We start from the raw sequence: 71457 nt of genomic DNA, 5'->3' as shown, positions 1-71457 counted from the left end.
TCTTTGTCCTAGTTAAGGATCTTCCTTATTCTTTACAACTGTTGCATAATATTTCATAGTATCATGGTTTAATCACTGATTATAGCGAAAATTGACCATCTGGAAGTATTTTGAGAGTGGACACCAAGTGGAGTGAGTGGTTCAGGGGATCCAAAGGATCTTACAACCTTACAAGTTATGTGTTTTTTTTTTTGCGGTACGCGGGCCTCTCACTGTTGTGGCCTCTCCCGTTGCAGAGCACAGGCTCCGGATGCACAGGCTCAGCGGCCGTGGCTCATGGGCCCAGCCGCTCCTCGGCATGTGAGATCTTCCCGGACCGGGACACGAACCCGTGTCCCCTACATCGGCAGGCAGACTCTCAACCACTGCGCCACCAGGGAAGCCCACAAGTTACGTTTATGCTTATGTTCTTGAAGTAGAACAACTTTTAGATTTGCTAATAGTAATCAAGTCTTGCACTCTATTTCAAGGTGGTTTTTTTTTTTAATACAGAAGATGGATGTTTAATTTAGTGTTGCTTAAAGTAACAGAATGATGAGTAACATGTTCATTTAACATTCACCATTGATATGATAGGGGAATAGCACCTTGGTACTCAGCTAATTTTACTGGGGGGAAATGAATTCTCCATATGATGGTATATTAAGGAATTGCAAGTTAATAAGACAGAGGTCCCTGCTTGAGCATGAGCTACAATGGTAGCTGGAATTTTGCCATGTCTAGTGGACCAGTGTGGGGATCCCGGCAGGAGTTTTATTTGCATGGCAGGACAAGGATTTTTCTTTTTTTCCCTTTCAATTCATTTAAGACCAAAGATTTTTCTGATGAGATACAGCACATCTTACAGATACTGAGAATGAGGTAGGCAAGTTTGCCTCGTAGTAAGCATGAGGCCTTGCAGTTAACAGTAGCAGAGGTAGCTTTAGTGATTGCAGTACCCAGGGACCAGAGAGAGGCAAGGGCAGGAATCTGCACTAGTGTGTTAGAACTGCTGAGATAGCCTCTTTGGTAGGGACACTAATGAACATGATTTTTCTGTAGGTTAGTAGCAGCAGCAGTGGAGTGGTGAGACTTGCATGTTTCTGCTCTGTGTCCTGTGTGCACAAGTATGAATTTCCACTGAAGGGAGCTGTTGTTGGGGAGGAAGGAAATGGCTGATTTCACGTAAGAGCGGGCTGGCCTTATTCACGACCCATGGGAGCCAACCCTGGGGACACCGGAAAAAATTGGGAAACATTTTGCACAGAACTGGAGATCCCACATTAGCATTTAGGAGTAGTCCTTTTCTAAGTACCAGGCACTGTTCTAAGCACATCCCATTAACTCTGAATCCTCTCAACATCCCTAAAAAGTGGGTTGTTATTCCCACTTTGCTTCCTACAGACAAGCCAATTGCCTGAAGTCACACAAGTAGGAAGTGGCAGGTCTTTGTTACACTGCTTTTCTGATTAAGTGAAGAATTTTATGTGGGGAAATAGGTGCTGTAATAAATGCAAGGAGCAATTAGGAGTGGTGGTGAAAAGGATTTCAGCCTGATCTGAATGTTCTCAATTTATGATAATGTATTAATTATATTAACATGATATAGAGGTCACTCTTTAAGCAGCCTTCTCTCTATCATAACATCTAACCAGTTTATATTTACTGATGATCATGAGAAGTTTACTGGCAGTAGTGAGATGAACTTCACCTTTTTGAGATGAAAGTGAAGTAGGGTAAGGCAGTTGTTCCCTGATTCTACTTATGCCTGGTTCTGAGATAGCATAAGCTGGCATTTTTAGATAAGCGACTATATTATGTGGGTAGTTATTTTTTAAAAAATAATTAGTATTTTTAAAATTTTTTATTGGAGTGTAGTTTTTTTTGTAAATTTCTTTTATTTCTCTTATATTTTGGTTAGGGCATTACATTATATTTTTAAAATTCGGTGTATGGGGACATTTTATTAAATATGAATCTCACTGAAGACAGTAAATGAGATGTTACAAGACATAGACTATGAAAAGGAGCCTTTGATTTCTGACAGTATTGAGAACGTGTCTGTCTTCTGCCTAACCTTTTAAGTTCGTTCTTTTTTTTTTCTTTATAACAAATTTAATCAATTATACATATACATATGTTCCCATATCCCCTCCCTTCTGCGTCTCCCTCCCACCCTCCATATCCCACCCTTCCAGGCGGTCACAAAGCACCGAGCTGATCTCCCTGTGCTATGGGGCTGCTTCCCACTAGCTATCTACCTTACGTTTGGTAGTGTATATATGTCCATGCCGCCCTTTCGCTTTGTCACAGCTTACCCTTCCCCCTCCCCATATCATCAAGTCCATTCTCTAGTAGGTCTGTGTCTTTATTCCTGTCTTACCCCTATGTTCTTCATGACATTTTTTTCTTAAGTTCCATATATATGTGTCAGCATACAGTATTTGTCTTTCTCTTTCTGACTTACTACACTCTGTATGACAGACTCTAGGTCCATCCACCTCACTACAAATAGATCAGTTTCATTTCTTTTTATGGCTGAGGAATATTCCATTGTATATATGTGCCACATCTTCTTTATCCATTCATCCGATGATGGACACTTAGGTTGTTTCCATCTCCGGGCTATTGTGAATAGAGCTGCTATGAACATTTTGGTACATGACTCTTTTTGAATTATGGTTTTCTCAGGGTATATGCCCAGTAGTGGGATTGCTGGGTCATATGGTAGTTCTATTTGTAGTTTTTTAAGGAACCTCCATACTGTTCTCCATAGTGGCTGTACCAATTCACATTCCCACCAGCAGTGCAAGAGTGTTCCCTTTTTTCCACACCCTCTCCAGCATTTATTGTTTCTAGATTTTTTGACGATGGCCATTCTGACTGGTATGAGATGATATCTCATTGTAGTTTTGATTTGCATTTCTCTAATGAGTAAAGATGTTGAGCATCCTTTCATGTGTTTGTTGGCAGTCTGTATATCTTCTGTGGAGAAATGTCTATTTAGGTCTTCTGCCCACTTTTGGATTGGGTTGTTTGTTTTTTTGTTATTGAGCTGCATGAGCTGCTTATAAATTTTGGAGATTAATCCTTTGTCTGTTGTTTCATTTGCAAATATTTTCCCCCATTCTGAGGGTTGTCTTTTGGTCTTGTTTATGGTTTCCTTTTTTTTTTTTTTTTTTTTTTCTTTTTGCGGTATGCGGGCCTCTCACTGTTGTGGCCTCTCCCGTTGTGGAGCACAGGCTCCGGATGCGCAGGCCCAGCGGCCATGGCTCACGGGCCCAGCCGCTCCGCGGCATATGGGATCCTCCCAGACCGGGGCACGAACCCGTATCCCCTGCATCGGCAGGCGGACTCTCAACCACTGCGCCACCAGGGAGGCCCTATGGTTTCCTTTGCTGTGCAAAAGCTTTGAAGTTTCATTAGGTCCCATGTGTTTATTTTTGTCTTTATTTCCATTTCTCTAGGAGGTGGGTCCAAAAGGATCTTGCTGTGATTTATGTCATAGAGTGTTCTGCCTATGTTTTCCTCTAAGAGTTTGATAGTGTCTGGCCTTACATTTAGGTCTTTAATCCATTTTGAGCTTATTTTTGTGTATGGTGTTAGGGAGTGATCTAATCTCATACTTTTACATGTCCCTGTCCAGTTTTCCCAGCACCACTTATTGAAGAGACTGTCTTTTCTCCACTGTATATTCTTGCCTCCTTTATCAAAGATAAGGTGACCATATGTGCGTGGGTTTATCTCTGGGCTTTCTATCCTGTTCCATTGATCTATCTTTCTGTTTTTGTGCCAGTACCATACTGTCTTGATTACTGTAGCTTTGTAGTATAGTCTGAAGTCAGGGAGCCTGATTCCTCCAGTTCCATTTTTCGTTCTCAAGATTGCTTTGGCTATTCGGGGTCTTTTGTGTTTCCATACAAATTGTGAAATTTGTTGTTCTAGTTCTGTGAAAAATGCCAGTGGTAGTTTGATAGGGATTGCATTGAATCTGTAGATTGCTTTGGGTAGTAGAGTCATTTTCACAATGTTGATTCTTCCAATCCAAGAACATGGTACATCTCTCCATCTATTTGTATCACCTTTAATTTCTTTCATCAGTGTCTTATAATTTTCTGCATACAGGTCTTTTGTCTCCTTAGGTAGGTTTATTCCTAGATACTTTATTCTTTTTGTTGCAGTGGTAAATGGGAGTGTTTCCTTGATTTCTCTCAGATTTTTCATCATTAGTATATAGGAATGCCAGAGATTTCTGTGCATTAATTTTGTATCCTGCTACTTTACCAAATTCATTGATTAGCTCTAGTAGTTTTCTGGTAGCATCTTTAGGATTCTCTATGTATAGTATCATGTCATCTGCAAACAGTGACAGCTTTACTTCTTCTTTTCCGATTTGGATTCCTTTTATTTCCTTTTCTTAGATTGCTGTGGCTAAAACTTCCAAAACTATGTTGAATAAGAGTAGTGAGAGTGGGCAGCCTTGTCTTGTTCCTGATCTTAGTGGAAATGCTTTCAGTTTTTCACCATTGAGGACGATGCTGGCTGTGGGTTTGTCATATATGGCCTTTATTATGTTGAGGAAAGTTCCCTCTATGCCTACTTTCTGCAGGGTTTTTATCATAAATCGGTGTTGAATTTTGTCGAAAGCTTTCTCTGCATCTATTGAGATTATCATATGGTTTTTCTCCTTCAATTTGTTAATATGGTGTATCACATTGATTGATTTGCGTATATTGAAGAATCCTTGCATTCCTGGAATAAACCCCACTTGATCATGGTGTATGATCCTTTTAATGTGCTGTTGGATTCTGTTTGCTAGTATTTTGTTGAGCATTTTTGCATCTATGTTCATCAGTGATATTGGCCTGTAGTTTTCTTTCTTTGTGACATCCTTGTCTGGTTTTGGTATCAAGGTGATGGTGGCCTCGTAGAATGAGTTTGGGAGTGTTCCTCCCTCTGCTGTATTTTGGAAGAGTTTGAGAAGGATAGGTGTTAGCTCTTCTCTAAATGCTTGCTAGAATTCGCCTGTGAAGCCATCTGGTCCTGGGCTTTTGTTTGTTGGAAGATTTTTTATCACAGTTTCAATTTCAGTGCTTGTGATTGGTCTGTTCATATTTTCTATTTCTTCCTGATTCAGTCTTGGCAGGTTGTGCATTTCTAAGAATTTGTCCATTTCTTCCAGGTTGTCCATTTTATCGGCATAGAGTTGCTTGTAGTAATCTCTCATGATCTTCTGTATTTCTGCAGTGTCAGTTGTTACTTCTCCTTTTTCATTTCTAATTCTATTGATTTGAGTCTTCTCCCTTTTTTTCTTGATGAGTCTGGCTAATGGTTTATCAATTTTGTTTATCTTCTCAAAGAACCAGCTTTTAGTTTTATTGATCTTTGCTATCGTTTCCTTCATTTCTTTTTCATTTATTTCTGATCTGATTTTTATGATTTCTTTCCTTCTGCTAACTTTGGGATGTTTTTGTTCTTCTTTCTCTAATTGCTTTAGGTGCAAGGTTAGGTTGTTTATTCGAGATGTTTCCTGTTTCTTAAGGTAGGATTGTATTGCTATAAACTTCCCTCTTAGAACTGCTTTTGCTGCATCCCATAGGTTTTGAGTCGTCTTCTCTCCATTGTCATTTGTTTCTAGGTATTTTTTTATTTCCTTTTGATTTCTTCAGTGATCACTTCATTATTAAGTAGTGTATTGTTTAGCCTCCATGTGTTTGTATTTTTTACAGCTCTTTTCCTATAATTGATCTCTAATCTCATAGCATTGTGGTCAGAAAAGATACTTGATACAATTTCAATTTTCTTAAATTTACCAAGGCTTGATTTGTGACCCAAGATATGATCTATCCTGGAGAATGTTCCATGAGCACTTGAGAAAAATGTGTATTCTGTTGTTTTTGGATGGAATGTCCTATAAATATCAATTAAGTCCATCTTGTTTAATGTATCATTTAAAGCTTGTGTTTCCTTATTTATTTTCATTTTGAATGATCTGTCCATTGGTGAAAGTGGGGTGTTAAAGTCCCCTACTATGATTGTGTTACTGTCGATTTCTCCTTTTATGGCCGTTAGTATTTGCCTTATGTATTGAGGTGCTCCTATGTTGGGTGCATAAATATTTACAATTGTTAAATCTTCTTCTTGGTTCGATCCCTTGATCATTAGGTAGTGTCCTTCTTTGTCTCTTCTAGTAGTCTTTATTTTAAAGTCTATTTTGTCTGATATGAGAATTGCTACTCCAGCTTTCTTTTGGTTTCCATTTGCATGGAATATCTTTTTCCATCCCCTTACTTTCAGTCTGTATGTGTCTCTAGGTCTGAAGTGGGTCTCTTGTTGACAGCATATAGATGGGTCTTGTTTTTGTATCCATTCAGCCACTCTGTGTCTTTTGGTGGGAGCATTTAGTCCATTTACATTTAAGGTAATTATTGATATGTATGTTCCTATTCCCATTTTCTTAATTGTTTTGGGTTCGTTATTGTAGGTCTTTTCTTTCTGCTGTGTTTCTTGCCTAGAGAAGTTCCTTTAGCATTTGTTGTAAAGCTGGTTTGGTGGTGCTGAACTCTCTCAGCTTTTGCTTGTCTGTAAACGTTTTAATTTCTCCATCAAATCTGAATGAGATCCTTGCTGGGTAGAGTAATCTTGGTTGCAGGTTTTTCTCCTTCATCACTTTAATTATGTCCTGCCACTCCCTTCTGGCTTGTAGAGTTTCTGCTGAGAGATCAGCTGTTATCCTGATGGGGATTCCCTTGTGTGTTATTTGTTGTTTTTGCCTTGCTGCTTTTAATATGATTTCTTTGTGTTTAACTTTTGACAGTTTGATTAATATGTGTCTTGGCGTATTTCTCCTTGGATTTATTCTGTATGGGACTCTCTGTGCCTCCTGGACTTGATTAACTATTTCCTTTCCCATATTAGGGAAGTTTTCAACTATAATCTCTTCAAATATTTTCTCAGTCCCTTTCTTTTTCTCTTCTTCTTCTGGAACCCCTATAATTCGAATGTTGGTGCGTTTAATGTTGTCCCAGAGGTCTCTGAGACTGTCCTCTGTTCTTTTCATTCTTTTTTCTTTATTTTGCTCTGCATCAGTTATTTCCATTATTTTATCTTCCACCTCACTTATCCGTTCTTCTGCCTCAGTTATTCTGCTATTGATCCCATCTAGAGTATTTTTCATTACATTTATTGTGTTTTTAATCGATGCTTGATTCATCTTTAGTTCTTCTAGGTCCTTGTTAACTGTTTCTTGCATGTTGTCTATTCTATTTCCAAGATTTTGGATCTTGGAAATAGAATCTTGGATCATCTTTACCATCATTATTCTGAATTCTTTTCAGGTATACTGCCTATTACCTCTTCATTTGTTAGGTCTGGTGGGTTTTTATCTTGCTCCTTCTCCTGCTGTGTGTTGTTCTGTCTTCTCATTTTGCTTATGTTACTGTGTTTGGGGTCTCCTTTTTGCAGGCTGCAGGTTCGTAGTTCCCGTTTTTTTTAGTGTCTGTCCCCAGTGGCTAAGGTTGGTTTAGTGGGTTGTGTAGGCTTCCTGGTGGAGGGGACTAGTGCCTGTGTTCTGGTGGATGAGGCTGGATCTTGTCTTTCTGGTGGGCAGGTCCACGTCTGGTGGTGTGTTTTGGGGTGTCTGTGGACTTTTTATGATTTTAGGCAGCCTCTCTTGCAAGTTGTTTGGCATAGGGTGTCCAGCACTGTAGCTTGCTGGTCGTTGAGTGAAGCTGGGTGCTGCTGTTGAGATGGAGATCTCTGGAAGATTTTCGCCGTTTGATATTATGTGGAGCTGGGAGGTCTCTTGTGGACCAGTGTCCTGAAGTTGGCTCTCCCACCTCAGAGGCACAGCACTGACTCCTGGCTCCTCAATTTGGGATGATTTGTTGTCTATTCATGTATTCCACAGATGCAGGGTACATCAAGTTGATTGTGGAGCTTTAATCCGCTGCTTCTGAGGCTGCTGGGAGAGATTTCCCTTTCTCTTCTTTGTTCTCACAGCTCCCGGGTCTCAGCTTTGGATTTGGCCCCGCCTCTGCGTGTAGGTCGCTGGAGGGCGTCTGTTCTTCGCTCAGACAGGACAGGGTTAAAGGAGCAGGCGCTTCGGGGACTCTGGCTCACTCAGGCCAGGCAGGAGGGAGGGGCACGGAGTGCGGGGCGAGCCTGCAGCGGCAGAGGCCGGCGTGACGTTGCACCAGCCTGAGGCGCGCTGTGCGTTCTCGCAGGGAAGCCGTCCCTGGATCCCGGGACCCTGGCAGTGACGGGCTGCACAGGGTCTCCGGAAAGGGGGCGTGGACAGTGACCTGCGCTCGCACACAGGCCTCTTGGCGGCGGCAGCAGCAGCCCCAGCGTCCCACGCCCGTCTCTGGGCTCCGCGCTTTCAGCCGCGGCTCGCACCCGTCTCTGGAGCTCCTTTAAGCAACGCTCTTAACCCCCTCTCCTCGCACACCAGGAAACAAAGAGGGAAGAAAAAGTCTCTTGCCTCTTTGGCAGTTCCAGAGTTTTCCCGGACTCCCTCCCGGCTAACTGTGGCGCATTAGCCCCCTTCAGGCTGAGTTCTCGCCGCCAGCCCCAGCCCTCTCCCTGCGCTCTGACTGAAGTCCGAGCCTCAGCTTCCAGCGCCGCCCGCCCTGGCAGGCGAGCAGACAAGCCTCTCGGGCTGGTGAGTGCCGGTCGGCACCAATCCTCTGTGCGGGAATCTCTCCGCTTTGCCCTACCCAGGTACGTGGGGGAGTTTCTTGCCTTTTGGGAGGTCTGAGGTCTTCTGCCAGCGTTCAGTAGGTGTTCTGTAGGAGTTGTTCCACGTGTAGTTGTATTTCTGGTGTATCTGTGGGGAGGAAGGTGATCTCCGCGTCTTACTCTTCTGCCATCTTCCCCGGAAGTCTGGTCAACTGGTATCCTGGAGTATAGTTGATTTACAATGTTGTGCTAGTTTCTGCTGTAGAGCAAAGTGAATCAATTATACATATTTCCACTCTTTTAGATTCTTTTCTCATATATGTCATTACAGGGTATTGAGTAGTATTCCCTGTGCTATACAGTAGGTCCTTATTAGTTACCTATTTTATATAGTGTGTATATGTCAATCCCAATCTCACAATTTATCCCTTCCCCTCTTCCTCCCCTTTCCCCTTGGTAACCATAAGTTTTTCTACTGTGTGACTCTATTTCTGTTTTGTAAATAAGTTCATTTGTATCATTTTTCAAGATTCCACATATAAGCAATATCATATGATATTTATCTTTCTCTGTCTGACTTACTTTACTTAGTATGATAACCTCTAGGTCCATCCTTGTTGCTGCCAGTGGCATTGTTTCATTTTTTTTATGGCTGAGTAATAATTCCATTGTATATATATGTACCACATCTTCTTTATCCATTCCTCTGTCGATGGACATTTAGGTTGCTTCCATGTCTTGGCTATTGTAAATAGTGCTGCTGTGAACATAGGGGTGCATGTACCTTTTTGAATTAGAGTTTTCTCTGGGTATATGCCCAGCAGTGGTATTGCTGGATCATACGGTAGTTCTATATTTAGTTTTTTTTTTTTTAAAGGAACCTCCATACTGTCCTCCATAGTGGCTGTACCAATTTACATTCCCAGCAACAGTGTAGGAGGGTTCCCTCTTCTCCACACCCTCTCCAGCATTTAATGTTTGTAGTTTAAAAAAAATTAATTATTAATTAATTATTTTTGGCTGTGTTGGGTCTTTGTTGCTGCCTGTGGGTTTTTCTCTAGTTGCGGTGAGTGGGCGCTACTTTTTGTGGTGCACGGGCTTCTCATTGCGGTGGCTTCTCTTGTTGCGGAGCATGGGCTCTAGGCGTGCGGGTGCTTCAGTAATTGTGGCTCGCAGGCTCTAGAACGCAGGCTCCTGTAGTTGTGGTGCACGGGCTTAGTTGCTCCATGGCATGTGGGATCTTCCTGGACCAGGGCTTAAACCCATGTGCCCTGCATTGGCAGGCGGATTGTTAACTAGTGCGCCACCAGGGAAGTCCCATTTGTGGAGTTTTCAATGATGGCCATTCTGACCAGTGTGAGGTCATACTTCATTGTAGTTTTGATTTGTGGGTAGCTATTTGAAAACAGAAGAACATATAATTTAAAGAGAAGACGGCATTTATTTTGAAACGTCCTTGGTTCTTGGGCCCTGTGAGCCTGCTGTATTGTAGGCCCAAATATTTGTCCCATTTGATCCATTTATTAGAATATCACTTGAGTTGCAGGCACTTGGCATCAGGTGCCTGTCTCCTGGTCTCTCAGAATCCATAGAGAGTGGTGGAGACATACAGCAACAGGCTCTCCACGCTAGACAGTAGGAAGTGCTGAGAGCAACAAATGTCTCCACGTGGGTTTCTGTCTCCTTGTTTGGCGTCAGAGATGGAGAAATGCTGGTAGGTGGCCAATGCTAAGAGAAGGATTCTGAAATCACTTTCAACCCCATGTCACTCTACTCCTCCCCCTGGTTGTAGAGCCAGGGAAAGAAAGGAAGAGTCTCTAGGGCCTCAGGATCCTAAGCTTGGATTCTGCCTAAAGCCTCCTTTCTCCTTCTTGGAGAGTAATAGGGTACTGCTTTGAGATACTAAGTTCCTTCATTTCTGTGTCCTCATTACCTCCCCTAACAGAGACTGTGCAGATAGCTGACTTCCTGATTTAGATTTCTGATAGTGTAAGTGCTCCACGAGGGTGGGTCAGGATGGGAGTAGAGATTGCCTAGGTTTGCACCTGAACGGATTTGTTTTTTCACTTTAAATTTACGAAAGTAATACATGCACACTTAAAACACTATTCCTAAAAGATTCATGATGAAATCAAAATCCCACAGCCTTGTGTTCCTTCCTTTCCTCAGTCACGAGCTGTTCTATGTATCTGACTCCTGAGGTAAATTTAAGTCAGCATCACATTTCTTATTTGATACATTTACAGTGGATTCTCTTCACATAGGTCAGAATATATAGCATGTTATACTGCATTTTCCTCAAGGGGATGAACATGCTGAAACCTTGTAATGGATGAAAGTGGCTACAGATTCTTTGCAGCCCTTCCAATCAGCTTGAGTCTGTACTGTCACTGCAACTTGCTTTGACCAGTAGAATGCAGCAGAGTGACATTGCGTGATCTCTGAGATTCAGAGGCCTTGCAGCTTCTACTCTCATGCTTTTTCTGAACACGATGACCTTGTGAACAAGCCTGAACTGGCCTACTTTAGGACGATATTCTAGGTAGACAGAGGGACCCATGGAAGAAGGCCCAGGTTTCCAAGTTATTACAGCCATCCCAGCTGAAGCTCCTGACATGGAGTGAGATCTGCAAATGCATATCCCCACAGAGTGGGAGAACCATTGAGCTGAGCCCAGATTAAACTGCCAAACTAAAGAGCAAATAGAAGCTTGTTTTAAGTCACTAAGTTTTGGGGTGGTTAGTTATTCAGCAACAGATGTGGATAGAAACCTAATATGCCTTCAGTCTAGTTAAAAAAGAAGCATTTCCAATTGACAAATGAGCAACTGTACCTAGAACTGATTGAAGCCAGGCTGAATGGGGGAGTTAGTGGGTAAGTGGGACTGTTAAGCATTGTTTTCTCTCATTGAATAGTCTCATCCAAGTTCCCATGCTGTAAATATTCAGTACATTTCTTGGAATTAACTTTACATAATAGCTTTTTCATCCAGTGAAAAAGACATTTTCCTTAGCAAGTGTTTCAGTAAAATATATCTTCTATCTAGTATTTAAGGGAAAGAGGTCACCATTTCTCTAATTTTTCTTCCAGTTGAATATTTAACCATAAAGTTTAAAGTGAACAGTGGAAAATGAGAAATCTCTTTAGGCTAGATGTTAAATGTTGAGAAAACTGGAGATAATAGAAAGCTTTTAGTTGGGCAACTAAGATCCCCTTTTAGTGAAAATCAGTTAAGATGTGAAAAGGAACAGGAAACAGGATGAATGCTCAAGCAGAAAGGCAAGGCCATTTAAACAAGTTCAGAACCCAATTAATTTGGTTTTTGAAGCTATTTGATTTGCGAATAAATAGGGACTACTATATCTATGTCACTAATAGGATCAGGACTTTATTTATTTATATATATTTTTTAACATTACATTAGTTTACTTAAAATACAACTACAGAAAAATTTAAAATCATCTCCGTTTCTTTGATAAGAAACTTAATGAACTTCCTTTTTTCTCCTTTACCATCAATGGTTTTTTTTGGGGGGGCAGGTTCTTATTAGTCATCAATTTTATACACATCAGTGTATACATGTCAATCCCAATCGCCCAATTCAGCACACCACCATCCCCCCCCCCCCACGGCTTTCCCCCTTTGGTGTCTATACATTTGTTCTCTACATCTGGGTCTCAACTTCTGCCCTGCAAACCGGTTCATCTGTACCATTCTTCTAGGTTCCACATACATGCGTTAATATACGATATTTGTTTTTCTCTTTCTGACTTTCTTCACTCTGTATGACAGTCTCTAGATCCATCCACATCTCAACAAATGACTCAATTTCATTCCTTTTTATGGCTGAGTAATATTCCATTGTATATATGTACCATATCTTCTTTATCCATTCATCTGTTGATGGGCATTTAGGTTACTTCCATGTCCTGGCTATTGTAAATAGTGCTACAATGAACATTGGGGTGCATGTGTCTTTTTGAATTATGGTTTTCTCTGGGTATATGCCCAGTAGTGGGATTGCTGGGTCATATGGTAATTCTATTTTTAGTTTTTTAAGGAACCTCCATATTGTTCTCCATAGTGGCTGTATAAATTTACATACCCACCAACAGTGCAAGAGGGTTCCCTTTTCTCCACACCCTCTCCAGGATTTGTTGTTTGTAGATTTTCTGATGATGCCGATTCTAACTGATGTGAGGTGATACCTCATTGTAGTTTTGATTTGCATTTCTCTAATAATTAGTGATGTTGAGCAGCTTTTCATGTGCTTTGTGGCCATCTGTATGTCTTCTTTGGAGAAATGTCTATTTAGGTCTTCTGCCCATTTTTGGATTGGGTTGTTTGTTTCGTTAATATTGAGCTACCTGGGCTGTTTATATATTTTGGAGATTACTCCTTTGTCCGTTGATTCGTTTGCAAATATTTTCTCCCATTCTGAGGGTTGTCTTTTTGTCTTCTTTATGGTTTCCTTTGCTATGCAAAAGCTTTTAAGTTTCATTAGGTCCCATTTGTTTATTTTTGTTTTTATTTCCATTACTCCAGGAGGTGGATCAAAAAAAGATCCTTTTGTGATTTATGTCAAAGAGTGTTCTTCCTATGTTTTCCTCTAAGAGTTTTATAGTGTCTGGTCTTACATTTAGGTCTCAAATTGATTTTGAGTTTATTTTTGTGTATGGTGTTAACGAGGGTTCTAATTTCATTCTTTTACATGTTGCTGTCCAGTTTTCCCAGCACCACTTATTGAAGAGACTGTCTTTTCTCCATTGTATATCCTTGCCTCCTTTGTCATAGATTAGTTGACCATAGGTGCGTGGGTTTATCTCTGGGCTTTCTATCTTGTTCCATTGATGTATATTTCTGTTTTTGTTCCAGTACCATATTGTCTTGATTACTGTAGCTTTGTAGTATAGTCTCAAGACAGGGAGTCTGATTCCTCCAGCTCCATTTTTTTCCCTCAAGACTGCTTTGGCTATTTAGGGTCTTTTTTGTCTCCATACAAATTTTACAATTTTTTGTTCTCGTTCTGTAAACAATGCCATTGGTAATTTGATAGGGATTGCATTGAATCTGTAGATTGCTTTGCGTAGTATAGTCATTTTCACAATATTGATTCTTCCAAGCCAAGAACATGTTATATCTCTCCATCTGTTGGTATCATCTTTAATTTCTTTCATCAGCGTCTTATAGTTTTCTGCATACAGGTCTTTTGTCTCCCTAGGTAGGTTTATTCCTAGGTATTTTATTCTTTTTGTTGCAGTGGTAAATGGGAGCATTTCCTTAATTTCTCTTTCTGATCTTTCATTGTTATTGTTTAGTAATGCCAGAGATTTCTGTGCATTAATTTTATATCCTACAACTTTACCAAATTCATTGATTAGCTCTAGTAGTTTTCTGGTGGCATCTTTTTTTTTTATTTTTTTATTTTTTAGTTTCTGCTTTATAACAAAGTCAATCAATCACACATATACATCTGTTCCCACATCCCTTCCCTCTTGCGTCTCCCTCCCTCCCACCCTCCCTATCCCACCCCTCCAGGCGGTCACAAAGCACCGAGCTGATCTCCCTGTGCTATGCAGCTGCTTCCCACTATCTATCTACCTTACGTTTGGTACTGTATATATGTCCATGCCTCTCTCTCGCTTTGTCACAGCTTACCCTTCCCCCTCCCCATATCCTCAAATCCATTCTCAAGTAGGTCTGTGTCTTTATTCCTGTTTTACCCCTAGGTTCTTCATGACATTTTTTTTCTTAAATTCCATATATATGTGTTAGCATACGGTATTTGTATTTCGCTTTCTGACTTACTTCACTCTGTATGACAGACTCTAGGTCCATCCACCTCATTACAAATAGCTCAGTTTTGTTTCTTTTTATGGCTGAGGAATATTCCACTGTATATATGTGCCACATCGTCTTTATCCATTCATCCGATGATGGACACTTAGGTTGTTTCCATCTCCGGGCTATTGTGAATAGAGCTGCAATGAACATTTTGGTACATGTCTCTTTTTGAATTATGGTTTTCTCAGGGTATATGCCCAGTAGTGGGATTGCTGGGTCATATGGTAGTTCTATTTGTAGTTGTTTAAGGAACCTCCATACTGTTCTCCATAGTGGCTGTACCAATTCACATTCCCACCGGCAGTGCAAGAGTGTTCCCTTTTCTCCACACCCTCTCCAGCATTTATTGTTTCTAGATTTTTTGATGATGGCCATTCTGACTGGTGTGAGATGATATCTCATTGTAGTTTTGATTTGCATTTCTCTAATGATTAATGATGTTGAGCATTCTTTCATGTGTTTGTTGGCAGTCTGTATATCTTCTTTGGAGAAATGCCTATTTAAGTCTTCTGCCCATTTTTGGATTGGGTTGTTTGTTTTTTTGCTATTGAGCTGCATGAGCTGCTTATAAATTTTGGAGATTAATCCTTTGTCAGTTGCTTCATTTGCAAATATTTTCTCCCATTCTGAGGGTTGTCTTTTGGTCTTGTTTATGGTTTCCTTTGCTGTGCAAAAGCTTGGAAGTTTCATTAGGTCCCATTTGTTTATCTTTGCTTTTATTTCCATTTCTCTAGGAGGTGGGTCCAAAAGGATCTTGCTGTGATTTATGTCATAGAGTGTTCTGCCTATGTTTTCCTCTAAGAGTTTGATAGTTTCTGGCCTTACATTTAGGTCTTTAATCCATTTTGAGCTTATTTTTGTGTATGGTGTTTGGGAATGATCTAATCTCATACTTTTACATGTCCCTGTCCAGTTTTCCCAGCACCACTTATTGAAGAGGCTGTCCTTTCTCCACTGTACATTCCTGCCTCCTCTATCAAAGTTGACCATACGTGTGTGGGTTTAACTCTGGGCTTTCTATCCTGTTCCATTGATCTATCTTTCTGTTTTTGTGCCAGTACCACACTGTCTGGATTTCTGTAGCTTTGTAGTATAGTCTGAAGTCAGGGAGCCTAATTCCTCCAGTTCCATTTTTCGTTCTCAAGATTGCTTTGGCTATTCGGGGTCTTTTGTTTTTCCAAACAAATTTTGAAAAATTTTTTTCTAGTTCTGTGAAAACTGCCAGTGGTAGTTTGATAGGGATTGCATTGAATCTGTAGATTGCTTTGGGTAGTAGAGTCATTTTCACAATATTGATTCTTCCAATCCAGGAACATGGTATATATCTCCATCTATTTGTATCATCTTTAATTTCTTTCATTAGTGTCTTATAATTTTCTGCATACAGGTCTTTTGTCTCCTTAGGTAGGTTTATTCCTAGATATTTTATTCTTTTTGTTGCAATGGTAAATGGGAGTGTTTTCTTGATTTCACTTTCGGATTTTTCATCATTAGTGTACAGGAATGCCAGAGATTTCTGTGCATTAATTTTGTATCCTGCTACTTTACCAAATTCACTGATTAGCTCTAGTAGTTTTCTGGTAGCATCTTTAGGATTCTCTATGTATAGTATCATGTCATCTGCAAACAGTGACAGCTTTACTTCTTTTCCAATTTGGATTCCTTTTATTTCCTTTTCTTCTCTGATTGCTGTGGCTAAAACTTCCAAAAGTATGTTGAATAAGAGTGGTGAGAGTGGGCAGCCTTGCCTTGTTCCTGATCTTAGTGGAAATGCTTTCAGGTTTTCACCATTGAGGACGATGCTGGCTGTGGGTTTGTCATATATGGCCTTTATTATGTTGAGGAAAGTTCCCTCTATGCCTACTTCCTGCAGGGTTTTATCATAAATCGGTGTTGAATTTTGTCGAAAGCTTTCTCTGCATCTATTGAGATGATCATATGGTTTTTCTTCTTCAATTTGTTAATATGGTGTATCACATTGATTGATTTGCATATATTAAAGAATCCGTGCAACACTGGGATAAATCCCATTTGATCATGGTGTATGATCCTTTTAATGTGTTGTTGGATTCTGTTTGCTAGTATTTTGTTGAGGATTTTTGCATCTATATTCATCAGTCATATTGGTCTGTCATTTTCTTTTTTTGTTGTATCTTTGTCTGGTTTTGGTATCAGGGTGATGGTGGCCTCATAGAATGAGTTTGGGAGTGTTCCGTCCTCTGCAAGTTTTTGCAAGAGTTTGAGAAGGCTGGGTGTTAGCTCTTCTCTAAATGTTTGATAGAATTCATGTGTGAAGCCATCTGGTCCTGTACTTTTGTTTTTTGGAAGATTTTTTATCACAGTTTCAATTTCATTACTTGTGATTGGTCTGTTCATATTTTCTATTTCTTCCTGGTTCAGTCTTGGAAGGCTATACCTTTCTAAGAATTTGTCCATTTCTTCCAGTTTGTCCATTTTATTGGCATAGAGTTGCTTGTAGCAGTCTCTTAGGATGCTTTGTATTTCTGCAGTGTCTGTTGTAATTTCTCCTTTTTCATTTTAATTTTATTGATTTGAGTCCTCTCCCTATTTTTCTTGATGAGTCTGGCTAATGGTTTATCAATTTTGTTTATCTTCTCAAAGAACCAGCTTTTTAGTTGTATTGATCTTTGCTATTGTTTTCTTTGTTTCTATTTCATTTATTTCTGCTCTGATCTTTATGATTTCTTTCCTTCTGCTAACTTTGGGTTTTGTTTGTTCTTCTTTCCCTAGTTCCTGTAATTGTAAGTTTAGATTGTTTATTTGAGATTTTTCTTGTTTCTTGAGGTAGGCTTGTAGAGCTATAAACTTCCCTCTTAGAACTGCTTTTGCTGCATCCCGTAGTTTTGGATCATCGTGTTTTCATTGTCATTTGTGTCTAGGTATTTTTTGATTTCCTCTTTGATTTCTTCAGTGATCTCTTGGTTATTTAGTGCCATATTGTTTAGCCTCCATGTGTTTATGTTTTTAATGTTTTTTCCCTGTAATTGATTTCTAATCTCATAGCGTTGTTGTCAGAAAGGATGCTTGATATGATTTCAATTTTCTTAAATTTAGTGAGGCTTGATTTGTGACCCAAGATGTGATCTATCCTGGAGAATGTTCCATGTGCACTTGAGAAGACAGTGTAGTCTGCTGTTTTTGGATGGAATGTCCTATAAATATCAATTAAATCTATCTAGTCTATTGTGTCTATTTAAAGCTTGTGTTTCCATTTTAATTTTCTGTTTGAATGATCTGTCCATTGATGTAAGTGAGGTGTTAAAATTCCCCACTATTACTGTGTTAATGTCGATTTCCTCTTTTATAGCTGTTAGCAGTTGCCTTATGTATTGAGGTGCTCCTATGTTGGGTGCATATATATTTATATTTGTTATATCTTCTTCTTGGATTGATCCCTTGATCATTATGTAGTGTCCTTCCTTGTCTCTTGTAACATTCTTTATTTTAAAGTCGATTTTATCTGATATGAGTATTGCTACTCTAGCTTTCTTTTTTTTTAAATTTTTTTTCTTTATTTATTTATGGCTGCGTTGGCTCTTTGTTTCTGTGTGAGGGCTTTCTCTAGTTGCGTCAAGTGGGGACCACTCCTCATCGCGGTGCGTGGGCCTCTCACTATTGCGGCCTCTCTTGTTGCGGAGCACAGGCTCCAGACGCGCAGGCTCAGTAATTGTGGCTCACAGGACTAGTTGCTCTGCGGCATGTGGGCTCTTCCCAGACCAGGGCTCGAACCCGTGTCCCCTGCATTAGCAGGCAGATTCTCAACCACTGCGCCACCAGGGAAGCCCTCCAGCTTTCTTTTGATTTCCATTTGCATGGAATATCCTTTTCCATCTCCTCACTTTCAGTCTGTATGTGTCCCTAGGTCTGAAGTGGGTCTCTTGTAGACAGCATATAGATGGGTCTTGCTTTTGTATCCATTCAGCAAGCCTGTGTCTTTTGGTTGGAGCACTTAATCCATTCACTTTTAAGGTAATTATCGATATGTTTGTTCCTGTTATCATTTTCCTAATTGTTTTCGGTTTATTTTTGTAGGTCCTTTTCTTCTCTTGTGTTTCCCACTTAGAGAAGTTCCTTTAGCCTTTGTCATAGAGCTGGTTTGGTGGTGTTGAATTCTCTTAGCATTTGCTTTCTGTAAAGCTTTTGATTTCTCCATCGAATCTGAATGAGATCCTTGCCGGGTAGAGTAATCTTGGTTGTAGGTTCTTCCCTTTCATCATTTTAAGTATATCATGCCACTTCCTTCTGGCTTGTAGAGTTTCTGCTGAGAAATCAGCTGTTAACCTTATGGGAGTTCCCTTGTATGTTATTTGTTGTTTTTCCCTTGCTGCTTTCAGTAATTTTTCTTTGTCTTTAATTTTTGCCAATTTGAATACTGTGTGTCTCAGCATGTTTCTCCTTGGGTTTATCCTGTATGGGACTCACTGTGCTTCCTGGACTTGGGTGGTTATTTCCTTTCCCACGTTTGGGAAGTTTTTGGCTGTTATCTCTTCAAATATTTTCTCTGGTCCTTTCTCTCTCTCTTCTCCTTCTGGGACCCCTGTAATGCGAATGTTGTTGCGTTTAATGTTGTCCCAGCGGTCTCTTTGGCCGTCTTCATTTCTTTTCATTCTTTTTTCTTTATTCTGTTCTGCAGTAGTGAATTCCACCATTCTGTGTTCCAGGTCACTTATCTGTTCTTCTGCCTCAGTTATTCTGCTATTGATTCCTTCTAGTGTATTTTTCATTTCAGTTATTGTATTGTTCATCTCTGTTTGTTTGTTTTTTAATTCTTCTAGGTGTTTGTTAAACATTTCTTGCATCTTGTTGATCTTTGCCTCCATTCTTTTTCCGAGGTCCTGGATCATCTTCACTACCATTATTCTGAATTCTTTTTCTGGAAGGTTGCCTATCTCCACTTCATTTAGTTTTTGTGCGGTTTTATCTTGTTCCTTCATCTGGTACGTAGCCCTCTGCCTTTTCATCTTGTGTATCTTTCTGTGAATGTGGTTTTTGTTCCACAGGCTGCAGGATTGTAGTTCTTCTTGCTTCTGCTGTCTGCTCTTTGGTGGATGAGGCTATCTAAGAGCATTGTGTAAGTTTCCTGATGGGAGGGACTGGTGGTGGGTAGAGCTCCATCGATGGTTTTGTTCTCAGATCAAGTACACACCTTCATGAGAAGTAGTACATTCTGCGTAGAACATATTTTCCAGCACAGCTCTAGGCACAAATGTAGAAGTCAAGCTGCTGCCTGCTGACCTCTGTTCTGGCTCTGTAACTGCAGATGACTCCAGTTTTTAAAGCATCAGGATCAGGACTTTATATCAGTTTTTTTTTTTTTAGGGTACTTTACTGGTATATTTCTTTGGATGTTTGCATTCCAAATTTCCTGTGTCTGTAATTTCCTATTTTCTTAATCAGAATTGTGGGTCAGGATCTCCACTCATGCTGTGATCTGTCCGTGGTACTTGACAATGCTCACTAGCAATGTGAAAAGATTCCCAGCCAGCCATGAAAGCACTTTCAATTTAAAACTACCTGAGATGGTAAGACAGCATGGAAATCACAGTGAGACACTTTAGGTTTTGGCAGCATTGCTGAAGTCAGACAGCAGGGGTGCGGCACATCACACACCCTAGCTCTGAGGACTGTTCTCAGGCTGGAGTTGTATATGGGAGGGTTCAAAGGAAGATAGAAAGAGAACTAAGTGGCAGTAACACAGGGTTTCCAAGGAAATTGTGTCATAACCTTTGAGGTCTTCAAAGTGGGTTGCTTTTCTTTTCTAAGATAACACGTTTTCCTCTTAAGGTTGAACAGTTCTCGCCTTCTCGCCTTTAGCCTTGTAATGGGTTCTAGTATATAGAGGAAGTAGTGTGTGGTGGTTAAAACCTGGGTGCTGGTGGAACTGTTTTGTATACTGATAATGGTGGTTGTTAATTAACTTGTACATATATTAAACTGCATAGAACTGTACATCGAAAGAGAAAAAAACATCAGTTTTAGTGTATAATTAAACAAACCCACAGGGTGCTGTGGCTAGACTGCTTGGGTTTGTTTGAATCAGATATCCATCACTCCTTCATTGTGTGACCCTGGGCTGGTTACGTGTTCCCTAGCTTCCTCATCTCTAAATGCAGGTAATAACAATACCACCTGCATGGGATTGTTGTAAGGATTCAGTTAATCATGTAAAGTGCCTAAAAGTGCCAGGCTCATTGTGCTTGCTTAAATAAGAGTTAACTATTATTACTATTATAAGAATATAAAGGAATAAAAAGAAGCTATATGGGCTATCATGATCATAGCAGCTGCGAAGTCTCACATACAACTGTCCTGAGGTATTGTCTTTAGGCAGTACAGGAAGAAACCCTAGAAAAGTGCCAAGTTACTAAGCAAAGTTAAGTCTGCTCTATTGCTATTTTTCAGGGAAGGCAAAAACCAACTCCCAAAACAAAAAAGTCCCCTCTTCCTCCTAATTCATTCATTCATGCATTGAATGCTGGCTATTTTCTAGGGACTTACTGAAAAATTAGAAAGTATCTTGGCAGTCTCTCATGTCCAGAATCGCCTGATGATGTGTTCTCTAGCATGTGTGTCTTTGTGTGTGTGTCTGTGTGTGTGGCCTCAGTTTTCTCAGATTTACCACAGTTACTGGCCAGAGGTACTGACTGTCTGTGATTAAGCATCATACCTGTTGCACCTACCAATGAGAATATTATGACCAAATTCTTCCACTAGGTTGATTAGCCAGAAGGTAAATTCTGAGAATTGTTTGAGAAGCAAAAGGAAGCTTCTGCAAAACAGTGTTTTAAGGATGGTCTAGGCTTAATAATCAGATCATGAAACTCCTGTATTAAATGAGAGAATATTGATGGTCTTTGACATGAAGGGGAAAAGTGATGTAGGAACATCATTCCTACATGATGTTAAAATATTAATCTTTAGCCATTCCCACCCACTACAGGGCATCAGTGGGGCAGACAACATGACAGAGACATTAAGAGCAGGCAGAGGTGCTATCTATTGGATTCACATGAGTCTGAAGTTTTGTTTTTATTGTTTAAGCTCTACTCTTTGACGGTTGACAGAAAACAATCCCCCGGGGAGGAGGAGAGCAGCCAAGAGAAAATGGAACATTCTGAGAAAGAATGGAAATGATTCTATTGCTCCACAAGACAGAGCCAAGTGGGAGGGAAGCCAGGGTAAATGATCAGAGGCCATCTACAAAACAGCTCGCCTCAGCTTCAGTGCTGGGTGCCTACTCAGTGAATAACAGCTCTGCCATGTCTGGCACAGCTGGAGCTCCAAGTTAGTCATCTGCAGGAAACTAGCCTTGATTTCCATGTTGCAAAAAGTGTCTGAGTGATCAAGAAACACAAGCACACAGGATTGCATCTGTGCTCCACTTTTCCTTGGTTGTCATGGGAATTGTTGCAAGTAACATAAACAAATTTAGACTCTGCGGAACTACACAGTAAAGACCTAATGATTAGTAGGGCTTGCTGTTTATGTTGATTAAAAATGCAAAATGTTTATACTTCACTTTGTCTCAGTAACTTTGAAGAAAATGCTCCTGTTTTAAAGAGGGGAAGAAAGATATGATGGAACTTTAAAAAATAAAAATGCATATTTAATATCACATAGAAGTAAAAAAACTGTTTGATGGCACATATTTTCTTTATTTCAAGGTGTCATGAATACAAAAGGGGTGACATGCTGAACACAACAAGGCTGCAGAACCAGCTGGTATAAAGTTACTAAATCATTTTCTAGCGCCTCAAAACAACCTCTGTTCTGTGGACATGAGGGGGCTGTACTGACACCTTGCCATTGATTTCTACTCTTTACTAATTCCTGCATGCTGCCACAGTGTAAATGATTAATGATGGGAGGGCACTCTTCACACTAAGATCAATGGATTAAGAAGTATCAGTAAGCTGACGTACGCTCAGACACCAACACAGTAAGAGAACTTTCTTAAACCAAAATCCATTGTGGGTCAATTGGATAGAACAGCAGTGATCCTGGGCTGCATTAGGTTGGCAGAATGTGGTGTAAATTAATAGCAGATCCTAGCCACCAGTTCTTAACTGTCTAGGCACAGTTGTCTGAGGTCTGAGGGCCTTTTCTGTCTGAGGTATTGTAACCACCGTTTCCTGGCTTTCCTGCCTGTTTTTGCTGAGAATCATAAAATGTTAGGACTGAAATATCTGCTGTCATTCCCCCATTTTACAAATGGGAAAATGATGATCCAAAGAGACTAATTACAACCAGGGAAACTGAAACTTACTTAGTAAATTGCACTGTTTGAAATTGCTAGCAAAGTACCTTGGAACATTTTTAGATATGCCTCAGTCAAAACATAACCCTTGAATTTTACAGGTAAGAAAAACCTGAGAATATAAGTTGTGAACATTTAAAAATGGAATCTACTGGTTGAGAGGTCCAAAAGCCTAGAGAGAAGATAAGGAGGGAGAAATATTCCGCTTTCTAAAATACATTATAAGTTTTCACGGTAAATACAGCATCAGTTTTTGGATTCTGTATTTTTCCACAGATGCTAAGTTTACCATATTTTCTTCATTTTATCTAAAGATTCAGGCCTAGCTCCAAACTATAAACAGTAGATAGAAATATAATGGTCACAATTTTAACTTGTAAAATTAACTATTTCACTCTCTCCAAAATAAACTAGAAATCGACTACCAATCATTTTCTGAACTTGGGGAAGCTACCGCCCTCTAGAGGGTGGGTCTGGAAACGTCAGGGGTACTTCTCAACTATTACGATGAGGGATGGGGCTGGGAAGTTGCTCCTGGCCTTTCATATCTGGGGATGAAGGATGCACATAAAGAATTACCTTCACCAAGCTGTCAGTAGTATTCACTTTGAAACCCAATGAAAGTGAGATCTATAAAGTTTTGACAAGTTGCATTTTAAAACACTGACCGTTTATCCTACAATGACTTACTTAGTGAGAAGGGAGCTAGACGTTGACAGAGAACATGGGACTATTAAGAAGTTCATGCTAGGGCTTCCCTGGTGTCTCAGTGGTTAAGAATACGCCTGCCAGTGCAGGGAACCCGGCTTCGAGCCCTGGTCCAGGAAGATCCCACATGCCACGGAGCAACTAAGCCCATGCACCACAACTACTGAGCCTGCGCTCTAGAGCCTGTGAGCTACAACTACTGAGCCCACGTGTCACAAGTACTGAAGCCCGTGTGCCTAGAGCCCGTGCTCCACAACAAGAGAAGCCACCGCAATAAGAAGCCTGTGCACCGCAATGAAGAGTAGCCCCTGCTTGCCCCAACTAGAGAAAGCCCGCACGCAGCAACAAAGACCCAGTGCAGCCAAAAATAAATAAATTTATTTAAAAAAAAAAGTTCATGCTAAACCTGAGTCTATAGGAAGCTCATGGATCTGCATTTCAGGCCAGCTTACTCCACAAGCGTTTATCTCAACATTGGGATCTGGGACTTGACTGGCCAGTTCATTGTCCACAGCTCTAGTGCCACTTACTCATTTAGGAATATATAAAGGTGAAGACTTCTGACTGATGTAATGTCATACAGTGTTTACAGGCAAATGTTGATGAAATGGTTAAAGTGCTCTGATCCTTGCAGAAGAAACTCTGAATGCCAGAAAGACATAACATGAGTTCTAAGATTTTCAGGCCCTTTTAGATTATGTAAGGGAAACTTCTACTTGTTTTCCAGTTCCCATTCTCCCCTTCTTCCCTTAAGTAATACAAGTCTGAAACCCCATTTCCCTCTACATCCTCCAGCTTCCCCAAGGGGGGTGTGGCCATGTAAGTGTTGACCAATGGACGCTGTGAGTGGGGAACTTCCAGCACTTCCCCCTTTTCAGTAGAGGAGCTGCATGCTCTTCACTCTCTTCTCTTTTTCCCATTGCGAAAGGATGACAACTTGAACAACCACCTTAGACCCAGAGATGGAAGCTGCGGCATGTTCCCCCGGTTGGGTCCCTGGATGACTCTGTGGAGCAAAGCCACTTACTCGCTTCTATCTCATTTCAGCCCATGTATTTTGAAGGCATTGATGTTCTGCCATTTTTTCATAGGCCAACTGCTAAGCTGCTCTCTCAACTAGCCTCCAAATTAGAAATGCCATCTGGTTTCATTAAAAATATAGTGGGAGAAACCTGAATTCAACAGAACTCCTTTTTAGGTATATCTGAATCACAGATACACACATATACGTACCCAGCAAAAAATAACTTCTGTTTACAAACTCAATTCATTAAAAAGAGGCACGGTCCTTGGTAGCTTAAAAAGGGTGGCGGAAGGTTTTATTATAGCAATATTTAATGCAATGCAATGTATACAGTATGTTCTATATCGTTAATCTTCAATGTGAACAGGTCAGCTTCATATATTTATCTTTTTTTCTTTTTCTGCAGATTGTACACAAGGGCAGGAGGCTTTTTGGTTTTATAGGCCACGCTTCTCCGGATGCGCTCTCCTTTGATGTTAACTACACGTGGCAAGAGTGGGCGCCGGACCGTCAGAACTGTTCCTTGAGGTGTGTAGCCTCGGAGGTGCAGTTTGTCCTTAAACTGCGGCGTTACTGCTACCCAGCCTATGCAAGAACACGGCAGAACACAGACGGTGTTAGCAACTATCTTATTAAAAACACCAAACACAGCTCAAAATGGAAACCCAAGGGAGGCTACTGCTGCCTTTCACTCTATTTTTAAAAAGCATACAATGCATTTGTGAAAAGGTACAGATTTATTTTCAGAGTAGGTTACATCTTATGAATAATCTAGTATGTATTTCTTAAAATATTCAGCTTATGTCAGTTAAGGCACATCTGTATAGAAATATACTACAAGTCAGTAAGGCTACTTTATTCACCTTTTCAAAAGTGCTTGGTGTAGGGACCTCGCTGGCGGTCTAGTCGATAAGACTCCATGCTTCTATTACAGGGGGTGCGGGTTCAATCCCTGGTCAGGGAGCTAAGATCCCACATGCTGCGCGGTGCGGCCAAATTAAAAAAAGGAAAAAAAGTGCTTGGTGTAAAATTACCTGCAGAGGAGAACTTGATGTCAGCCCTGCTTCAGATTCCCCAAGTCCTTCATCTGATGTGATATCTTCAGCAACAAGAGGAGGAAATCCTGCTATTCTTTCTTCTCCACCCATTGGAACCTTCCATTGGGAGGGGATGAAGATATTTGGAGGTTCAAATTAAACCCCTGATAACTCTAATATTAAGTAAGGCACTGATAAGATAATACTGTACAGGTATCAAGAATAAAATCCTTTTAAACATTCAACTGTTGAAAAAACCTCAAATCACTTCTAGGTCAAATGAAAAACCCGGGAGCTCTGTGATGGGATGAAGCCTATAGATCCCAGTGACAAGGACCCCATGCGGGCATCCATCTGGTGGTAACCTCCAGACAGCAGAATCTTGCTTTATTAGCTTACTGTTTTTACAGTCCTCCATAAAGCTTTAGACACAGTAATTTTGGGCAATTAAAGCAACATCCTTCCAAATACCTTAGTACTTACAGGCCTGGATGGACACAGAGATTAATCCCTGCCTCATCACCTCTCAAGGGTACATGGATAATGGGTAAGATTCAGGTGTTTCCATGAATTGGAAGTAACTGGATAATAATTTACCTGTTTATTAACAGATCTCTCTGTGTTTAGCACCGAGGACACAAAGATAGCTACTACAATATGTTCTATATGGTCCCTACCCCAGAGGAGATCAGACGGTGGAAACAGCAAGTAAATAAATTACAAGGTAAGAAATGTGATGAGAGGCATCTACTAAGTACTGTGATTGTGAAGGAAGTAATGAACGAGGTTTGGTCAAGGAAAACATTAATGAAGAGCAGAATTTGAAAAATAGCTTAAAGTTACTCAGTGGAAAGGTATCCTGGGTTAGTATTATGTACAGACACAAATTGGAAAAAGGATAATGAGTTCAGAGAACTGTAGTTTAACTGTGCAGAGTATGTTATGTGTGTGTGTGCATTAGTGATGAGGCTATCAGTTTAGACTTCTCTCAGTAATGTGGAACTACCAAGGAATTATAAGCAGGAAAGAGAAAAGAGTCAAAAAAGAATACTGTGACCTGCTTTGTATTTTGGAAAAATCTGCATAGTGCAGGGTTTCGCAACCTCAGCACTATTGACCTTTGGGGCCAAATAATTCTTTGTCTCGGGAGGCTGTCCTGTGCATTGCACAATTTTTAGCAGCCTCTACTCAGCATCCACCAAGTTGTGAAAACCAAAAACGCCTCCAGTCTTTGTCAAGTGTTCCCTTGAGGTAAGAGTCAACCCTGGTTGAGAACTACAGCTGTGGTGGGGTGAGGGTGGGCAGAAGGCAGTAAAACTGGGAGCTGGGAAAATACCTAAGGATCTCAAAACAGCCTAAAGAAAGTAGATTACAGTTTGGACTATGAGGCTGGTCTCAGTGATAATTAGGAGGCAGGAGTGACTTTGACTTGGGAGGTGAGTAAGAAAACCAGAAGGCAAGGATGAGCCACAGAGCAGCCCAAGGAACCATTTGTATTACACCGGGAGAGAAGCCTCAGTGTTGTTTTGAGAAGTATCAGTGAGTCCACTCTGAAGACTACACAGATGCGTGGGGGTGGAGCCCTACCCTGCAAATCCTACATGTCTCTGGAGTATTAACTTTAGGGCATTTATTTCAATGGAGTTTTAATTTCACTCTGGCTTTCTTAGGAAATCCAGAGAGAAAGAAGCATTTACTTCCCAAGTCAGGTTGGTTTTATCCTTGTTGAAGGGCGGGTGTGTATTTTTGTGTTTTGACTTATTTTCAGTTGTATGAGCATTAATTAATGGTAAATCACCTCTGCATTGGACATACCCGCTATTTTTGCAGTAGGTATGTCCCATAATCTTCATCATCACAAACACTTACGTAGCAGTGACAACAGTCCCCTTGCGCTTGATCTTCTCCACAACCTCGTGGTGTAGGTACAACAGAGAGAGGTAAAGGAAACTTACCTAAAGTCCCACAGCTTCGTTAAGTGGTGGAGCAGAGCAGGCTTTGGACCCAGCCTGGCTCCAGAGATCTTCACTATCATACACTACACACCAGCCAACAGTGTGTAGCCATGTCTGGTTAAAGATCTGTAAACAGGCCCCATTCAGTCTCTGGTAAACTTGGAACAATTTCGGTGGCATAGAAAGGGCACAACAGGGACTGCAGAGGATGGGACGTGAGAAGCAGGAGTAAGCTTGATTGTAAAGAGGAGGAATGAGCAGGACACTGAGTTTTCTTTTGTTTTTTAAAGGTCAGAGAAATTTTAACACACTCTTTAACAGGTCAAAGGAAGGAGCAAGTAAAGCAGGAGAGAGGAGGTACGATAACCTCTAAGTGCCTGGGATTAAGAACCTCGGAAGAGAACTTTTCCATTCATACAAAGGCTTCTCAACTCAGCACTACTCATATTTTGGAACAGATAATTCTGTGTTGTGAGGTGCTGTTTGTGCATTGCATTATGTTTAGCATCATCTCTGGCTTCCACCCACTAGATGCCAGTAGCATCACCCAGTTGTGAGAAAATCTGTAACTTCTCTTCACTCGCATTATCCAGTACAACTTTCTGTAACGATGTGACCGTTGGGCAGTTGAAAAGTGGCTAGTCCAAGTGAAGAACTAAATTTTAAAGTTTATTTCATTTTAATTAACTTATTTAAATAGGCACATGGCACTACAATATTGGACAGTGTCACCTAGAGAAAACCCAGCTCTGTCACTATTCTAGGATCGGTCCAATCCAACATCACTTTTCTATAAGCGCCCACCTCAGTTTATAGCCAAAATCCTCAAGGTGAACAAGGTCGGGGAGAGCTAGCTGAGGGTGTAACAAAGTTGGTTCTGTCCAACAAAGTCTATTTTAGCAGGGCCGTGGGACTATTACAGGGTGTGTTAACCTAACTATACAACCATCAAAGCGTGTTGCCTCACCTTGAGTAACGTATGACCCCCGTGCTTCTGATATACCGTGTCCTCCTTGTCCAATGAAGTAATGTGAACGGGAAGGAAGTTGGAAGCCACAACTGTAAGCCACGTTCACTGATTTTCCTTAAGAAAGGAAGAAGGAACTTATTTTATACAATGAAAAACTACCAACCAGTATAAAATCGCTGTGTGTATAAGTCAACCAAAGTTCTCTACAGAGAAAAACAGCTTTTCAAAGTTAAATACTGGTTTCAAAGGAAGAAATGAGGTATTTAGTTTTGTCTTCTATGACAAACAGGGCCATAGAAGCACCCATTTTGCAATTACTACAGACGTTTCTTAAAGCCACATATTTGACATTTCTTCTCAGCGAAGCCACACATCATATTGCATTAGTGAATTATTCAAATGTTAAATCTGTATAGTAATCTCATGAGTAAACTCAAGATATGAAGAGAAAGTGAGGGGTGGAGCTAGGTGTAGAAAGTGAAAGAAGGATTTTCCGGAGAAATATACAAAGAACTAAAGCTACGAGGGAAACCTCCAAGAAAACAGAAACTACTTTGTCATCTGGTTCCCATACAGTGCTGAGAAGAGGGACTGGTACATAGAAGTACTCTAATTATTTCTTTTGGAAAGTTACTACAACATATACTGAATTTCCAAGCACTAAACTGACACAGAAGAGAAATGTGACCAAAGTAGTTAGATAATTTTTAAAGTGAAGGCTCCAGCCAGCCCCTGGTGGACATTCATGAAAGATATAGGATTAGGTGCCTGAACCACGATCAGACTTCCAGCGTCTCAGAAAACGATGGGGACTGGCGCCCTAAGGCTCACCAGACCATGTGGTCGATAGCTTCGGCGCCCTTGGCGATGCAGTAATCGGACTCCAGAAGCGTGTAGAAGAGAGGGCACTTGCCAGCGTTGGTGGCGCCAACCACGTAGACGTCGCCGCGGTAGCGTCAGGAACGCTGGAGCGCGGAGATCAACTCTTCCAGTCTTGAAGCTGATGAGCCGCACGTCTCTGAGCATCGTGCTGGACTTGGGCGAAGGATTCGCTTTCTCCTGCTCGTCCCGTGGCCGGTCCCCGCTGGGGTGTTGTGGCCTTCGGCAGCCAGGGGGCGGCAGGAGCCCGGCGCGGGCACAGTCATTCCACAGTCGCTCCTGGAGCCGCTGTCGGTAGCCGGGAGTATCCAGGGGCAGCAGGTTCACCTTGTTTCCCAGCAAGATCAGCTGCTTGGGGCCCACCGGCGCGGGCAGGTGCGGCAGCAGGGCGTCGGGCAGATCAAGCAGGTTCATCATGTACAGCACCAGGGCGAGCTTGGGCCGCCGCAGCGCGGCGGTCACCAGCTCCAGGTACTGCTCGCGGCTCACCTGCAGACGCAAGGGCGCGCCGGTGAAGCACCAGCAGCCAGCAGCGCTGGCACACGGTCCGGGTGCATCTACCGCCCGTTCCGTAGTTCCTGCTGCCGCCGCTCCTCCCGCCGCTGCAGCACCGTCGCTCCTCCTCCTGCCGCTGCTGCAGCTCCCGCAGCTGGTCTTGGAGGGTCACTGCGGGCTCCGAATCCGGGACGTACTCGGGGAACAGAAAACTCTCCTCCATGTCAGCCCTTCCCTGGTTATCCCCAGTCGCTGTCGCGCCACGGGGAAGCCCACATCCCAGGCCGGATGGGTACAGGGAGGAGGAGTTGGCCTCACATCTCCTCTCGAGGAGCGTCTCCCGGAGGCCATGGCCCGCTACCGTGGGAGTGGATCCCCGCAGGAAGCTGCATAGCAGCCTATGAGTGAGGCCCGTGGGCAGCATGAGAAACACGGGCGTGGGCAAAACGGGCTGAGCCGCCTTTTCTCACGTGCCCTGTGGCCCCAGATGTGCGTAAAACAGTAGAGACTACCTGAGAGCTGTCATTTGTCAGCGTCTCACTTCGGCTCCTCCTCTCGCGTCTAATGTCGTAAGTTCTCGCGAGGAAGGCTCTGTGGCCTGAGAGCCCAGTTGAAACCGAGATAAAGGCACCGGGGATGGTGGGTTGGTCGAATAGGCTAGCGAGTGAGGGTTTGTTCACTTTCAGGCTTCTTCAACGCGCCGCCGCTGGCACCATCTGCTGGTAAGAAATCACATTTTAAAAATCTTCATGTTTTTTTGTCTTTGGAACTGGAAAAAAAAAAAGAAAATCGAATGCCGCAGACATGGCCACAATAAAAACTTTTTAAAAACATCTTTATTAGAGTATAATTGCTTTACAAGGGTAAAAAACTTTTATTAATACATCTTCTTGGCTCTTTTCCCATGTGTCAGTATTTGTGCAACAGCATTAAAAAGCAAAAACTTTCATTGGCTACATCCAAAGCTTGAGAGTGTTAGAAGCAGCGCCTGCTTCAACCGCTTGAAGCTTCAGCCCACAACGTGCGCATGTGCAGTTCTAGCCGTCAGCAAACCTTAACCTACACTTTGCGCAGGCGCAGAATTAATATTGGGCCTTTTTTTTTTTTTCCGCGCCCCCTGCCCCTCCCGCGCCGTGAGACGCAGAGTATTCTGGGAACGCCCGACACGGAAATGTTTTCGTTTGACGCTGCTTGGGGCTGTGGGCGCTTGGCTTTTCTCCCTGTGGTTTTGAGAGTTAGCTTCTCGTGAACCGTTTGTCAATATGTGTGACGCACACGAGGGTAGGTGACCATTCAGAATACTCCGCGGCGACCCATCTAAGCGGGGAAACGTGGGTAGCTGGACGAACTGAGGATTTGCGGCCTCCACCCCGGCCCGCCGCACCATGGCCCTAGTCGTTTCCCCACACTCCCAAGGCCGGGAATGAATCCGGGATTTTGAGAGGTGGAGGGTGCAGGGAACGTAGCCTTTATCATCTCGGTCAGGGTGACTCTTGTTCTCTCCTCTGTCTGCCCCTGGGTGAATCTGACACTCCTTTCCCGTGTTGAAAATAGGGCGCAGAACTATGCGACAGGTTCCATTGTTCCGACTTTGAAGCAAAGGGCTCCTTTCTTGATTTCCCTTAAGGCCAGAGTTAATGAATTTATGAATAGTTGAATTTTTGAGCGTCAGCCTGTGCCAGGCATTGTGCTAGGCTCTGGAAACACGCCGGGGACAAAGAGTATTGAGAGGAGGGGAGCAGGGATTAGTCTGTTTTGGCGTTCCTTCATGCTGTCACATGCCTAAGTAAATTATCTTAAAAGATGACTTTTCCGGGCTTCCCTGGTGGTGCAGTGGTTGAGAGTCTGCCTGCCGATGCAGGGAACACGGGTTCGTGCCCTGGTCCGGGAGGATCCCACATGCCGCGGAGCGGCTGGGCCCGTGGGCCATGGCCGCTGAGCCTGCGCGTCCAGAGCCTGTGCTCCGCAACGGGAAAGGCCACAACAGTGAGAGGCCCGCATACCGCAAAAAAAAACAACAAAAAAAACAAAACAAAAGATGACTTTTCCATTTCGTCTTTCCACAAGATGACACAGTTCTAGGTGGCGTGTGTTTCACTGAACAGGACCAGTATATCTTTTTTTTCTTTCTATATGTAGAATTCTTAGTCATGTCTGGTGTATTTTCATTATGTATTTTTAAAGCTCCCAATTCCATTCTGTACAGCTTCTATTTCTACGTCGTTTTCTTCTAGCTCCTTATACCGTGTTCACCCCCTCACATTTCTCCTTATTTTCTCAGCTGCTTCGTGGAGAAAATAGAAGCAGAAGCTTAAACTCTACTGTTTAAACTTCTGTCACTTTTAATCTTGAGTCTAATTTATTAGCATCATTATTATATTCTCTTTTTTTTTTACATTCTCTTAACTTCTGTGTTGGAAAAAAAGTTGAAAGTTTTTTTAGCTTAATTTTTGAGTAGGTAGTATATTCTCATGGCTCACAAGCCATGAACATGTAAAGTGTAAGGTCTTATTCTTGTCCACCATCTCTCCTGTGTGAGCCCTCTGCATCATAAGTAACCACTGTTCTTTAGAGTCATAAGTAACCACTGTTCTTAGATTCTTAGCTCTCCAGATGCTTTATTTATATTCAAGGAAATACAAGTATAGTATTTTTTTTACAAGTTTATTTATTTTTGGCTGCGTTGCGCACGCTTTCTCTAGTTGTGGCGAGCAGGGGCTACTCTTCGTTGAGGTGTATGGGCTTCTCATTGTGTTGGCTTCTGTTGTTGAGGAGCACGAGCTCTAGGCGCACAGGCTTTAGTAGTTGTGGCTCACGGGCTTTGTTGCTCTGCGGCATGTGGGATCTTCCCAGACCAGGGATTGAACCCGTGTCTCCTGCATTGGCAGGTGGATTCTTAACCACTGCGCCACCAGGGAAGTCCCTACAAATACAGTATTCTGTTTTCCCCCTTTTTACAGACAAAAAGTAACTTCACATTTTTCTGCACTTTTATTTTTTGCCTTATTTTTCTACTATATCCAGGAGATTTTCATATCAGTACATAGAGAGCATCCTAATTTTTTTTCACAGCTACTTAGTTTGTCTGGATATACCATAACTAAAGTTGTGTCTTGATGGATAGTTGGGTTATTTCCAGTCTTTTTCTGCTTCAGACAATGCTGTAATGAGTAATCTTGTACTTATCATTTTGTCCAATACAAGTATATCTGTAGGATAAATTTTTAGGTATAGAATTGTCAGGCCAGATAATGTATACATGTTACACAAAATATTAACATTTTGCCAAATGCTGCCAAGTGACCACTGTAGTGATTATGCTAATTAGTATTCTCTTAACAATGTATAATAATCCTGTGGGAAAAGAGTTAACGTTATCACAGTTATCAAGTTTGCTCCAGCATTGAGTCTCCATTCCATTCTTGCTTGTGTCCTTTGATCATTATTTGATATGCCCTCATCAGTTTTTAGACACTCTTTCTTCAGCTGGCTTCTTTCTGGGTGAAATATTAGATCTCTCTTGTCCTCAAGAAAGCGAGTTGAATGGTTTATGTCCTTTTTCTTCCAATATTTTGAGAAAATGAGCGACTTCTCAATTGATAAATCAGATGGACATTTTTTAAACCTTATCTAAACCCTGTGGTAATCAATACTGTTGATGACTTTCTCATGAAAAGTCATTCCTTCTGTCTGCAACATCACTCTCACTTAATTCTTCTTACCTTTGTGGCTTTTTTTCTCTTTCTCTTCTGCTGTTCACATTATCCCTGGATGATTTCATCCCTTCTCCATGGCTTCAGTTTCCATACGTGGATGACTTCTGAGTACAGTCAGCCCTCCATATCAATAGGTTCTGCATCTGGGAATTTAACCTCAGATGGAAAATATTTGGGAAGAAAGTGCCAGGAAGGAAAACTTGAATTTGCCTTGAGCTGACAACTATTTATAGGTGTGCCTTGTTTTATTTTGCACCTCTTTTTGTGCTTCAAATTACTGCATTCTTTACAAATTTAGGTTTATGGCAACCCTGGATTGAGCAAGTCTGTTGATGCCATTTTTAAATAGCATTTGTTCACTTCATGTCTCTGTATCAGATTTTGGTAATTCTTGCAATATTTCAGACTTTTTCATTACTATATTTGTTATGGTGATCTGTGATCAGTGATCTTTGATTTTACTACAGTGAGTCTCTGAAAGATCAGATGATTGTTAGCATTTTTTCACAAAAAGTATTTTTTAATTAAGGTATCTACATAATTTTTTAGACATAACTTTAGACATAGCATAACATATAATTTTTATATGCCCAACAGGCTTTCTGTCTTGTTCAATTGATCTGTATTTGTTTTTGTGCCAGTACCATACTGTTTTGATTACTGTAGCTTTCTAGCATAGTCTGAAGTCAGGGAGCCTGACTCTTCCAGTGGCATTTTTCTTTCTGAGAATTCCTTTGGCTATTCGGGGTCTTCATTGTTACCATACAAATTTAAAAAATTTTTGTTCTAATTTTGTGAAAAATGTGTAAAAATGTGTAATTTGATAGGGATTGCACTGAATCTGTAAGTTTCCTTGGATAGTATACTCATTTTGACAATATTGATTCTTCCAATCCAAGAACAGGATATATCTTTACATCTGTTTGTGTCATCTTCCATTTCTTTCATTAGTGTCTTAAAGTTTTTGGAGTACAGATCTTTTGCTTCCTTAGGTAGGTTTATTCCTAGTTATTTTGTTCTTTGGATGTGATGGTAAATGGGATTGTTTCCTTAACTTTTCTTTCTGATCGTTCATTGTTAGTGAATAGAAATGCAAGAGATTTATATGTGTAAATTTTGTATTCTGCAACTTTAGTGGAAGTAATTCTTTTTTTTAATTTTTCAATTTTATTTTATTTATTTTTTTATACAGCAGGTTCTTATTAGTTATTCATTTTATACATATTAGTGTATATATGTCATTCCAGTCTCCCAATTCATCAGACCACCACCACCTCCCCCCCGCCACTTCCCCCCTTGGTGTCCATACGTTTGTTCTCTATATCTGTGTCTCAATTTCTGCCCTGCAAACCAGTTCATCTGTACCATTTTTCTAGGTTCTACATATATGCGTTAATATACGATATTTGTTTTTCTCTTTCTGACTTACTTCACTCTGTATGACGGTCTCTAGATCCATCCATGTCTCTACAAATAACCCAATTTCATTCCTTTTTATGGTTGAGTAATATTCCATTGTATATATGTACCACATCTTTATCCATTCATCTGTTGATGGGCATTTAGGTTGCTTCCATGTCCTGGCTATTGTAAATAGTGCTACAATGAACATTGGGGTGCATGTGTCTTTTTTTTTTTTTTTTTTTTTTTTGCGGTACGCAGGCCTCTCACTGTTGTGGCCTCTCCCGTTGTGGAGCACAGGCTCCAGACGCGCAGGCTCAGCGGCCACGGCTCACGGGCCCAGCCACTCCACGGCATGTGGGATCTTCCCGGTCTGGGGCACGAACCTGTGTCCCCTGCATCGGCAGGCAGACTCTCAACCACTGCGCCACCAGGGAAGCCCCATGTGTCTTTTTGAATTATGGTTTTCTCTGGGTATAGGCCCAGTACTGGGGTTGCTGGGTCATAGGGTAATTTTATTTTTAGTTTTTTAAGGAACCTCCATACTGTTCTCCATAGTGGCTGTATCAATTTACATTCCCACCAACAGTGCAAGAGGGTTCCTTTTTCTCCACACCCTCTCCAGCATTTGTTGTTTGTAGATTTTCTGATGATGCTCATTCTGACTGGCGTGAGGTGATGCCTCATTGTAGTTTTGATTTGCATTTCTCTAATAATTAGTGATGTTGAGCAGCTTTTCATGTGCTTCTTGGCCATCTGTATGTCTTCTTTGGAGAAATGTCTATTTGGGTCTTCTGCCCATTTTTGGATTGGGTTGTTTTTTTAATACTGAGCTGCATGAGCTGTTCATATATTTTGGAGATTACTCCTTTGTCCATTGATTCATTTGCAAATATTTTCTCCCATTCTGAGGGTTGTCTTTTCATCTTGTTTGTAGTTTCCTTTGCTGTGCAAAAGCTTTTAACTTTCATTAGATCCCATTTGTTTATTTTTGTTTTTATTTTCATTACTCTAGGAAGTGGATCAAAAAAGATCTTGGTGTGATTTGTGTCAAAGAGTGTTCTTCCTATGTTTTGCTCTAAGAGTTTTATAGTGTCCGGTCTTACATTTAGGTCTCTAATCCATTTTGAATTTATTTTTGTGTATGGTGTTAGGGAGGGTTCTAATTTCATTCTTTTACATGTAGCTGTCCAGTTTTCCCAGCACCACTTACTGAAGAGACTGTCTTTTCTCCATTGTATATCCTTGCCTCCTTTGTCATAGATTAGTTGACCACAGGGGCGTGGGTTTATCTCTGGACTTTTTATCCTGTTCCATTGATCTATATTTCTGTTTTTCTGCCCGTACCATATTGGCTTGGTTACTATAGCTTTGTAGTATAGTCTGAAGTCAGGGAGTCTGATCCCTCCAGCTCCGTTTTCTTCCCTCAAGGCCACTTTGGCTATTCGGGGTCTTTTGTGTCTCCATACAAATTTTAAGATGTTTTGTTTTAGTTCTGTAGAAAATGCCATTGGTAATTTGATAGCGATTGCATTCAATCTGTAGATTGCTTTGGGTAGTATAGTCATTTTCACAGTATTGATTCTTCCAATTCAAGATCATGGTATATCTCTCCATCTGTTTGTATCATCTTTAATTTCTTTCATCAAGTCTTATAGATTTCTGCCTACAGATTTTTGTCTCCCTAGGTGGGTTTATTCCTAGGTATTTTATGCTTTTCGTTGCAATGGTAAATGGGAGTGTTTCCTTAATTTCTCTTTCAGATTTGTCATCATTAGTGTATAGAAATGCAAGAGATTTCTGTGCATTAATTTTATATCCTGCTACTTTACTAGATTCATTGATTAGCTCTAGTAGTTTTCTGGTGGCATCTTTAGGATTTTCTATGTATAGTATCATGTCATCTGCAAACAGTGACAGTTTTACTTCTTCTTTTCCAATTTGTATTCCTTTTATTTCTTTTTCTTCTGTGATTGCTGTGGCTAGGACTTCCAAAACTATGTTGAATAATAGTGTTGAGAGTGGACATCCTTGCCTTGTTCCTGATCTTAGAGGAAATGCTTTCAGTTTTTCACCATTGAGAATGATGTTTGCTGTGGGTTTGTCGTATATGGCCTTTATTATGTTGAGGTAAGTTCCCTCTATGCCCACTTTCTGGAGAGTTTTTATCATAAATGGGTGTTGAACTTTGTCAAAAGCTTTTTCTGCATATATTGAGATGATCATATGGTTTTTCTTCTTCAGTTTGTTAATATGGTGTTCACATTGATTGATTTGCGTATATTGAAGAATCCTTGCATCTCTGGGATTAATCCCGCTTCATGGTGTATGATCCTTTTAATGTGTTGTTGGATTCTGTTTGCTAGTATTTTGTTGAGGATTTTTGTATCTATATTCATCAGTGATATTGGTCTGTAATTTTCTTTTTTTGTAGTATTTTTGTCTGGTTTTGCTATCAGGGTGATGGTGGCCTCATAGAATGAGTTTGGGAATGTTCCCTCCTCTGCAATTTTTTGGAAGAGTTTGAGAAGGCTGGGTGTTAGCTCTTCTCTAAATGTTTGATAGAATTCACCTATGAAGCCATCTGGTCCTGGACTTTTGTTTGTTGGAAGATTTTTAATCACAGTTTCAATTTTATTACTTGTGGTTGGTCTGTTCATGTTTTCTATTTCTTCCTGGTTCAGTCTTGGAAGGTTATGCCTTTCTAAGAATTTGTCCATTTCTTCCAGTTTGTCCATTTTATTGGCATAGAGTTGCTTGTAGTAGTCTCTTAGGATGCTTTGTATTTCTGTGGTGTCTGTTGTAACTTCTCTTTTTTCATTTCTAATTTTATTGATTTGAGTCCTCTCCCTCTTTTTCTTGATGAGTCTGGCTAATGGTTTATCAATTTTATCTTCTCAAAGAACCAGCTTTTAGTTTTATTGATCTTTGCTATTGTTTTCTTTGTTTCTATTTCATTTATTTCTGCTCTGATCTTTATGATTTCTTTCCTTCTGCTAACTTTGGGTTTTGTTTGTCCTTCTTTCTCTAGTTCCTTTAGGTGTAAGGTTAGATTGTTTATTTGAGATTTTTCTTGTTTCTTGAGGTAGGCTTGTATAGCTATAAACTTCCCTCTTAGAACTGCTTTTGCTGCATCCCATAGTTTTGGATCGTCGTGTTTTCATTGTCATTTGTGTCTAGGTATTTTTTGATTTCCTCTTTGATTTCTTCAGTGATCTCTTGGTTATTTAGTAACGTATTGTTTAGCCTCCATGTGTGTGTGCATTTTACATTTTTTCCCTGTAATTGATTTCTAATCTCACAGTGTTGTGGTCAGAAATGATGCTTGATATGATTTTAATTTTCTTAAATTTACTGAGGCTTGATTTGTGACCCAAGATGTGATCTATCCTGGAGAATGTTCCTTGTGCACTTGAGAAGAAAGTGTAAACTGTTGTTTTTGAATGGAATGTCCTATAAATGTCAAATCTGTCTGGTCTTTTGTGTCTATTTAAAGCTTGTGTTTCCATATTAATTTTCTGTTTAAATGATCTGTCCATTGGTGTAAGTGAGTTGTTAAAGTCCCCCACTATTACTGTGTTAGTGTCGACTTCCTCTTTTATAGCTGTTAGCAGTTGCCTTATGTATTGAGGTGCTCCTATGTTGGGTGCGTATATATTTATAATTGTTATATCTTCTTCTTGGATTAATCTCTTGATCGTTATGTAGTGTCCTTCCTTGTCTCTTGTAACATTCTTTATTTTAAAGTCTATTTTATCTGATGTGAGTATTGCTACTCCAGCTTTCTTTTGATTTCCATTTGCATGGAATATCTTTTTCCATCCCCTCACTTTCAGTCTGTATGTGTCCCTAGGTCTGAAGTGGGTCTCTTGTAGACAGCATATAGATGGGTCTTGCTTTTGTATCCATTCAGCTAGCCTGTGTCTTTTGGTTGGAGCATTTAATCCATTCATGTTTAAGGTAATTATCGATACGTATGTTTTTGTTACCATTTTGTTAACTGTTTTGGGTTTGTTTTTGTCGGTCCTTTTCTCCTCTTGTGTTTTGTACTTAGAATAGTTCCTTTAGCATTTGTTGCAGAGCTGGTTTGGTGGTGCTGAATTCTCTTAGCTTTTGCTTATCTGTAAAGCTTTTGATTTCTCCATCGAATCTGAATGAGATCCTTGCCGTGTAGAGTAATCTTGGTTTTAGGTTCTTCCCTTTCATTACTTTAAGTATGTCATGCCACTCCCTTCTGGCTTGTAGAGTTTCTGCTGAGAAATCAGCTGTTAACCTTATGGGAGTTCCCTTGTATGTCATTTGTCATTTTTCCCTTGCTGCTTTCAGTAATTATTCTTTGTTTTTAATTTTTGCCAATTTGATTACTATATGGCTCAGCGTGTTTCTCCTTGGGTTTATCATATATGGGACTCTCTGCGCTTCCTGGACTTGGGTGGCTGTTTCCTTTCCCACGTTAGGGAAGTTTTTGAGTGTAATCTCTTCAGATATTTTCTCTCAGGTCCTTTCTCTCTCTCTTCTCCTTCTGGGACCCCTGTAATGCAAATGTTGTTGCATTTAATGTTGTCCCAGTGATGTCTTAGGCTGTCTTCATTTCTTTTCAGTGTTTTTCCTTTATTCTTTTCTGCAGCAGTGAATTCCACCATTCTGTTTTCCAGGTCACTTAGCCATTCTTCTGCCTCAGTTATTCTGCTATTGATCTCTTCTACTGTATTTTTCGTTTCAGTTATTGTATGGTTCATCTCTGTTTGTTTGTTCTTTCATTCTTCTAGGTCTTTGTTAAACATTTCTTGTATCTTCTTGATCTTTGCCTCCATTCTTTTTCCGAGGTCCTGGGTCATCTTCACTATCATTATTCTGAATTCTTTTTCAGGAAGGTTGCCTATCTCCACTTCATTTAGTTGTTTTTCTAGGGTTTTATCTTGTTCCTTCATCTGGTACATAGCCCTCTGCCTTTTCAGTCTTTCTGTGAATGTGGTTTTTGTTCCACAGGCTGCAGGATTGTAGTTCTTCTTGCTTCTGCTGTCTGCCCTCTGGTGGATGAGGCTATCTAAGAGGCTTGAGCAGGTTTCCTGATGGGAGGGACTGGTGTAGAGGAATTCATTCTTGAGCTCTAGTAGTTTACTGGTAGCATCTTTATGATTTTCTATGTATAGTATCATGTCAACTGCAAACAGTGACAGTTTTACTTCTTCTTTTCCAATTTGGATTCATTTTATTTCTTTTTCTACCCTGATTGCGGTGGCTAGGACTTCTAAAACTGTGTTGAATAAAAGTGGCGAGAGTGGACATCCTTGTCTTCTTCCTGATCTTAGAGGAAATGCTTTCAGGTTTTCACCATTGAGTGTGATGTTAGCTGTGGGTTTCTCATATATGGCTTTATTATGTTGAGGTAGCTTCCCTCTATGCCCACTTTCTGAAGGTTTATATCAAAAATGTGTGTTGAATTTTGTTAGAAGCTTTTTCTTCATCTATTGAGCTGATCCTATGGTTTTTATTCTTCAATTTGTAATGTGGCATATCACACTGATTGATTTGTGGACATTGAAAAATCCTTGCATCCCTGGGATAAATCCCACTTGATCATGGTGTATGATCCTTTTAATGTATTGTTGGATTCGGTTTGTTGAGATTTTTGCATCTATGTTCATCACTGATATTGGCCTGTAAGTTTCTTTTTTTGTGATATCTTTATCCGGTTTTGGTATCAGGTGATGGTGGCCTCATAGAAGGTGTTTGGGAGTGTTCCTTCCTCTGCAGTTTTTTGGAATAGTTTCAGAAGGATGGGTGTGATTGAGGTGCTCGTATGTGGGTGCATATGTATTTACAATTGTAATACCTCTTTCTTGTATTGATCCCTTGATCATTATGTAGTGTTCTTCTTTGTCTCTTGTAACAGTCTTTATTTTAAAGTCTGTTTTGTCTGATATGAGTTTTGCTACTCCAGCTTTTTTTTACTTTCCATTTGCATGGAATACCTTTTTCCATCCCCTCACTTTCAGTCTGTATGTGTCCTTAGATCTGAAGTGAGCCTCTTGTAGACAGCATATATATATGTCTCATTTTTGTATCCATTCAGTCACTCAGTGTCTTTTGGTTGGAGCATTTAATCCAATTACATTTAAGGTAATTATTGATATGTATGTTCTTAGTACCATTTTGTTAATTGTTTTGGATTTGTTTTTGTAGGTCTTTTTCTTCCCATTTTCTTTTGTTCTTTTCTCTTGTGATTTGATGACTATGTTTTTTTTAAATATATAAATTTATTTATTTATTTATTTATTTATTTTTGGCTGCGTTGGGTCTTTGTTGCTGCATGCGGGCTTTGTCTAGTTGCGGCACACTGGGGCTACTCTTTGTTGTGGTGCACAGGCTTCTCATTGCGGTGGCTTCTCTTGTGGTGGAGCATGGGCTGTAGGCATGCAGGCTTCAGTAGTTGTGGCTTGCAGGCTCTGTAGTTGTGTCTTGTGGGTTCTAGAGCACAGGCTCAGTATTTGTGGCACATGGGCTTAGTTGCTTTGCAGCATGTGGGATCTTCCCGGACCAGGGCTCAAACTCGTTTCCCCTGCACTGGCAGGCAGATTCTTAACCACTGCACCACCAGGGAAGTCCCATGACTATGTTTAGAGTTGTGTTTTACAGCTTTTTCTTTTTTGTATGTGTATCTATTGTAGATTTTTGGTTTGTGGTTATCGTGAGGTTTTTATGTAGCAGTCTCTCTCTCTATTTTTATATGTATGATTGCTTTAAGTTGCTGGTCTCTTAATTGCAAATGCATTTCCAATATCTTGCATTTGTACTCTTCTCTTATGATTGCTGATTTTGACTTCATGTTTGTGTGTGGATGATTTCCTACCTTTACTGTAAGTTTATCTTTACTGGTGAGCTTTGTCATTGGTAATTTTCTTGGTTCTAGTTGTGGCCTTTTCTTTCCCATCTAGAGAAGTTCCTTTAGCATTTGTTGTAAAGCTGGTTTGGTGGTGCTGAATTCTCTTAACTTTTGCTTGTCTGTAAAGCTTTTGATTTCTTTGTCAAATCTGAACAAGAGCCTTGCTAGGTAGAGCATTCTTGGTTGTAGGTTTTCCCCTTTGATCACTTTAAATATATCATGGCACTCCCTTCTGGCCTGCAAAGTTTCTGGGGGAGAAAACAGCTGATAGCCTTATGGGGATTCCCTTGTATGTTATTTGTTGCTTTTCCCTTGTTGCTTTTAACATTTTCTCTTTGTTTTTAATTTTTATAAGTTTGATTAATATGTGTCTCAGAGTGTTCCTCCTTGGGTTTATCCTGTATGGAACTCTCTGCACTTCCTGGACTTGAGTGATTGTTTCCTTTCCTATGTTAGGGAAATTTTTGGCTATTATCTCTTCAAATATTTTCTCAGGCCCTTTTTCTCTCTCTTCTCCTTCTGGGACCCCTATAATGTGAATGTTGGTGCATTTAATGTGTACCAGAGTTCTCTTAGACTGTCCTCATTTCTTTCCATTCTTCTTTCTTTATTCTGTTCCACAACAGTGATTTCCACCAATCTGTTTTCCAGTCTCGTTTATTCTGCAATTGATTGCTTCTGGTGTATTTTTAATTTCAGCTATTGTATTGTTCATCTCTATGTCTTTGTTTTTTAAATCTTCTAGCTCTTTTTTTTTTTTTTTTTTTGCGGTACGCGGGCCTCTCACTGTTGTGGCCTCTCCCGTTGTGGAGCACAGGCTCCGGACGCACAGGCTCAGCGGCCATGGCTCACGGGCCCAGCTGCTCCGCGGCACGTGGGATCTTCCCGGACCGGGGCACGAACCCGTGTCCCCTGCATCGGCAGGCGGACTCTCAACCACTGCGCCACCAGGGAAGCCCTAAATCTTCTAGCTCTTTGTTAAACATTTCTTGTATTCTCTTGGTCTGTGCCTCCATTCTTTTTCTGAGATTTTGGATCATCTTTACTATCATCACTCTGATTCTTTTTCAGGTAGATTGAGTATCTCCACTTCACTTAGTTCTTTTTGGGTTTTGTCTGTTTTCTTTGTCTGGAACATATTTCTCTGCCATCTCATTTTGTCTGACTTTCTGTGTTTGTGGTCTCTGTTCCTCAGGCTGCAGGATTGTAGTTCCTTTTGCTTCTGGTGTGTGCCCCCGGTGGGTGAGGTTGGTTCAGGGGCTTGTGCAGGCTTCCTGGTGGAAGGGACTGGTGCCTGCCCACTGGTGTGTGGAGCTGGGTCTTATCCTTCTGGTGCGCAGTGGTGTGTTTATAAGCAGCTGTTGGTTCAGGACAACTTTAGGCAGCCTGTCTGCTGATGCGTAGGGCTGCGTTCCCACCCTGTTGGTTGTTTGGCCTGAGACGTTCCAGCACTGGAGCCTGCAGGCTTTTGGGTGGGGCAGGTCTTGGTGCCAAAGTGGCAACCTCGGGAGACCTCACTCTGGGACCTCTACCACCAGTGGCCTTGCCCCTGGTGTGAGCCACAGCCAACCCCCTCCTCCCCAGGAGACACCCCAAGACCTGCAGGCACATCTGGCCCAGACTCCTGTGGAGTCACTGCTTTGCCCTGGGTCCCAGTGCATGTGAAAACTTGTGTGCCCCCTCCAAGAGTGGAGTCTGTATTTCCCCCAGTCCTGTGGAGCTCCTGCACTCAATCCCTGCTGACCTTCAAAGCCAAATGCTCTGGGGGCTCCTCCTTCCTGTTGCCAGTCCCCTGCTAGGGAGCCTGACGTGGGGCTCAGAACTCTCACTCCTGTGGGAGAACCTCTGTGATATAATTATTTTCCAGTTTGTGGGTTGGCCGCCTGGCAGGTATGGGAATGATTATATCGTGAAAGCGCCCCTCCTGCCGTCTCATTGTGGCTTCTTTTTCTTTGGATGTAGAATATCGTTTTTGGTAGGTTTCCATCTTTTTTGTTAGTGGTTGTTCAGCAGTTAGTTGTGATTTTGGTGTTTTCGTGAGAGAAGTTGAGCTCAAGTCCTTCTACTCCTCCATCTCATCCTTATCTCCCCAACACACTTATTCTTTTACATAAGAAGATGAGACTAATATTAGGACCAGTGCACACTAATTTTTCAAATGCCATGTTGTTTAAGTACCTATTATTGCATAACTACCCCAAAATTTGGCCGTGTAAAAATTAATTTAGTATGTTCATGGATTCAGTGGGTCAGGAATTTGGACAAAGCATAGTAGGAATGGCACGTCTGCTGCCTGATGTCAGTGGTTGAACTGAGAAGTCTCAAAGGCTGAGTGTTGACAGCTGGGGGTTGGGTGATCCTAGAGTGTTTACTCACATGTCTGGCATCCAGCCTAGGAAAACTCAAGGGCTAGGATTGCTGACTAGAGCATCTGTAAGTGGCCTCTCCATATGGTTGGGGCTTCCTCACCCAAGTATACCAGCCTTAGAGTAGTAGAACTTCTTAATGGCAGCTCAGGGCTCCAGAAGAAAGTGTCTCAGCAAACAAGGTGGAACCACATTGCCTTTCCTGACCTAGCTTCTAAAGTCACATAGCATTGTTTTAGCTGTATTCTCTTGGTTATAGGAGAGTCAAAAATCCACTCACATTCAAGGGAAGAAAAGATAGCCTCTCACATCTTGGTAGTAGGAGTGTCAAGACCACTTTTATTATTATAAAGGAGCATGTGAAATGGGCGATATGGTTGTGATCATCTTTGGAAAATACAGCCTGTTATCCCTGTCCATGTATGAAGTGTTGCTGTAATAGACAGCCCACCTTAAGGTATTGCCCAGCTATTGGAGTCCTTTGCTGGCTGTACCCTCTTACCCAAACGTCTCCAAGGAGCCTGTTGGTCAGAGGACTATGACCTTGTTCCTAGTTATCAATAGTTACCTATTAATGAGAATTACATGGACTTTCTGGAGAAGATGGAATACTTAAAATTCACACAATTTACACTGAACCTTTGTCATTCAGCCTCTTAGTGTGTTGGGAGAATACCTGTGTGACGTAGAGATATGTATACATAGACCTATGAATATTATTTCATTACAATTCAGTTAATGTAATTGAAATTTTAGAAGAGTGGGGTAAAAGGATTGTTTTTTACTTAGGAGATAGTTATATGTTTCTGCTACATCATATCATAGGAGCAAGATGTCAACTGGTTGCATTTTACTGAAAGTGAGAATATTTTTGTTTTTTGTAGGTATGCAGTATGATGAGGAGGAGGAGGATGAAATCCCCCCCGATTTGTGGCAAGAGGCATGCTGGATTGTAATCAGGTAACTTTTTAGACCAAACTGAATCAACTTTAAAAAGCACTATAACTATACAGGGATTTCCTGCTAATTCTGTTTTTGAAAATTAAACGTTCTATATGAATATGCTACATGAGAGCTGGTTTCTCATTTTATTTATTTATTTAAATATTTAACTTTAACTTTTGAAGTATTTCCAACCTGCACAAAAGTTACACAAAGAAATCATGTATGTACTTCACCCAGATTCCATAAATGTTAACCTTATATTACATTTTCTTTGTCTTTTCCTTTTTCTCTCTCTCTACATATATTTTTTTTCTGAAACATTTGAGAGTAATTTGGTTACATAAGGACATTCTTTTACGTACTCATAACAGAACTCATCAAAATCAGGAAATTAATATTAATACAGTTATCTTATTTAATCTAGAAACCATATCCAAATTCTGCCAGCTGTCCTACTAACGTTGTTTATAACAAAATAAAAAAAACTTTTTTGATCCTGGATCCAACATAAGAGCACATAGTGCAGTTAGTTTTCATGCCTTATTTTTTTGTCTCCCATAATCTATAACAGTTTCTCACTCTTTTTCTGTTTTTCCTTACCTTGACGTTTTTGAAGAATACAGGCCAGTTACTTTTTAGAATGCCCCTCAGTTTGGGTTTCCTCATAATTAGATTCAGATGATTACTTTTGGAAACAGTGCATTTTCTGCTCTTAGTGCATTATATCAGGAGGCACATGATGCCTATTAGGTGCTATTAATTTGATTCCTTTGTTCCCTCATTATTTTAAATGGATGAAGTTACAGTAGGTGGTAGTATTTCAACCCAAATTCCCATTCAATTCTGAGTATAATTAACTGTAATAAAAGTCAGTAAGAAGCCTTACATATAGGTAAGAAGAGTAACTTTTAATTAAATAAAGTAACATCCTGCTACGGGATGTAAAATGTAAAAACTCTCCCCTCTTACCGAACTGACAGTTGCTTTGTAAATAGTAACATTATGATGCCTCTGAGCCTTGCCATCTCCAAGATGCACATCCTCTCAGTTGACCCGCTCTCCTTTTTCAAAGAACACATGCTTCTGACATTCTACTAGTTAGTTGTATTTGGAGGATAAGTGAACCTGTCTTGAACATTGTTTTGTTAAAAATCTATTGAGTTTTTGGTGTGTAAGTACATATCTATTTTCCCTATTAAACATGACTATAAAAACTTCTTACTGAGATATTTTGTATTTTCTATGATGTTTGAGTATTAAACACCAAGAGACATTTTATTAGTAAATGCCTATATTCTGTAGGGTATGCCTATATTCTGTAATCTTTAGGGAGAAAGAATATTTTTATCTTAGCCAAAAGAGAATTGTTTTCAATGTATGTGACAGGTTGCTCAAGGATAAAATACTCTATTTGACCAGTCATTGCATTTAACATTTGTTACAAAGTAAATTATTAGATGCTTATACTTGAATTGATTATAGGTGCTTTGGCTATTGTGAGATGACATTTTGTTTTTTCACTATTTAACATCAAGTGGTCTGTCCCAAGCATTGTGAATATGATATTACTTAATATCACCAGTGATTTCAGTAAGATGATTTCTTGTACAATTATGATGGTAGAGAGCATAAATATGAACTATTCATAGAGTTTAGGTGTTTAAAGAATAGCATTTGAATGAAGTACTACTGTTCTAATGATTTGGGGGAAAGTAACTATGGTTCAGCTTCCTGGGGGACTGAAACTGGTTCATAGTTTTGTAAAGATTTTTCATTGTAAATTGTCCATAAAAACCATTGCTATTTATCTTACAGACAGTGCCTTCTAGGTGCTTCTTACATATCGATGGCTAACCCAGATCATTGTGAGAAATTTTTCTTTCCTGTCAGCTCACAGTCTCTACTGAAGGAAATTGCCCCCACCATTCTTGAGGCCATACCTTGTACAGGGATGACTGTGTACTGTGTTCTCTACCATAGGATCTGACTTCTAATATTGGTGGCCATGGTGGATTGAATCAGGGTGGGACTTTGACCCAAAGCCAGCCGGCTGGCCAGTAACCTGTGTGGTGATCTGGTGATGTCAAAATGGCAGGCTGATGATTAGTTGGGCTACACATGTTGTTTCAGAAAATTAGTCTGAGGATGGGGGAGTTAGTTACTAAGGAGAGGAGGCTAGAAGCTAAGTCCAGCTATGCAGCTCTTCCTGTGTGGTGGTGAGGGGAGAGATTCCTCTTGCACTTATATCTACTTGTATCTTCATTGTATATCTCCTTCCCCATCCCTGACATGAACAAATGTCTATTCCTTATAAACAGTACATTTACTCTTTTAGATTCTTTGTTCTTCTTTAAGGCATCATTCTGTTATTTCTATCTACACTAATTCTGATCTCTCACCCTTGCTCCATTTGTTATCATCAGTCATTTGCTGAATATTTTCACTTCAGTGACTTATTCTCATCTTACCTTTAACATATTCAGAATAGAATAATTTTAACCTAAAGTTGAAATTCTTACCCATTCCATATTTTAGTCATTGATACCATCATCCTCATGGTCATTCAAATTAGAGTTTTGTTTTTTGTTTTTTTTTTACAAGAAATGCTGTTTAACTTTTGAGGTAATAAAAGAGTAAAATAACAATGAAATATTTTGTTTTTACATGTCATGTTGAATCAGACAACAACTTAAACAAAATCCTTTGTTCTTAGAGTATATGGAAATGAACAATCCTCCATACTCATAACAAATGTTAAGTGGCACAAGTCTCTGAACAGCATTTGGGCAATTTAAATATTAAACATTAATTCCAATGAATCATACATTTTATGAATAAAATAATTATATACATGAGCTTATAAGAGTTTGCAAAGGGTGTTTATCTCCAAGTTGTTTATGATAGAGGAAAAAAAAGGGAGGAAACAATCTAGCAACCTATACGTTTATCAAGAGAAAATTGTTATATTATGGTACGAACATTAAAGGAAAGATAAAAGTCATTAAGATTATAGTGCAAATAATTATTTGTGGTCATGGAAGTTGACTATGGCGTATTGTCAAATTAAGAAAGCAGTTTCAAACAAGGTTTATAGCATGATTCCATTTTTGTTAAATCATGTGTATAAATATAGAGAAAAATTTGCGAGGAGATGCAAGAAATTTTAACAGAAGATCTGTCTGCATAATAGGATTATGTGTTGCCATAATTTTTTCATTGTCCATAATTTTTTCATTGTCTAAAGAGATTTTAAATTTAGAAAATCAATGCAATGAATATACATATAGTTCATACAAAAAAAACAGAAACAGATTTTCTCATTCTTTCATAGCTAAAGTATTGCCACAGAAATATTTTAATATTTCTTTTGTACTGGTAATATATGAAACAGAAGACTTGAATATATGGTTACAGGAAACAATGAAGCAGAGTAAAAAAAATAAATAAAACAACAACAAAACTATTTTCTAGACACCTTTGGTATGAGAGAATCAGAATTTTAAAAGTAATTACTTAAATGTAAATAAATAACTCTTGCATCTATTTCCAAAGTGGATTTCGAACAGCACACAGTAAAAGTCATGATAATAAAACTCTTTTTAAAAAGTATAGAGGAGCTGAGTAATATAGAGGAAAGGCAGGAGAGAAGAAGAGATCTGGGAATGGGACTGAAATAAGAATCATGCTGGAAAGCAGCCTAAGTGATATAACTTCAATTTATCAGAAAATCAATTAGTGAACTTCTGATCAATCAAGGCTAAAAGTGAGCCTTCGTGGGTTATATAGCTCTTAAGGTCTAATAAAAGGAGACGTGGAGTTCATAAACAAACTTTTACTGTTCTGAACCCTGAGACAATATCACTACATGTTACAACATATAACAGAGATTAGAAAACACAGTTGTTAAACAGAATGTGTGTGTTTTCTATATATGACTTTTATAATGTTGGTACCTGGTTCAAAACTTAAGGCATAATTTTATGCTGTATACGTATGAAGAGAATTCAGACTAGGCCAACTTTTTGACCTGAAATGATACAGGCTTATAACTTAAGAAATTTGGAAGTTAAGGTTTTACTATTCAAGTCACAATTTTAATAACCAACAAGCACCTGGATTATGTCAACCAATGGAAAGAACAGTAAAATATCCTATAAAGCAGGTTTGTAGGCAACATTAAAAAACTCCATCATTAATTTTAGCCATCAGAAAAACACCATTTCAGGATATAAGTTGAAGGGAAATTCAACTATTTCCTAGTATCTTAAACATTAATTCAAAATGAAATTAGATATCGAGTTTGTAGTAGCAATTTTTAAACTTTGGTTTCTTTAAAAAAAATAGATGAGAAATTAGAAAATTTCTGTTTGTAAAAATAAATTACTTTGCAATCCTTGGGTATAAGAACTACTTTGGGCATATTTTCATGGAAGAAATTAAAGCTAGCAATATTATTAAAATAAGAAAAAGTATGCAAATAATTACCACGCTTCAGTTGGTTCAAAATGCAGTAAAAATATATCTAATTATACTTATTGATATGAGCACTACATCAAAATCAGAAAAATATACCATATTATAATTAGATGGTGTGCCTCTATAAAAAGAACCAAGGTTCTAAGATTTACTTATTTTCTCTCCAAAGAAAAATAAATAGCTTTGTATACAAAACCTTCGATCATAATGTTTACTAAACTAAGCAGCCATCAACTGGGATTTGAAATTCACTGAGGACGATTCAGGCAGAGATCACTAACATCCCCCAAGCTGCTACAAACACTGGCTGGTGCATTAAGTTTCCCTCTCCTACAGCCTCTGGGCCAGGGCGATGTTGAGCGGCTTGGAGCCCAAGATGCGGCCATCTCAGTCGTTGCTTTAGTGGCCTCCTCAGGAGAGGAGAAGCAGATCAAGCCAAACCCTTTGCTTCGCCCTTCTTCCTGCATTACCTTAACTCTGCTAATTGATCCAAATGAAGAAAATTCCCTCCGTAGCTTTTCATCATCAGTGGTCTCATCCAGGTTCTTAATATAGAGCTTTGCCCCCCGGCACTGCCGAAATCTTTCCTGTTTCAGCTGCTCAAACATTTGCTTTAACTCAGCCTGTCGCTCTGCTTTCTTTTGTGCCCGGCCTACAAAAAGCAGTTGTCCATTTATGTCCTTTCCATTCATTTCTTCAGCAGCCTTTTTGGAAGCCTCATGGCTATCAAAACTCAAAAAGCCAAAGCCTTTGGATTTCCCACTGGAATCTGTCATCACCTTAACACTCAGAGTTTTTCCATATTTGCTGAAAACTTCCCTCAGTCTCTCATCATCCATGTCATCTCCTAAGTTTTTGATGTAAACATTGGTGAACTCACTGGCTTTGTTTTGGAGCTCGGCTTCCCGATCTTTGCGGCTTTTGAATCTGCCAACAAACAGCCTGCAGTCCTTAAGCAGTGCCCCATTCATCTCCTGGATGGCCCTGTCGGCGGCAATCTGGTTCTGAAAGTGCATGAACGCATAGCCCCTGGAGCCATGATCATCACTCATCACCTTGGAGGACAGGATCTTCCCAAAAGATGAAAAGTGTTCATAAAGGGTTTTATTATCAATGGATTTTTCCATATTCTTGATGAACACCTTCCCAATTCCAGATTTCCTCAAGTAGGCGTCACGCTGAGACCACATGAGACGGATGGATTTGCCCTTTATCGGGTCAAAGTTCATGGTGTCCAGGGCCTTCTGGGCATCTGCCAGCTGCAGAAAGTTCACGTAGGCATAGACCAGAGAGTGGCAGGTGACCAGGTCCCTGTAGATGTGGATGGACAGCATGGGCCCCACAGCGCTGAACTTCTTGAACAGCAGGTCCTCAGTGACGTCCGCGTGGAGGTCACCCACGTACAGGGAGGCCTGGCGGTACTTGGCTGCTACATGCATCTCCTGGCTCCTCACCACCACAAGCTGGTCCCTAAGGAGCTCCTGGAGTGACTTCTGCAGGAGGCTGACCCGGGCTCGTGCGTGGTGGCCTCAGAGTCAGCGCTCTGAGGCCAGGCGATGCGGTTCATTCATGTACACCTCCCCAGGCTCGGGCAGCACCCTCAGTCAAAAGCTCCTCAGCAACCAGTCCAGCCAACCCTGGAAGGGGGCGACAGAACCTTGAAATCTCAAAGAAAGATTCCTAGGTCAAGCCGGTCCTTCCCGGCCACTTGGTGAGGAATCTTCAAGTGGTGGGCTGGCCCTCCATCTCAGCGTTCTCCACAGCCATTCTCCGGTGGCTGGTTTCTGACTAAAAATAGGCCTCGCTCAGGCTGGTTTAAAGTTACAGCCGCCAGGGGAAAGAATTCCACAAGTGGCGTCTGAGGCAGCGGCCCGGGAAGCAACATGCGGGCGGCGGGCGCAGAGCCCCAGAGCCCCGAACCGCCTGGTACCGGGTTGTGCAGGCGCCGCCGGCCGCATGCGGCCTGACCAACCCTGGCCGCTCTCCTCCCTGCAGACCCCACCTAGAGTTCTTATTTTATCTTTTTTTAATCCTTTTTTAAAATTATAAGTTTCAGGAATACAGCATTATAGTTCAACATCTGTATACAGAACAGAGTGATCACCACTGTAGTCTAGTTACCATCCATCATCGTACAGTTGACCCCCTTTACCCATTTCAACTACCCCTCAACTCCCTTCCCCTCTGGTAACCATTAATCTGTCCTATATCTGTGAGTTTGTTTTTCTGTTCTTTTGTTTGTTGGTTGGTTTGGGTTTTGGGGTTTTTTTTTAGATTCCACATATGAGTGAAATCATACGGTATTTGTCTTCCATCTGACTTGCATAATTATCTAAAGGTCCATTCATGTTGTCATACTTATTTTTATCTTTGTGCATTTTCTTTAGTTTTATCTCCTGACACTTTTTTCAAGAAATGTTTCAAACATATTGGATGAAATTGATATATAAAGGACATTTGTAAATTAGGGCTTTCTTATAGTTCTTAAGTTCTGTTTGAATTATTTTACCAATATGTCTCTTTCCCCCAAATTTAACTAAGTTCTACAGAGAAAGCGTTCTTAGACTTATTCCTTTTTTGGATACCACGTAGTATTTTTTGTAATGATTTGTATAGAGTGGTTGGTATTTAATGATTAGTATTTATTGAGTTTAATAATAATGGAAATGGAGAAATATGCTAGAAAACATCACTGAGTTGTAACTGATTATGAACTCAACTGTTTTTCCAGTTCCCATTTTGACAAGAAAGGCTTGGTCAGACAACAGCTGGATGCTTTTGATGAGTTTATTCAGATGTCTGTTCAAAGAATTGTGGAAGATGCTCCACCTATAGACCTATAAGTGGAAACAGCATGCTAGTAGAGAAGTTGAAGAACCAGTAAAATGGTTATTCTAATAAAGTAACATAAATAAGAGTATTGATTTGAAATTTCAGTCCTTAACTCACCTGGCCTAACAGTTAAAAAAAAAAAAGGGGGGGGGGCTTCCCTGGTGGCGCAGTGGTTGAGAGTCCGCCTGCCGATGCAGGGGACAGTGGTTCGTGACCCGGTCCGGGAGGATCCCACATGCCGCGGAGTGGCTGGGCCTGCGAGCCATGGCTGCTGAGCCTGTGCGTCCGGAGCCTGTGCTCCGCAACGGGAGAGGTCACAACAGTGAGAGGTCTGCATACCGGAAAAAAAAAAAAAAGAAAAGAAGAGGGTCTGTAGGTGTTTTTAGTAGTGTTCTTCTAGCGTCATCAATCAGCTCCTGATTTATTCTTACTAATGGAGAGATGCACTTTTGCAAGTAATGCAAAACCCTAATCCTTATTCAGATAGTAAGTATTTAATAGCCAGTAAGACAGAACTCAGAGATATGATAGACTACTACGAGAAGCAAGCCAGAAATAGTTACATTGCTTTTTTCTTTCACAGTGTAAGGAATCATAAAAGAAAAAGTATGTGAAGGACTTTTTCCCTTGATTATTTGTTGCATGCAATACATTATCATAACAATAGAAGATATAATAAAGGAAAACCATCAATCATATTAGTTGTTTTAATTTTTCTAAGTTCATTGTAGTCTTTGTTTTCACATATGCATTTTTTAGCATCGTTAAAATCATAGCAAGGCTATAATTTTATTTAACTTATTTTTTATATAAATTTATTTATTTATTTATTTGTTTTAATGTATTTATTAATTTGTTGCTGCGCGGGGGCTTTCTCTAGTTGCAGTCAGCAGGGGCTACTCTTCGTTACGGTGCACGGGCTTCTCATTCAGGTGGCTTCTATTGTTGCAGAGCACAGGTTCTAGGCATGTGGGCTTCTGTAGTTGTGGCACGTGGGCTCAGTAGTTGTGGCTCATGGGCTCTAGAGCACAGGCTCAGTTTAGTTGTGGCACATGGGCTTAGTTGCTCCACAGCATGTGGGATCTTCCCGGACCAGGGATCAAACCCATGTCCCCTGCATTAGCAGGTAGATTCTTAACCACTGCACCAACAGGGAAGTCCCAAGGCCATAATTTTAGAATCTAGTTTTACATGAATGATAATGACTGACCCTAGTTTTTGAGTAGAGAGGCAGCATGATGGGCCTTGAGGGACAGGGAAAACTGAAAAACAAGGGGAAGTAGGGAGAGCCCCAGAAATAGAATTAGACAGAAAGAGAGAATATTACTTCCGGCCAGTTCGGTCCCTCTTTTCTGTAGCTTATCTTGTAAGGGCTGATGTATTATTCTCATTCTGGCTGGAGGTGCTGCACAGACTTCTGCTGTTAAGAACAAAAATAATTGGCACTTCTGGCACTGTGTTGGAAAATGGGCATAAAATGCCTTTTTTATACTTAGAGCATTTTCTCTTCATGGTCTTTGCAAAACAAGAGAGACAACAATATTATAATGTAGCATTTTCAAAGTGCCAGTGTCATAAGTACTTATGGAGGAAGAGATCTCTCAAGCTGGTACATCAGAGCCTAGAGGAAGAGATGGGAGGGACTTTAACTCTGAAGGGCAGGGTAGGACTTGTCTTAGTAGAGAAAAGATACTTAATCATTTCAGCAAAAAAAATACTTGGTATATCAGTATTTGGCTTGGGGATAGATTTTAGGGACTATAACAGTCAGTATATGATTTTTGGTTTGATTTGTTTTTGATAGGTATTAGTGGAAGATAAGATGAAACCAGATTGTCACAGCCTTTGGATGTCATTAGATGTCAAGGGGAATTGTGGAAAGATTGTCAAAGAATGTGCATGAAGCATTATTTTAGAAAGGTTACTTTGGAGATCATGTTTACTTGGCGTGGAGAGAGGCTGGAGTCAGATTAAAATCTTGGTATAGCTTGGGTTTCAGATAATAATGTCCTAGACTAGGGTGATAGGAGAAATGAGTAGTTGGATGGCTGGCTTCCCTTTGACTCATTATCACCATCAGTTCTCTATGCTTTTTTCCTACTCCAGTTTGGGAAGCTTGGGTGTCAACAATTTACCTTTAATGGTCTGCTTACTCCCATCTTCTCCTCCTCTGAGAATTGATCTAGAGAGAAATACACTATCCATTTATAATTGGAAAGTTTTCACGGGTCTTGTTTTATTGGACAACAAATAGATATGTTACTGAAAACTTTTTTTTTTCTGCTAAGGGCTGAGCTATAGTCAGCCAGGGCTAGAAGTATTCAGTCCTTTATGTAGAGTAGTAATTAGGATTTTCTGTATGTTTAATTGAAGAGTTACATTTAGTTTTTCTATGTTCTATTGATGAGATTAGAGTATAGTTCTAATTATCCAAATTTATCTTTTCTTTTTTTTCTGGTAACTGTACTTCTGACCTGAATGAAGGAGAGGGCACATGAAACGGCTGTGTAGATCATTAGTGCAAATCCATTTTAATTGTTTCATATAAATTCAGAGTGTGTGATATGTGTATAGTCTTTACTTGCGATATATTAACTCTTGATAAATGTTACTTTTTGTCTTACGCCTTAAGAAAGTGATGAAGTATAAAACTTAATGTCTATGGAATATGGCTGTTGACTTTGGAGAGTACCCATATTAAAGTGGATTGATTTAATCAGTTTATAGAGTTTCTTCTACTCAAAATGTTAATGGTGGTTTAAATGGAATCATCAAAACTTTTATGGAAAAAAATTATTTACCCTCTTCATGTTTTTTGGTTTCATTTTAGCCAAGATATTTGCTAAAGTTTGAACAACTTTACCTCTCCAAGCCCATAAGAGTTGGTGTTGCTTCACCAGTGTTGCCACGTGAAGCCAGATTAAGAAATCTCACGTAAGAAAGAGTTATTCCAGCAGCTGATATTGAAATACAGTTTAGAAAGATGCAATTTTAACCAGTTGAGAGTTTTAACAATTACCTTACTATTAACGTGTGATCTGCTTTTATTTTCTGCTCCACTGTATAACAGAAACAGTCATTAAAGAAGGTGAAGAGCAACTTCAGATGCAGCATCAGAAAACTTTTATTGGTAAAGTTCCAGTTATGTTGCATTCAATTTACTGTCTACTAAATGGCTTAGCAGATCATGATCTTTGTGAGTTAAATGGATGCCTCTTGGATCCTGATGGCTACTTCATTATTAATGGATCAGAAGAGGTATAGTAGCATTATTTTATTTTTATAAATTTATTTTATTTTTACTTTTTTATTATTTTTGGCTGTGTTGGGTCTTCGTTGCTGTGCACAGGCTTTCTCTAGTTTTGGTGAGCAGTGGCTTCTCTTGTTGCGGAGCACGGGCTCTGAAGTGTGCGGGCTTCAGTAGATGTGGCATGTGGGCTCAGTAGTTGTGGCTCGTGGGCTCTAGAGTGCAGGGTCAGTAGTTGTGGCACACGGGCTTAGTTGCTCCGCGGCATGTGGGATCTTCCCGGGTCAGGGCTCGATCCCATGTCCCCTGCATTGGCAGGTGGATTCTTAACCACTGCACCACCAGGAAAGCCCTAGTAGCATTATTTTTTAAAAATTACACAATTATCATTAAGACTTAAATTATGAAAGTTGAAATTAAAAAGTAAGCTTTTCTACAGAATAATCTGAAAGTGGTAGTTGAATTATTTATGGGGGTGAATTTATATAAACCAAAGTTTTATTTAGCTGTATATAATACGCACTAGAAATTTGGTCAGTTGTTTAAACTTGTATGTTTCTATGGAGCATTTTTGCAAAATGGAGTTTGTAAAGTTCAAGAATTGATGTTTCAGTGAGCCTGTATGACGAGATTAAATTAAGATGCAGATTTCACTCTTCTTTCTACTTCAAGGACCTTGTGGGTTTTATGGCTGTAACTTTTATTGTCCATATAGATTCTGATTGGTCAAGAGAAAATGGCAACAAAAACAACCTTTGTGTTTGCCAAAAAGGATTCTAAATATGCCTACACAGGAGAGTTTAGATCATGTCTGGAGAATTCTTTTGACCCACTATCTGGGTTAGCATGCTGGCAAGAGGAGGACAGGTATGGACTATTACATGATATTGTTTGGGTTTATTCCTGTTGGTCTAGTTTTGTAAGTTACCAGACTGCATGTTTAGTCAAAAAGTTTTTCTGGAGCATATTATCAGTGTTATATGCTAGGCATTTTATTATTTACTTACTACTGTGTAATAAATCACTCCAGTAGCAACATTTATCATCTTACAGTTTCTGGATGTGGCTTAGTTGGGTCCTTTAGCTAAGCATCTCTCACAAGGCTTCAGTCAAGTTATTTGTCTGGGCTGCAGTCATCATCTTAAGGCTCGTTTGCATGGTTGTTGGCAGGAATCAGTTCCTTGCCGCTTGGCTCCCCTCCATACAGCAACTGATAACATGGCAGCTCACTTTGGCAGAGAGAGTAACTAGGAAAATTTGTAGAGCATAAGGGCAGGATGGAAGTCACCTTTTTTGTTTGTTTGTTTGTTTTTTTCTTTTTTTGGCTGCGCCTCGAGGCTTGCAGGATCTTAGTTCCCCAACCAAGGATTGAACCCAGGTCCTGGCAGTGAAAGCGCTGAGTCCTAACCACTGGATTGCCAGGGAATTCCTGGAAATCACCATCTTTTTATACCTTAATCTTGGAAGCAACATCCTATCATTTTTGCCAAGTTCTATCATCGGGCACTATCTTAGTAGCTGCCTACCCTAGGCATGTTGCTTATAATAATGTAATATAATAACAGCTAGCATTTCTTGACTGTTTGCTATGTGCCAATTATGTTACTCAGTTTGCTTGATTTAATCTTTACAACTATATTGGGAATTTGTTGTAATCAACTCTTATTTAATTTCATGTACATTTTTTATTAAATTTTTTTGAATAAGGCATATGTGCACATTAAAATAGTTCAAAAAATTACAAAAAAGGGTACACTATAAAAAGTAGTCTTCCTTTGATTCCCAGATTTCTTCCCCAGCGGTAGCTGTTTGTTTGTTTATTTATGGCTGCGTTGGGTCTTCATTGCTGCGCGCGGGGTTTCTCTAGTTGCGGTGAGCGGGGGCTACTCTTGGTTGCAGTGCGTGGGCTTCTTGTTGCTGTGGCTTCTCGTTGCAGAGCACAGGCTTCTAGGTGTGTAGGCTTCAGTAGTTGTGGCTCGCAGGCTTTAGAGCACAGGCTCAGTAGCTGTGGCGCATGGGCTTAGTTGCTTCGCAGCATGTGGGATCTTCCCAGACCAGGGCTCGAACCCGTGTCCCCTGCATTGGCAGGCCGATTCTTAACCACTGCGCCACCAAGGAAGTCCCGTGGTAGCTGTTTTTGATAATTTCTCATGAATCCATCCAGAAATAGTCTTAACACAAAATTATAAATGGGAGCATAACATATGCACTGTTTGAAGGTTGCTGGTAACCTTTAAAAATATATTTAGATCAGCAATTGATCATTGTTTTTGAGCTGTGATATTCCATGTGTAGATGTAGCATAATTTTTTGAACCATTTCTCTTTTGATGGACATTTAGGTTTCCAGTCTTGTGCTCTTACAAACAGTTCTGCAGAGTCTAATATCACTTTTCTACGTTTTATAAAGAAGGAGTCTTGAACGTTAGAGACGTTTGAGTGCCTGAAGTTAAAATCCCGTGTAGAATAGGTGTTTTAAAGAATTAAAATGGTTTTTACTTGTGAATGGGGGTAGAACGGGGCCCAAGCACAAGGGTTTGGAAAAGATCCCCAGGTGACTGTGATGTGCATTGTTTGTTGATAAGCATTGGCCTGGATTATGGAGGGCAAAAGTAAGAACACAGTATGTTAGAGAGATTATCATGGCAGCTATGGGCAAAATGAATTAATTAGTGGCAGAGAAAGGAAAATCATCCAGATATAGTGATAAGTTTGATATAATATGAGAATGAGTCAGTTAAGATTGTATGGTTCTTATGGTTCTTACTCTGAGGTCCTAGATAAAATAGAGAACTTCCAAGAATTGGTTTTTAGAGAGAACCTAGTAAGTTCATTTTTAGACAAAAGATTTTGGGTGGTGCATGATTTAGGCATTCTGCTTTAATGTTTTGCTTATTCAGAAAATTTTTTTGACGAAACAAATAATAGACTGAATGGAATAATTGGTATCTAAGTTGAAAGAATGAAATGGCAATTGGAGACATGAGGGCTGACGGTACAGGAAAAAGATCAAGATGAAGATTTGCCTGTCCTTTATGTAAAGTTGTTACTGAACATCCGTGAGATGGGATAAGGTTTCTAAGGAAGGAGGCCTGAAGTAGGAGGAGGAAGACAAGAGAAACTTTTATTAGATGGATAGAATTTGATATTGAAGGAAAGAAATTTGATTAAAACTGAGAAACCAGGTGTTGTGTAATGCAGTGTAAGCTAGTAACTTTTATTTCATTTCTGTCTGTGTTGCAATTAAAGGGGGAAAAATTGGAAAAGAGAAGCTTATATGAGAGAGGCTGTTTGTTAATTCTGAAACATTGTTCATATGTGGAGATACCTCACAGACCAACTAAGAGTTAATATTTATTTTTCATTTTGTGCTTAGCTTTTCCCACATTTGTCTATCCATATTCTCTCTTATTTTGCCCTCATTTATTTCTTTCTTCCAAAGTTTTTAATTTTTTTGGTTGGAGGAAAGGACTTGGGGGTCTTTGTTTTGCAGCCAAAGGTCATTTCCAAATACAGCCTTGGGGAATCATAGAGGATCTTGGCAGACAGAGAGAGTAGATAATGCAAGTTCTCTCAGGTCCAAATGACCAGTCTGTCCATCAAATGAGTAAACCTGTTCCATTGGTTTGAAAAGCAGCCATAGGATGTTCCTTAAAATATGAGAGGCATGCTTCTTTTGAAATACATATAATGAACATGTATATAAAATGGTTCTTACGATGTTTATATATGGCTACGATCTCTGTGTCCTCATATTCTAATGATTTTTTTTCCCTAGGGTGCAAAAAGAGTGCTATTGCTCAGCACATTGTGGCAACCCTACCATACATTAACCCAGACATTTTCATCATTAATTTTTTTAGAGCGTTAGATTTTGTGTCTGACAGAGATATTTCAGAGTATATTATTTATGATTTTGAAGGTCCAGAGATGATGGAAATGGTATTGCACAAGCAAAATGTATTCATAGTATTTTTCATGAGATTTAAAGTTATTGACTGTTGCTAATCCTAAAACACAGTACAAAGCTGCTCTGAAGATCAGTTTAGCTGTTGCAAACCCCATGCTATTTACTGTGTAGTACAAGCCTTCAGCTCTGCCTTGCCTTCTCTCCTGACAATTCTCTGTAAAATAGACATGAAACCTAGAGGCAGCCAGAGTTCATTGACATCAACAAGAAACAGTAGTAAGGAAAACCATAAAAGCATACTAGTCTGGTGCTATTTAGTATAAAGGGAAAAAGAGTAGTTGATACCTTTTTTTAAAAAAAAAAACTTTTACTTTGAAATCATTTCTAATTTATAGAAAAGTTGCAAATAACTCTCCTATACTCTGCACCCAGAATCACCAGTTGTTACCTTTGCCTCATTTACTTTAGGATTCTATTATCTATATATACATTTTATTTTTTTTCTGGACTGCTTGAGAGTAAGTTTCAGGCATTCATGCCCCCTTACTCCTAAATACTTGAGTGTATATTTCCTAAGAACCAGGACATTCACTTACACAATTGTAGTATAATTATCCAAATCAGGACATTTAACTTTGGTACAACACTGTTAGCTTCGTGATCTTATTCAGGTTTTTGCCAGTTGTGCTGATCATGTCCTTAATGGCATTTTTTTTTCTGGTTCAGAAATCTAGTCCAGGATCATGTATTGCATGTTGTTTTTATGTCTCTTTAGTCTCTTTTTATCTTCCCTTGTCTTTATTTATTTATTTTTGGCTGCTTTGGGTCTTTGTTGCTGCACGCGGGCTTTCTCTAGTTGCAGCGAGCGGGGGCTACTCTTCGTTACGGTGCATAGGCTTCTTGTTACGATGGCTTCTCTTGTTGCAGAGCACGGGCTCTAGGGGCGTGAGCTTCAGTAGTTGTGGCATGCAGCCTCAGTAGTTGTGGCTCGCGGGCTGTAGAGTGCAGGCTCAGTAGTTGTGGTGCATGGGCTTAGTTGCCCCACAGCATGTGGAATCTTCCCAGACCAGGGCTCAAACCTGTGTCCCCTGCATTGGCAGGCAGATTCTTAACCACTGCGACACCAGGTAAGTCCCTATCTTCCCTTGTATTTATCTTCAGTGTTTCAGAACACTGAAATTTTTGAAAAGGATAGGCCATTTATTTTGTAGAATATCCTCAATTTGGGCTTTTCCAATATTTCCTCATGATTAGATTCAATTTATGCATTTTTTGGCAGGACAAATACAGAGATCATATTGTGTGCTTCCCAGGGCATCACATCAGGAGTCACAGGGTGTCATTTTGTCCCATTATTGGTAATATTAACTTCACAGTGGCATCTGTTAGATTCTTCCACTGTGAAGTTACTATTTTTGTGGAAAGGTTTGTTGAGTCTAGATAAATATGCATTTCCTTATCAATTTTTTCCATTGATGATCCTTGTCTCAGGAGTAATTGATATTCTTAAAGTTGTCCTGAATTGTCCAGAGTCTTTAAGACTACAGAGAAGCAAGGTAAAATGTAGACCAAACACTAGTCACAGAGTTAGAAAGTGGAGTATATTTTAGTTATTAGAGTATTTATTGATACAGTTACATGACCCAAATGGATTCTGTAAATCCAACAGAGAATGAAACAAACAAATAAAATTCCCCACCCTTGTGGAAGTAACATCCTAATGGTTGGAGATAGACCATAAACACAACATTTACGTGGTATGTTAGAACTATATGTCATGTATTTGCCATCCCTGCTATAAGGGTCAGTTAAGTTACAGGGGTGAATAAGATTATCCAGGGCAGGATGGAAAAAGGAGGGATGGGGACAGTTGAACACTGAGTGGATTATATGTAAAAATATGACTTTGCTTCATTCTAGTATTTGCCAAAAACATGATAGTGGGAGTAACAGAAATGCCCAAACTTTAAAGATTTGCTATTGTTTTCTAGGTATTAAACTGCCTGACTTTTGCATCTACTCTTTCTCACCTGTGTTGTTTAAATCCTTCCATTGGTAGAGATGGCAAGCTAGCAAAACCAAGACAGTTGCATAATACATTGTGGGGAATGGTGTGTCCTGCTGAGACTCCAGAGGTAATGCATTAGAATTTATGTTCAGGATAAAAAGTCTGACAGTAATTATGTAGGGTATAATTATTTTTAGAAGCAAATTTTTATTTAATTATGTAGTGTAGTTTAGACCTAAGATATTATTTATAATTTTGTTCTTAGGAAGTAAGAGTACATCCTGAGATCAAATTGAAGGAAAAATATTTTTGGAAAAGAATTTGGATAGGCATGTTAAATCAGTATGAGTAATACATACTTTATTTATTCCAAGGGCCATGCTCTAGGACTTGTGAAGAATTTAGCTCTGATGGCTTATATTTCAGTTGGATCTCAACCTTCTCCAATTTTGGTATTTTTAGAAGAATGGAGTATGGACGTTTAGAAGAAATTTCTCCTGCAGCTGTTGCTGAGTGTGTATAGATGCAAAAAACTATTGTTAATCTTTAGTTATAGCTTATTATAGGGTTACTAAGTACAAAATGCTTTTGGTGTTGCATTTTAGTGCAACCAAGATTTTTGTTAACGGCTGCTGGGTTGGAATACATAAAGATCCTGAACAACTTATGAACACTCTATGGAAATTGTGGCATCAGGTGGACATCACTATGTTTGAAATAAGAGTCTTTAATTAACTAAGACCATGTGATCTGTGAGATTTCCAAATGAGGTTTAAGACTAGTGAAAGTTATCTTTGCATTGGTATCTTTCTTGAACCGGTTTCCTTTGAATTGTAAAGTATATTGTCAAAATTATCATTGATGTTTTGAGCTAAATTTAATTATAAGGTATTCCTTGCTTTAATGCCTTAGATATATGCATCTATATGCATTGAGAATCTTTTTGTAAAGTTGACAACAGTGCTTTTAAAAAGGGAATGAGCATCTCTGATTTCTCCTTTGTCTGATTCCAGAGATTCATTCATGAAATGTGATACACCTCTATTAGATCTTCTTATGTTTAGAGGCTGTTTGAAGTACTCTGGGATTAGGATGAATTTTTTTTAATCATTAAAATAGAGTATGAGGGCTTCCCTGGTGGCTCAGTGGTTGAGTGTCCCCCTGCCGATGAAGCGGACAAGGGTTCGTGCCCCGGTCTGGGAAGATCCCACATGCCGTGGAGCGGCTGGGCCTGTGAGCCATGGCCGCTGAGCCTGCGCGTCTGGAGCCTGTGCTCCGCAACGGGAGAGGCCATAACAGTGAGAGGCCCGCGTACCACAAAAAAAAAAAAATTAAAAAAAAAATAAAATAAAATAGAGTATGAGTTCTCATACTCCCTGAAAATAGGGCTTTTGCTTTTAGTGTACTGTATTGAGGGATAGGGCTCAGGCTTTTGGTTCTCTCAGATATACACCTTGGGGTCTGTCTAGGTGAAAGTAGGTTTGGAGAGAAATTGTAACACACTTCACCCAGAGCTGGCCTCCTGTCTGCGTAGCAAAGCAGAGAATCGAGGTTTGGCTGCTCCAAAGCAGGCAGACCCTGGGTTTTGACTCGGGTGTATTCCTACCTTGAAGTCAGGAACAGCATGTTTCACCTGAGGGCAGGCAGGGCTAAGAGAAAGCCTAAGAACCAACACTGGCTGTGTTTTTTATGATTGAGAACTCATTGTTAATGCCATGTGTTTTTGCTGAGAGCTGCCTTCAGCTTTTCTGTGTTCTCTAGGGTAAAATTGAGTTCTTTATGCTGTTTTAGGCCTCTTTATCTTTCCATGGGCCCATTCCCTCAACCTGGAATGCCCTGTCACCCATGCCTCCTCAAAAATGGGTAATAGGGAAAAGGGTGCTTATTACTTTTTTCAGGTAAATCTCACTTATTCTTCAAAACTTACATTAACTCTCATCTCCTTCAGGATACCTTACCTGACCCCTCAATTTGATTTAGACCAGAGGTTGGCAAACATTTTCTGTGAAGGGTCAGATATTAAATATTTTAGTCTTTGTTTACCTTACCTGTTGTGTGTTGAACTCTGCTGTGTAGTGAAAAGCAGCCATAGACAATACGTAAACCAATAAAACTTTATTTACAAAAGCAGATGGCAGATGAAGGCAGATTTGGCCTGCAGGCTGTTCGCTGAGCCCTTGATTTAGATCTGTCCTTGTGACTATATATGGCATATTTTCCTTACATAATTTCTGACAGAATGTGTATACCGGATAGTAACTGTTGATTTATATGCCTGCCTCACTCACTACACTATTCAGTTTTCAGAGGCAGGGAACATGTCTTAATATGACTTTGTATTTGCAGCTCTGAGAATGGTGCCTGACATGCAGTGTCTGACACTGAGTGTGTGTTTGTTGAACCTATAAGTGGATCCTGTGTCCTTGGACTAGGCTCTTTAATCTTCTGTTGGGGAGTGTTGTTGGAATTTTATGAGTGGGAAAATTGTATTTTTCAGGAGTCTAGTAGTTTTCTTTTACTTCATATTTTCTGATAACCAGAGGTCCTCATTTTGCCTGTTTCTGGTAGGGTTTCCTGTCAGTAGTTCTCTCTAGACCTACTAAAGAACACCTGTTTCCTTTGGAACACAAGATACTATTTGGCTTTTGAGGAGACACAGCTCAGTTTATGTCTTCCTGTTAAGACAATAGAGCTATATTCTATTAGCTATATTGTAATATAATATTCTATATTCTATTAGGAATTCTCTAAGGATTGAAGGCAAGCATTTGAGAATGTCACTCATGCTGTTTTTGCTCACAAACAGTGTTTCATCTTAGATTGTTTTCTAAGGACAGGAAGTGGGCTAAGAATGTGGGGCATTTTCTGTTTCTTGACTTCTGACTCTTTGGGAGAACTTGATGTTTCTGATCAACCTTTTATGATTTACTATTTTTTTCCAGGTTAACAGATTTATGTTTATTCCAAAGTTTGGGATTTGCTTCTTTTCAAATATTCCAAGAGTCAAACTGAGAGAACTTCTGTTTCTCAGAAAAACATTAATAAGAGCTTGGATTTTATTGCCTTTGTCCACTCTCATGATACTGTTCTTTCCTTCTTTAAAAACAATCCAAATGCATCCCTTCCCAAAATACATATTGATCTTAGCAGTGAAATAAAGGAACTCTTTTTTTTGGGGATCTTCCCACATAAGGACTCATAAAAATAGGCCTAGAGGACAGTGACCTGAAACCAGACAAATCTAGGTCTCCAATTCCCATTACAGTTTCTCCAACCCTACAAGCACACTTAAGGTTCAAAAAGAAAAATTAATGCCCAAACAGCCTGTGAGGCACATAGACATGGAAAAATTTTCTATCCTGGTCTTACCAGGCATCAGATAAAATATTGTTAAAATCGTCAGTGGACCATTCATTTAGAAAGGGTTCTAACCTTTTAAAATCACAAACTAACATCAGCAACAGTATGTCAGGGATCTTGGACCACACTCACAATGGCTTCTTTGTCGAGTAAGCAAAGAAGCTGTGTTATTTTGGTTGCCTGGAAATTCTTATTTGTTCTGCTGAACTGCAAAGATCTTGGATCCCTATTAAAGGCTGTGGATCTCCACATAAGTGATATCTCTGTTACAGAGAAAGAAGGGGCTGCTGCATTTGCTAGAATGTCTTCGGCTTTGAATCAGATGCTCCAAGTTTGGTTTCAACCAGACTTCCAGTGTGTCCAATGCCAAACTTCAAGCTTTAAGCAAGGGGAGAAAAGTCTAGATCCCAGGAGCACACCAAATCACTCAGATAAAGGAGTAGAAGCATGCTTCAATTGGACTAAAGTTGGTTCCCTTTGTTAGCACCAATCTCTCATTTAGTTCTTCATAGACTAAATCACAGCTTCTCTCAGAGAAGAGGACCTGGATATTGAGAATGAATTAAAGTAGGTATTAAAGTAGAAATTTCAAGGCCAAATATCCACAAAGTCAGGCAAAGCAGCATCTGAGGCCAGTACCAGAAAGTGGTGGAATTCAATGGGCAGCAATTCTGAATACTTGAGTTCCCCTAGAACCTGTCCAGCCTCATGGCCCAACCTGTACCCCAATCATGGGCACCACCTCCTTGATCCACAGTAAGTCCAATGGGGTTGAGGCTCGACTTTGTCAGTGGTGAATTCGGCGTAGCTGCAGAAGGTACAGGATGATGGCCAGTAGCACCACCAGGATACAGGTGAAGAAAAGATAGTGGTTGTACACAAAGGAGAGACGGAACCAGCTACCATGGGCCTGTCGGGCACCTTCCTGCCGTAGATCCCTGAGTGGTAAGAAGCGTGTTTTATACAAAATGGCTCCCAGTGTCCACTGAACCTCTCGGTCATAGACCAGCTGGGCTGTCTGCAGATTTGGGTAGTCATAGGGAAAGTGGAATCCGTCATGAAGAACTTGGTACATCCAAGCTGACTTAAAACACTGATATTTGAGTCGATGCTCATCTGCATGTGATGAAAAGAGGCCATTCTTGAATCTCTGAGTGAGTACTGACCAAGCCATGCCACAGTAATCCTGAGCAGCCTTGGCAAATGTTGGCCCGTGGTAGCGGCCACCGATGCGTAACACATCCTCTGTACAGTAAAAGAACTCAGAGAAACCGTAGAACTCGCTGTTGTTGAAGTTAATGGGTGACTGGTAGATGCCATTCAGCGAGGCCTGGCTGGTGCTGGAGCGAGCCAACAGGGGGCTCAGCATGGCCCCACAAGCCACCCAGTCCCCTCTTCCTCGGACATGAAGGACCTGGCTGTTCCTTTCCACCACATCTGTGAGTCCCACAGGCAGGCAGGGATCTAGAAATGGATTGTCGGGACTCAGACCTGTCTTCTGGCCCAGCAACCTGTTTGTGTTAAGAGTTTCATTCATCACAAGGTCTTCATAGCGCTGCTGGGCAAAGTTGCCCCCGAATCCCAGAAAGGTTGTGACGTAAACCCTATACACATGTTCAGTGTGTTGCACATCACAGCCCAGGTTGAACTCGGCCAGCAAGATCTTCGCAGCTTCTTCCTGTTGTGGAGAAAGGACAGAAGTTGAGGTAGGAGTTTCATAAGCAATTTGGAGAGAGGCTCCTCCCATATCCAGTATCCCTACTGTCCTTCTGCGTCCTGTTGCTAATTCCTGGGGAGCCTCGGCATCTGATTCATCCTCATGGTCGAATCTTCCCAAAACAAAGTTGATTCCAATCCATGCATAAACCCCTTCCTGCTTCCCAGAGATCACTTCTGCCTGAGACTGAGAAAAGAGGAAGTCAAACTCTAGAGGTAAATCTTTCACTAGATCAGCCAAGATAGCCAACTGCCTCCTCTCCGAGAGAAGCCTCATGCCTGCTGTGCAGAGGATGTAAAGGGGGGTCTCCTTGTGCTTCCTCACAGGCACACGAGCAGCAGCAAAGCTCAGCAGAGGACGAAGGTAATCGCTGGCATGTTCTGGAGTGTCTGCCATTGCAGAGATTCCTGGTTTGATTTTTTTAACCACTGGTTACGGTCTCTCATCTCTTTGATGTCCAACAAGTCATGAGGATTCCCATTATGTCTTGGCCAGAAATAAACAAAAATCCGAGAGCCACTGCTGCCACAGTCCACAAGTCCATAATTTAGATTTGGGTCTTCAGTGTCAGTAGCTTCAAGATCTCCTACTCGAGCCAAATACCTTTCGTATTGCCTGTCTTGTGGTAATGAAGCACCCCAGTGTCAAAAGTCCATGATTAACATAAGTAAAAGGGGACAGGATATGAAGAAGAGTCCTAGGAATGCCACCCGCTGCCGGGGAAATGGGCTCACTGTGGGCACAGTGAAGTACCAGGAGGCTGGGCAGAGGTAGGAAAAACTGATCCTAGCCATGGATTCCCTTCAGTGGTCTCAAGGCCTGTCACCTCCTTTTTCTTTTGCCTTGAGAAGGTGGTCTCCTCATCCCAGTCATCTCCGAAGTCTGCAACGGGTCGAGTGGCCCGCCGGCTCCCTCAGCTCCGCTCTGCTAGGTCCGGAGGTGCTCCCCGCGGCTACTATCGTTTTTAAACTGAGTAATAAGCCAAATCTTTTCCTTTCTTAAATAAACCTGATCTTTTTTAAAATAAAAGTGTCCAGATGTGATTTTACATGCATGAAAAGGTACTTTTTGTGAAATAACTTTTTATTTTATATTGAATATGTAGCTTTTTTGTAGGTGTAGGATTGCTATAAGAAAGGCATACCTACTAATAGGATTTGAGAAAAAGCAGTCATTATATGATGACTTCAAGCAAAAGGAAGGTGAAGGATCTAAAGCTGGAGAATTTAATGCCAGCAAAGGTTGGTTTGATAATTTTAGAAAGAGTTTTGGCTTTAAAAAAAATGTCAAGATAACAGGAGGATGACCAAGAGGCAGCAGACCAGTTCCCAGGCACGATTAAGAAAATCATTGAGGAGGAACAATAGCAGGCTGAACAGGTTTTTAATGTAGACAAGAGTGCCCTATTTTGGAAAAAAAAAATGCCACTAAGGACATTTACTAGTAAGGAAGGGAAGCGAATACTAGGATTTAAGACAGGAAGGGATAGGCTAACTCTCCTGTTTTGCACAAATGCAGCAGGGGTTTAGGATCAGGACTGCCCTTATCTATAAAGCTGCTAACCCCCGAGCCTTGAGGGGAAAGATAAACAGCAGATGCCAGTCTTTTGGTTGTACTACAGCAAGGAAGCCTGAACATTGAGAACCCTTTTTCTAGATTGGTTCCATCCATGCTTTGTCCTTGAAGTCAGGAATTACATTGCCAGTAAAGGACTGCCTTTTAAAGTTTATTTGATTTGGACAATACCCCTGGCCACCCAGAACCCCATGAGTTCAACACTGAAGGCGCTGAAGTGGTCTTCTTGCCTCCAAACACAACATCTAATTCATTCTCTAGATCAGGGGATCTTAAGGACCTTGATGGCTCATTACACATGGTACTCCATGGAAAAAATTGTCAGTGCTATGGTAGAGAAATACCACTGAAGATGCTGTTATTATAGGAAAAGCTGTGAAGACCATCAAGCCCCAAACAATAAATTCCTGCTGGAGAAAACTGTGTCCAGATGCACGCGACTTCCAGAACCAATCAAGGAAATCATGAAAGAGATTGTAGATATGGCAAAAAAGGTTGGCGGTGAAGGGTTTCAAGATAGGGATCTTAGAGAAATTCAAGAGCTAATAGACAGGACTTCCCTGGTGGTCCAGTGGTAAAGAATCCACCTTACAATGCAGGGTTCAATCCCTGGTCAGGGAACTAAGATCCCACATGCCGCGGGGCAACTAAGCCTGCGTGCCACAACTAATGAGGTCACATGCCTCAGCTAGAGCCCGTGTGCTGCAAACTACAGAGCCCATGCACTCTGGAACCCCCGCGCCACAACTACAGAGCCCACGCACCCTGGAGCCTGTGCACCACAGCTAGAGAAGAGAAAACCCACATGCCACAACTAGAGAGAAGCCCACACACCACAACAAAGAGCTCATGCGCCGCAATAAAGAGCCTGCATGCCACAACTAAGACCCAGTGCAGCCAAACATAAATAAAATAAATAAATAATAAATAAATCTTTAAAAAAAAAAAAAAAGAGCTGATAGACATCATACCAGAGGATTTAACAAGAGATGACTTGGACAGGAGTGCTTCTGAACCAGTGCCAGACAATGAGGAAAAAGACATGGGAGAAGTAGTGCCAGAAAACAAATTGACATTAGACACTCTGGCAGAAGGGTTCTGATAATTAAAAACTGCTTTTGACTTCTTTTACAACATGGACCATTCTATGATACTGGTGCTGAAACTAAAGCACACAGTGGAAGAAGGATTAGTACTTTATAGAAACATTTTTAGAAAAATATAAAAGCAAAAAAGTCAGATAGAAATGAGGATGTAAGGACTTCCCTGGTGGCATAGTGGTTAAGAATCTGCCTGCCAATGCAGGAGACACAGGTTTCAGCCCTGGTCTGGGAAGATCCCACATGCCGCGGAGCAACTAAGCCTGTGCTCCACAACTACTGAGCCTGTGCTCTAGAGCCTGCAAGCCACAACTACTAAGCCCACGTGCCACAGCTACTGAAGCCCGTGCACCTGGATCTCGTGCTCTGCAACAAGAGAAGCCACTGCAATGAGAAGCCTGTGCACCGCAATGGAGTAGCCCCAACTCGCCGCAACTAGAGAAAGCCTGCGCACAGCAACGAAGACCCAACGCAGCCAAAAATAAATAAATAAATAAATAAATAAATAGCTCCTCTATACTACATTAAAAAAAAAAGAAATTAGGATGTATTTTTGTCAAGTTACACCCGTGTGTGTACCTCTCCTGCCTCCCCTCCCACCTCCTCCACCTCTTCCACACCTGAGACAGCAAGACCAACCCTTCCTCTTTCTCTTCCTCCTCAGCCTACTCAATGTGAATCAAGACTACTAGGATGAAGACCTTTGTGATGATCCACTTCTACTTAATGAATAGTAGACAGTCATCATGTGCTACAGTTAATAAACTTATCTGTTATGTATGTGTGTGTCTTTCTATGAAAATGTAATAACTACTGCAAGAACCATGAGACATTGTGTCATCACCACTATCATCATCATCATCATTGCCTAAATATCATCATGTAGAACATCATGTGCAAGACTTGTATTGAAGTGGCTAGCCTACCTTATATAGGAATAAGGTGATACTTAATATAAAATTAATAATGTATTAGTTTTCCTACTGTTCTATAACTTTGCTTTCAAAGTTATATACATTACCATACAGTATGCCTCTCTCTTCCCTCCTAATTGGAGAAACTGTGTATCAGGATGTCACCATAGGTAAGTGGATTTTTAAAAATGTAACAGTGTTTCCAACACTATATTATGAGTATGACTGTATGCCATAAAATTTTTATAAGGATTCATTCGCTGTATAAGCTAAGCTACTGTGAAGCAATTGTATCAATTACACTAAGCTTACCATGAAGTAATCATATTGCTGCTTCTGTATTATTATATTATATATGTATATAAATATATCTGTATATAAATATGAATTTGTTTTTACACATTATCTTTTCATTTGTGATGTCTAGAGTTAGTAATTCATATAGTATCTACAGTGTTTCATATCATATACAACAATATGGATGTTAGGTACTGACAGATAATCTCATAAACAGATGACATTAACTTGTATTGACATAGTCTCTAGTTTACTTTATTGTAAGAGTACAATAATATTATATATAGTATACATATATTTTGTATAATGGTACTATTATCATATAATAGTAGTACTATTGTATAATAGTTTATGTGTAGCATATAATATTGATACAAGTAACATAAAATATGTGTTAATTGACTACTGTCGGTAAGGTGGTCAGCAGTAGGCTATTGGTAGTTAAGGTGCGGGGGAGTGAAAAATTATATATGGATGTTTGACTGCACTGGTGTTGGTGCCCCTAACCCCCATGTTGTTCGAGGGCCACCTGTACAAGCATCCTTGAAAAGATATCCTGGATGAAAGGCAGTCATTGCCTCTGCTTACAACATATGCAAAACCATGAGAGATCCATGGAGAATTGTCTCCCAACATTTAGTAGACATTTGTAACAAGTAATATGCGTAAACTGAAAGAAAAATATTTTACTTTAAACAACTGCAGTCACTTGGTGATGGAATGTATATACCTATGGGGCACTGAACAATTCCTCAAACCTTGGAATCAGATTGGACACCACTACCCCATTCCCTGTTCCACATTGATTTTCTTAGAGGACTTGCTTTTTATCACAGCAACCACCAAAAACCTAGATTCAG

General features: G+C 40.3%; 3 protein-coding genes and 1 pseudogene across 5 annotated transcripts; 1 reads left to right on the top strand and 3 right to left on the bottom strand.

Annotated features, from left to right (window-relative positions):
- Positions 1 to 24802: 24802 nt before the first annotated feature.
- Positions 24803 to 30396, bottom strand: LOC308627884 (nitric oxide-associated protein 1-like; annotated as a pseudogene). The gene is made up of 4 exons (XR_014017853.1): positions 29311 to 30396; positions 28472 to 28588; positions 25547 to 25666; positions 24803 to 25097 (listed from the first exon to the last, which is right to left on the bottom strand). The product of XR_014017853.1 is annotated as a nitric oxide-associated protein 1-like (transcript).
- On the top strand, positions 25663 to 69274 carry LOC308613454 (DNA-directed RNA polymerase II subunit RPB2-like). Of its 2 annotated transcripts, none has more exons than XM_081226994.1 (6): positions 25663 to 26273; positions 45102 to 45177; positions 55301 to 55404; positions 55541 to 55728; positions 56433 to 56584; positions 68654 to 69274. In XM_081226994.1, the coding sequence occupies exons 4-6, from the start codon at positions 55576 to 55578 to the stop codon at positions 68862 to 68864; spliced, it is 516 nt and encodes a 171-aa protein (XP_081083120.1). In that variant the 5' UTR covers positions 25663 to 26273; positions 45102 to 45177; positions 55301 to 55404; positions 55541 to 55575; the 3' UTR covers positions 68865 to 69274. The 2 variants fall into 2 exon arrangements, with proteins under 2 accessions (XP_081083120.1, XP_081083119.1); XM_081226993.1 differs by lacking the exon at positions 25663 to 26273 and adding an exon at positions 30487 to 30570.
- LOC308613430 (polyadenylate-binding protein 4-like) lies at positions 49841 to 51077 on the bottom strand (the record flags this gene model as incomplete). Its single annotated transcript, XM_081226947.1, has 1 exon — positions 49841 to 51077. The coding sequence occupies one exon, from the start codon at positions 51075 to 51077 to the stop codon at positions 49887 to 49889; it is 1191 nt and encodes a 396-aa protein (XP_081083073.1). The 3' UTR covers positions 49841 to 49886.
- Positions 64663 to 67666, bottom strand: LOC308613427 (ectonucleoside triphosphate diphosphohydrolase 7-like). The gene is given in 4 exon segments (XM_081226940.1): positions 64663 to 65781; positions 65785 to 67145; positions 67148 to 67355; positions 67359 to 67666. Coding segments are annotated over 4 exon segments (1797 nt in total). The 5' UTR covers positions 67506 to 67666; the 3' UTR covers positions 64663 to 65700.
- Positions 69275 to 71457: the final 2183 nt, after the last annotated feature.

Source organism: Mesoplodon bidens (assembly GCF_964165515.1).
Source record: "Mesoplodon bidens genome assembly, chromosome: 1".
NCBI lineage: Eukaryota > Metazoa > Chordata > Mammalia > Artiodactyla > Ziphiidae > Mesoplodon > Mesoplodon bidens.
Note: the sequence above shows the minus strand (reverse complement) of the source record. Positions and strands in the feature narration are given on the sequence as shown.

Bases quoted from the DNA above. Each gene is read 5' to 3' on its own strand.
- LOC308613454 (XM_081226994.1), top strand. From the start codon at position 55,576: ATGCAGCATCAGAAAACTTTTATTGGTAAAGTTCCAGTTATGTTGCAT. The intron at 55,729-56,432 runs GTATAGTAGCAT...TTGTCCATATAG, and splicing joins TTATTAATGGATCAGAAGAG to ATTCTGATTGGTCAAGAGAA. The intron at 56,585-68,653 runs GTATGGACTATT...CTGTTATTATAG, and splicing joins TGCTGGCAAGAGGAGGACAG to GAAAAGCTGTGAAGACCATC.